Source organism: Balaenoptera borealis (assembly GCF_965194805.1).
Source record: "Balaenoptera borealis genome assembly, chromosome: 3".
Lineage (NCBI taxonomy): Eukaryota > Metazoa > Chordata > Mammalia > Artiodactyla > Balaenopteridae > Balaenoptera > Balaenoptera borealis.
In genome coordinates, this window is record NC_138866.1 from 47,097,521 (window position 1) to 47,169,609 (window position 72,089).

Here is a 72,089-nt window from a genome sequence, read left to right on the forward strand (position 1 = left end):
AAAAAGAATGAAATAATGCCATTTGCAGCAACATGATGGACGGACCTAGAGATTATCAGACTACATGAAGTTAAGTCAGATAGAGGAAGACAACTATCATACGACATCACTTATATGTGGACTCTAAAATATGATACAAATGAACCTATTTACAACACGAAAACAGACTCACGGACATAGAAAGCAAACTTATGGATACCAAAGCAGAACGTTGGGGGAGAGGAGGGATAAATGAGGAGTTTGGGATTGGCAGATGCAAGCTACTGTATATAAAATAGATAAACAACAAGGTCCTACTGTATAGCACAGGGAATTATATTCAATATCTTGTAATACTCTATAATGGGAAAGAATTTAAAAATGCTTTAAAGGACAATGTCAGACCAATGGATACAACCGGAATACAGATAATGGAATAGATATAAGTATTATATCAGTAATAAATTTCTCTTAGTTGATAACTGTACTGGGTTAGTAAGAGTGTCCCTCTTCTTAGGAAACACACACTGAAGCATTTAGAAGTAAAGAGTTATGTTATATATAATTTACACTCAAATGTGTGTGCGTGCACACGCATAGGGGGAAAGACACTGCATGCACAGTGATAAAGTAAATGGGTAAACTAGATGAAGTCGGGGAGAGTAAATATGAGTTTCCTTTGCACTATTCCTACTCTTGCAACACTTCTGTAAATTTGAAATTATTTCCAAATAAAAAGTTAAAAAACATCAATGAGGCATGAGTGTAGCATGATCTGGGGACAGGGACAATGTTGACTGGCTAAGTTTTTAAGGCTCCTTCAAGACGTATCACTTTTGCAAACTGATAGCCAGAAGGTACTTTCTTCAGAGGATTACTATAAAAATGATACAGCCCACTGAAATCTCTTATAATTGTATCTATTGTTTAATGTAGGTTTTTAACTCTTGTGTCAGTCAGGGTTCTCCGGAGAAGCGGAACCACTAGGAGAGAATGAGATTTTAAGGAATTGGCTCATGTGACTGCAGGGGCTGGCAAGTGTGAAGTCTAAATTCAGGGGAGAGCGAATATTGCATCTGGAGTGTGAGCCATAGGGCAGTGGGCTGGAAATTCAGGCAGGGTTTCTACGCTGCAGTCTTGAGAAGAATGCGTTCTATTTCAGGGAGCTTCAGTCTTTGCACTTAAGGCCTTCAGCTAATTAGATGAGGCCCATTCACACTGTGGAGAGCAATCTGCTTTACTCAATGTCCACTGATTTAAGAGTTAATCACGTCTAAAAAAAATTTCTTCACAGAAACATCTTGACCAGTGTTTGACCAAACGACTGGCCACCACAGCCTAGCCAAGTTGACATGAAATTAACCATCACAGTTCTGGAAACAGAGAGTTCAGTGATCAGCATAGGTTAAACTCCTGTGGGAAAATGGAGACAAAGCATAGAGTGGACCCTGTCTTTAAGAATAGTAAACTGTAGGGACAAACCTGTACTAAGTACCCCAGAAATCACTGTAGAATAATTAAAAAATGATAGAATGAAAGGCTCCATGCCAAGGTACAGAGTACAGGGATTCAAAGCAGGTGAGAAGAGCCTGGAAAGGGGCAGGGCTCAGAGTCAAAGGAGGTCGGATTTAAGGGTGAGAAGCTTTTGACTGGGGGATGGGAAGGGAGGTTCTTCCAGATGAACTCAATTAACTCTTTTCTCTTCCCAGTCTTTTTACTTTGGGGAAGTGTTTAAACAAAGGAACAAAACAAGCCCTCAGTAGGTAGCATTATGTGATATGGCTTATGCCCTACTCAATGAGCACCCCCAGTTAATAAATCCAGCAGATTTACAACTGAGTTTTCATACTCTGAAGGGCTATAGAATTCAAAGTTTGGTTTACAGTTTTCTAATTGTCTTAATTATTTAAAGATGTGGGAAGATTCTGCTTGCCTTTAATATGAAAACCACAGAATTCAATTTTGAAAATTCAGTATATTTTAGTCCATAAAAGTTTTCAGACCTTTGAAACTTTATTATGGATCTATTATTTTATGACTTTGCCATGGTTTTCCTAATAGAAAATCCAAGCATAATTTTAAAAGAGAATCTAATCACTATATCTAATTACTAAAAGAGTTTTATTTCAGTTACCTTAAATACGACTTTTAAAAATAATGACTCTCAGACAGGAAGCTGCCATTAGAACAGCTGGAGTTGAAAGAAGCTTATGTCATTAAAGAAACCCTTTTTAAAATTTCAGCTTAATAAGCCATGTTAACTTTCCAGAATACCTTCGCAAATGCAGTCGTAAAATATCAGGAAAAATTTCAGAGTGGCCTTTGACTCCTTTTTCTGTTGTTAACACAAATAGCTCTTCCACAACAGAAACAAAATTTTATGACTCTATAGGAGACATCAAACCCTCACTAAAATCTGCAGCTACTTAATAAGTCAATGGACTCATGGAGAAGTCTTATATTACTTTTGCATGTGCAGAGAGTCAAGCCTTGCCCTACCCAGTGCCTTGCATATATTTTTAATAAGTATTTAGTCATCCAATAATCATTTATTACGTGCCTACTAGGTGCTAAAGTTTACATAAATGTTTGTTGAACTGAAATGAATGAAGTTAAGTAGATCCACCGAGACCAGGTGACCATACGAAGCTCCGCGGGGAACCTTCAGGGATGCCTCAGAGGGTGGAATGGAAAGATCCCCATGGCGGGGTGCTCTTTCAAGGGGTCGGCCTAGAAGTCACAGTGGCCAGGTTTCACAGACTCAGAAAGTGGCACCTGTCAGATACTGAGCCTGCATTTGCCACTGTAAAATACTCTCTTTTCCAAAATTCTCTCTCCCTAAGTTTTCTGATGCCATTTTCCCTGGTTCTCTTTTCTCTGGCTCCTCTCTCTGCCCACCCCCTGTCAAGGTTAGGCCAGGCCTCCTCGTAGAGACTCTCCTCCTCTCATTCCACACATTCTCCCAGGGTGCAGTCACCCGTGCCATCACTGCAGCATCCTCTAGAGGCGGGCTGATGACTTCCAAGTCCCCACATCAGCTCAGACCTCTCCTTAGCAACGCCAGTCCAGGGGTGCTGGGATCCCACCTCTCAGGTATTTCTCTCTCTCCTTTTTTAAATTTTATTTTATTGAAGTATGGTTGATTTACATAGCCACTGGTTTTTTTAATTTATTTAGTTTTTGGCCACACCATGCGGCATGCGGAGATTTTAGTTCCCCAACCAGGGATTGTACCTGTGCCCCCTGCACTGGGAGTGCAGAGTCTTAACCACTGGACCACCAGGGAAGTCCCTCAGGTATCTCTTAAATGTCTCAAATGCACCACGGCCAAGGCAGAACTCATCACGACCCTCCCCTACTCCTCTACCAGCTGCCAACATCCCCTTCCCACCCACCCACCCACCTACCATGGCACCAGATCTACCCAGTGACTCTTCTCGCCCCCTCACAGCCCAGCACCACAAATACCTAGTCAGCCATGTAAGGGTCCTTCAAGTCTACCCACTAAATACTTCTCGAACGTGTCTAATCCTTTCTATGCCATGCCTTGGTTCAGGACCTCACGTTCGCTGTCTGGATGACTTCCATTACCTGACACTGTTCTCCCTAATTCTGGTTAGAGCTCCTTACAGTCAAGCCTCTACGCCAAAGGATCTTTCCAACATGTAACTGCTTTCAGTGGTTCCCTACAACTATCAAGATTAAGTCCTAAAAAAATAAAGAGGGAGGGAGAGAGGGAGAGTGTATGTGTATGTCTGTGTGTGTGTAAGTGTAATATAAGCACTGGCTCTCCAGAGACAGGCCCCACCTACTTTTCAAGGCAGAACAGTACAGCTGAGGTGAATAGAGTCTGGAGTTTGAATGCCTGAGTTCAAATTTCAAATTCATAATTTATGAGTTATGTGACCTTGGAAAAGTTACTTAATATGTGATGCCTCAGTGTCTGTATTAGTTATCTAGTGCTGCGTAACAAATTACCTCAAGACTTAGTAGCTTAAAACAACAAACACTTATTATCCCAGAGGCTTTGGGGAGGGGGGATCAGGAGTTTGGGAGAAGCTGAGCTAGGTAGTGCTGGCTCATGCTTTCTCATAAGGTTGCGGTCAAGGCTGGGGCTGCAGTCATTTGAAGGCTTGACTGAGGCTAGATCTTCTTTCCGAAACAGCTCCCTCACATGGCAGATGGCAGGAGGCTCTTGGCCGGAGGGCTCTGTTTCTTGCCATGTGGGCCTCTCCGTAAGGCTGCTTAAGTGGCCTCATCATACGGCAGCTGGCTTCCTCCAGAGTGAATGAGAAAACAAGGAGGAGGCCATAATGCCTTTTATGACCTAGTTTCAGAAGCCACAAATCATCACTTCTGCTATATTTTATTAGTTGGAAGCAGGTCATTAGCCAGCCCACACCCAAGGGGAGAAGAATTAGGGTATACTTACAGGGAAGCCTCTCAAAGAATTTGTGGACATATTTTAATACCATCACAATGTCCTCCTCTGCAAAATGGAGATAATAATAGTAACTTCATCAAGTTACATGAGGATTAAATGAGCTAAGACATGTCAGGGTTTAGAATGGTGCATGGCACATGGTAAGAACTCAGTAAGTACTAGTTACTGCTATCTTTCCCAGGTCTATATGCCACCACCCACTCCCTCATCAACTCCCCTCACAAATCCTGTCTCCCAGCCTTTCTGAGCTGTTTGAATAAGTTAGCAAACACCTTCATGCCCTGGCCCTCCACTCTGCCTTACTGGAAGACTCCCTTATTCCATATTTTTCCTCCAACCCTTAGTGGGTCCTTCTCCAAGCACCTCCCCAGAACCTCTCAGGCGGGGCGAGGTGCACCTGGCCAGCCTCCCAAGGCTCCCTCAGCCAAGCGCGCACCACATACACCTGCCTCCTCCTGTTCTAGCTCGTGATGGCGGGTGTGTGTTCCTCAGGTAGCTGTTCCCTCAGGTAGGTCTCCCCTGACATTTCCAGCGGAACAAGGAGCTCCTTCCCAGGAGACCTCTTGGAACCTCAAACCTATTTCTGTTTGTGTATCATCACGTTGTCATTGTCTTTGTCACCCACTCACACTGACAGGGAGCACAAGCATAGTGCCCAGAACACAGTGGGTGAATAAGAGATAATTTGTTGAACCAATGGATAGGTGTCTAAAGCTTCAGAGAATATTTTTAATGTACAGGAGGAAGAAGAATCACAGAAAAATCAACAAAATGGGTCAAGCACATCATAAATCTCACAGGCAAGCTCTGGCCAAACAAGGTCACACTATACTATTCATCTGGGATGCTCACAATTCTGTTTTCTCAGAATCTACTTTTGTCTTCATCACTAATTAATATAAGCTAAGTTTAAAAGTATAAGTTTATGTTATAAGCTTATATAACATCACTATGTTTATAAACTATAAATAACTCTAAGAACTTTGACAGAAAATAAAGCTGTTCATTGTTTACAATTTACAACGCCAAGGCATAAAAATTTCCCCTATATTTAATACATTTTCACAATCTCTTGTTTAAACGTTTATTTCATTATCAATGCCTTTAAAGGTAGTCAAAACAAAGCACCCAGAAATAAGTGTAAGAAGTTTGCCTATAAACACATTGATGGCCAAAAATGGAACATGACTCAGATCAAATAAATACTTCTAAAAACAGGCACAAAGTAAGTCTTAACCTGAAATCTATTTTTCAACAGCAACTCACACACAAACAGGCAACCTGAGAGAAGACTTTGTGACTTAGCGTTAAAGCATGGTACACTTGATAACCGAGGGACGAATAGCGAGAAATGTGAGATGTGAAGATGCTGATGTACTTGTTTGTGGGGTTAGAAGTAGATGTCCTTGGCCTCCTGTCAGAGGATATATACACTGAAATATCTTTCTTAACGTCTCACTGAAGCCTCACCAAAGTTTTAGTTTGAACTTGACCTACTGTATTCTATGAATGTTCCTGTTCTTCTAAGATTAGATTTCTTTCCAGTTTTTGAAAGATGTGTTTTTAAAGCATTTGTGGTAGCTTTCAAGAGCCAAAGTTAATCTATTTAATAATGTTGGACTAACAGGCAGTAGAGTATTTCTGAATGAAGCACCCTGTCTGGTGTCCCCTCAAATCATGCCAGCTATGTATTCTGTCCACTTGAAGGCAGGCCCTGGATAGAGAGAATTAGGGAATTGTTACACGTTAGAGTTTCTGCTAACACATCCCTGTAAAAATAAAGGAACATTCGTGCATATGCTGCTGTACCCTTCCAGATGTATTCATGGCTGCAGCTGATACATTATTTTAGGAGTTCAGTAGCAGCTCCTATGCCACCAGCTCCAAAGCTGCAGTACTTCCTTCTCTGAATAACTAAGAAAATAGAAGCAGTGGCCTCTAAACTATGGGATCTGGGAGCAAACTTGAAAGACAAGGACCCAGGAGGCTCCTGCTGTAGATACTGTTATGAAGGTGAAACAGGAGGGAAGAGGGCAGGGTACAACCTTTAAAAGAATGAAATAGCTGTTGAGAATACAACATAAACTGGTTAGAACCAATTAGGTCCAAGATGGCGGAAGATTCGACTTCCAGTAGACCTTGAGCCTCATTATACGCACATTGTAATACATTAGCATATGCTAAATGACACACCCACAGGTGCCATGACAGTTCCAAGAGGCTGACCGTAAAAGGCCAAAAAGTGGCCAGTGGCCCAATTCCTGGAAATCCCCATCCCTTCCCCCGAAATAGCTGGAATAATCTTCCCACTCATTAGCCTATGAAACTACCCAGCCCATAAAAACTAACCACCCCGTATTTCAGGGCCTTTTGCCTTCTGAGATGGCCCACACTTTGTCTACGGAGTGTGTCTCTCTCTCAATAAATTTACTTCTTACCTATCACCATGCCTCTCACTGAATTCCTTCTGCGCTGAGACTTCAGCAAGTCCTGAGGCCAGGTGTGCAATCAATGAAAAGACAGTGGGTTCAAGTCTGTCTGAGTTTTGGCTGGGTTTGAGTCCCAACCAGTGGGTTCAAGTCCCAGTCTGAATTGTGTGGTTTCAAAGGGACACTGTGACCAGAAAAGCATTTCAGAATCAGAAGGAATCTTAAACCTATGAGAGACTTGTGACCCAGACTTTTCACTGCAAGCACAATTTCAAATATTCTGCTCCTCTGTCAGATCATGAGTCATAGGTCATCTGGGCCACCACCTTAATTTTATAGGCAAAGAAACTGAGGATAAATAATTTGCCAAAGATCACACAAGTAATTAGTGCCAGATGGATATGCTCAACTGTTCATTCCTCACTGTCCTTCTAAGCAATCCCTGGGACAAATGTCAAGGTCTCTTGCAATTTAGTTCTAGCCTTTCCTCACTATATAACACTGAATACGTTTTTTATGAGTTGCATCATTACAAGACAATCTGAATTTAAAAAGGAAAGTTCAGATGAGCCAACATTTCCTCCTATGACAAGAATGAAGGGTTTTAAGTTGGGGATTGGGAATTTAACAAGCTTAAGTTTCAATTAAACTGAGAACCTTTCAGTAACCAGTTCAAGAACGAACTAAGGAACAGCTAGCAAAATATCTAAATGTGTGAACTTTATATTAGTTAGAAAACTTAACATGCATTTTAAGGCACAAAAATAGATCCCCAAAATTGAGTCAGTAAAAACCACAGAATAAAATGAAGAAGGGAGAAGGAAAATCTTGAAGAAGAAAAGTGGACAACATATTTTGAGGGAGGTTTGTTTAGACGTGGTGATTGTTTACCACTGTCCAAAATGAACTTCAGACTTTGGGGTTTAGATTTCTGTCACTCTTAATCAAAGAGATAAAAGGGAAAGCGAGTCAGACACAGTAATTCTGGCTCTGGGAAAAAATGTAGTAGGGTTTCCTCCCTCTGACAATCAGTACAAGGGGACAAAATAGGAAGGCAGAAAAGCTGCCAGCCTCAGACGATCCACAGAGTGACAGGTTTCAAAATCATTTAAAATGCTACTTCTTTCTTTGAAAAAATAACATTTTTTCTGTCTATAAGCATACTTCTTATACTTCTGTAGAAAGTATACTTTGTAGAAAACTTGAAAAACAGAGAGAAAATAAAAAGAAGAAAAGCACTCATCTCCAGGCACATCCAGGTAACCTCTATTAATGCTTGCCTATGTTTTTCATTATTTTTCTCCAAATGCAGTAATATTTTATATGAGATAACCCATGTTTATAGATTTTTAACCTCTTTAATTCAGTAAAGTACTATGAACATTTTCTTTTGTCACTTAAAATTATTTTGCAAGTAGTTTGTAAATGGCTGCCTTATATCATAAGCCCACCCTAATTTATATAATGATTTTCTTATTTATAAATACTACAAATAATGCTGTTATCAATATCTTTGTACGTAAACCCTTGTCCACATTCCTGATTACTCCTACAGAGAGGAGCCTAGAATCTGAACTACTAGGTCAGTTTGAACAATTTAAGTTTCTTTTTAACATTTGTCAAATTAACTTCCAGAAAAGTTGTACCGATTTACACTCCCTCTGCCAGCAATGAGGTGCCCGTCTTACCACTGCCTTCGTATCTCTGAGGATGAGGGTTACAGACTTTAGAGGCGCTACACTGCTCTTCAGTTTTGATTTGATTGTTAGTGCGTTGTAATATATTTTCACATAATTACTAGCAATCTATATTCCTCTTTGGATCCTTCAACCATTGAGAGTTCTTCTTTGGTAAAGTAATTTAGACATTATATATATATATATATATATATATATATATATATATATATATATATATATATATATATATATATAATATCCCATTATCTTTCCTTACAATCTATTTTCACATTAATTGGGCAACTTATTTTCTTTTAGAACTTCCTAAAGAAAACTTCATGGATCAATAAAGTGAAATAAACTCTTAAACCTGTCACAACAGTATACATAATACTGTACGAAATAATTATGGAATGACTAATTTTTCTTCAAATAAATCATACGTTAAAACATTTTGCAAAAAAAGAGGCTTTAGTCCTAGCTCTGCCTCAAACCAGAATTTTTATCTTAAACAGGCCAAATTTCAATGAGTCTCATGTGTTCATCTGTAAAACAAGATGCATAATCTTTGAGAATCTTTCCATTTCAAAAGTAGGCAGTGTTGTGCCTAACATAAAACAATACACAGCACCACCTAGAGGTAAAAAGAAATACTTTTATACATTTTCCCTAGGTTAACAAGCAATCTTTAGTCTTCAGCAAAATATCAAGTTGATAAATTTTATATTAGCAAAAGTTGCCTGAGTAAATGTATTAGAATTTTAATAGTCTCTATAATACAGGATCAAACTTTTAAAATGAATCTGTCACAGCATCTGCAAGAGTTCTTAGCTCCTGTGTAAATCTAGCTCATTTTTCCCTACCATCACTTTTTTTTTTTTTTAATTTATTTTATTTTTGGCCGTGTTTGGTCTTTGTTGCTGCGCGTGGGCTTTCTCTAGTTGCGGCGAGCGGGGGCTACTCTTCGTTGCGGTGCATGGGCTTCTCATTGTGGTGGCTTCTCTTGTTGAGGAGCATGAGCTCTAGGCACGCAGGCTTCGGTAGTTGTGGCGTGCGGGCTCAGTAGTTGTGGCCCGCGGGCTCTAGAGCACAGGCTCAGTAGTTGTGGTGCACGGGCTTAGCTGCTCCGCGGCATGTAGGATCTTCCCACCAGAGCTCGAACCTGTGTCCCCTGCATTGTCAGGCGGATGCTTAACCACTGTACCACCAGGGAAGCCCTCCTACCATCACTTTTTTAGGGGATCAACCTTGAGAAAATTGGCATTGCTTGAGAAAATCCATGACACTATCTGAAGTCTGACTCTAAGGACCACAGATGTCACGATAACTTAACAATGCGATGTATCGTAGTGTACAATAGATATTTGGCATACTGGAGGTATTCTTTACCCTTTGAGGCTTTGTGGACTTGATGAAAACCATGGTCAAAAAACAATTTCTCAGGACTTCCTTGGTGGTCCAGTGGTTAAGAATCTGCCTTCCAATGCAGGCGACGCAGTTCCATCCCTGGTAGGGGAACTAAGATCCCACATGTCGCGGGGTAACTAAGCCCGTGCACCACAACTACTGAGCCCGCGTGCCACAACTAGAGAGCCTGCGTGCCGCAACTGCTGAGCCTACATGCTCTGGAGCCTGCACGCCACAACTACAGAGAAGCCCACACACCGCAACGAAGAGCCCACGTGCCGCAACAAAAGATCCCACATGCTGCAATGAAGATCCTGCATGCCGCAACCAAGACCTGATGCAGCCAAATAAATGAATGAATGAATGAATGAATAAAAACACAATTTCTCCATGATTAAAACACAATGTCACTCCCTGGTTTCAACTTCAGAGAAAATAATGCCTGGGTTGAAAACGCAGGTAGCATCAAAAAATTCCAGTGGTGGTACCCTGAATCTACTTGGACTTGAGGAAAATTTTAATCTATGGAAAGATAAGTCTATGGATGTCCAATCGCTGTTAACATCTAGAATATTACAACACTTTGCTTCCACGCTGATATTAAGAACAGCTTCTGTAACCCCCTCTGGAAGTGCACTGTTTTCATTTGTACTTTCTAAATTGTTCTGAGTGTGTTCTTCAGCTTCATCATGCTTAACCTTTCAACTAAACTGTAAGCTCGCCAAGTGAAGTTGCATCTTCTGATGGCTTGGGGCCAGCCCCCCACCTTCCAGGCCTGTCATAATGGGAACGTTTCTGTGGAATAAGTGACAAGTACCTTGCTAGGGGCTATGCAGACACAATTCCTCTGGCAAATGTGAATGTACAAGGTAAAAGGGGGCTTGGGCAAATAAAGGTTAAGTAACTGTTGTGACAACGTTCAGAAAGAGTGTTGCCTAAGACCTGAGTTTACCCTTGACTGATGTAACTTAGACTTAAAAGAAAAACAACAAAATCCTTTCTGAAACTGACTTAAGTTTGTATGATCTCCAATTTCTAACTCATATTTCGGGGAATAGATTCCCTTTGGGGAAATGCATAATCATACATTGTTCTTAACAGGGAAGAGAAAAAGGGACTAAACGCTTTTCCCAACTTTTTATTCTGAAAGTTTTCAAACATCCAGAAAAGTTGCAAGAATAGTATGATTAGCACCCATACACCTACCACCTACCATTAACCATTGTTAACATTCTTCTTTATGTAACGATATTTATTTCTGAAACTTTGAAACTGAGTTACAGATATCATGACACTTCACCCCCAAATACTTCAAGCATCATTTAACAACAAGGATATTCTCCTTCATAACCCCAGTGTCACTGTCACACTCAAGAAAATCAACAAGAATGCCCTAATATCTAATATCCAGTTGAAATCCAAATGTCCATAATTGTCCCAAGGACGTCCTTTATAGCTGTTTAAAAAAACAATCAAGGACTACAAATTACATGTAGTTTATGTTGTTTTTGAAGCATTCATTTATTGGGTGCTTACTCTGTCCCAGGTTACACAGGTCTTCCTATTTAATTTTCACAAGAAAATCTGAGACAGTTTTTTGTTATGTCAAATGGTGATAAAGTCCTTACCTCTGAATATTCTGATGTATTTTAGTTATTCACCATTATATTCAGAGAATTTAGCACAGAGCCTTGGACATACCAGGTACTAATATACAGCTGTGGAATAAATGAAACGTGGTGTACTTGTCCATTCTGATGGAAAAACTATCATGAAAATGTGATGGTAAAGTACCTAATCTGTTGTGACAATACACCGAGGTAGAGGCAGCCCTTAATCCACACTCCCCTGCTTTTCCAGGCACTTTGGTGGAAACATTTGAGCAGTCCACCATTAGCTGCCTCAAGCGACCTGCTACAGGATAACAATTAACAATTCATGCCAATTTTGTATCTATTCAATAGATCCATTTTTTTTGTTTTAATATTAAAAATGGTTTTTAATTTAGCATCAAGGAGGAAAAGAGTTTCCCATTTGTTTTGTCAGGCTATAAGGTATATCAAATTTGGACACTAATTAAAAGGAAGCCAATAGCAAATATAAGTTTACCATCCAGGCAATTTCTTTTTTTTTTTGAGTCACAGGATTTTGAGAACCTAGATTCACATAAAAATAGAGATATAAATAGCAAACAATTTTTTAATCTTTGTGAGTTATGGCAGGCTAATCCTTGACAAGATATACACAGACCATCACAAAAGAGGTGATAGAATGCAACACTGCAGCCTAATTTTGGTAACATTTTGATAAGTATTACCTGGCAAGAAGGTAAGACATTTATGTCATTTATTGGGCTAAAATATTCTCTGATACTTTGTCAGTCTATTTTAGAATCTAAGAGATGTATCTGTCAGAGAACTGTTTAGAAAAGAAAGATGACTGAAGATGATGATTTTTACCATGAATACTATAATTTCTATGACATATGAGTGAAGAATCTGAAATAACTCATAGTTGCCAAGATAAATGTTAATTACAGCAATCTTGTACAGAAATGTATAATTTTGCCTTCCAGTTGTTAGCTGAATCTACTAAATAAAGCCAACTTTGTAAGATGAACAATGGAGTAATTCATCTTATTTATTTACTTTAAATTTATTTATTTATTTATTTTTGGCTGTGTTGGGTCTTTGTTGCTGCACGCGGGCTTCCTCTGGTTGCGGCGAGCGGGGGCTACTCTTCGTTGCGGTGTGTGGGCTTCTCATTGCGGTGGCTTCTCTTGTTGTGGAGCACGGGCTCTAGGCGCACGGGCTTCAGTAGTTGTGGCACGTGGGATCAGGAGTTGTGGCACACAGGTTTAGCTGCTCTGCGCCATGTGGGATCTTCCTGGACCAGGGCTCGAACCCACGTCCCCTGCATTGGCAGGCAGATTCTTAACCACTGAGGCACCAGGGAGGTCCCCATTCATCTTATTTAGATTTTAACAGTTTGTTGTGATATCTTTTTGGTTCTCTATGAAGGGAAATAACTTAAACCTGCTCAAAGAAATTCCTGCCAGTACTTTCCCCTGAGCCAGCATATATCTATCCAAAAGAGCAATTTTTCAGTTACTTCTTTGTGTGACTGACTAGCTTGCATTAAAAGGCTAGTATTAGTAAAACTGTATGCAAAATTTACTTTTGTTTTTAAACCACCCCACTTCACAGACTGAGAAAGTAAAAAGGCACATTCTCTGGGGTAAGGTATCCTCAGGAAGGACGCAGGCGGGTAGGTGTGTTCAGAGTGTGCCGAGGTTTTGGTGGCAGCCTTGCCCACTCCTGCAGGGTTTTTTTTTTTTTTTTTTGCTGTCATAAATTTGGCCTCAATTATGCAAATGCCTGTAAATTTTTGCCCAGTGAATGCTATGCTCTTTAAAACACTGATCTTTGTTGAAGATTTCATCACCAGCAATCAAGCAGTTTTCAAATCAACATGTCTTCATATCCTCAGAAATATGTGAAATATAGAGAACAAAGACCAGTAGGCCCAAATTTCATTAATAATCATGTAGAAGACCCTTAGCATTTTTTAGTAAAGCACTGAACCCAACAAAAAAATAACTACTTCCCTTTTAATAAACTAGAATAGTTTACATAAATGTCATGAGAACAGAGACTTCATTTGCTTGGATTGTTACTACACCCACAGTGCCAGCATATGGTAGGCATTCAATAAATATTTACTCAATGGATATGTTGAATGTTGTAACTCCTGAGGCAGCTATTAGGCTCTGAAAAGGCAGTGGACCCTGGCAGACCACCGAGTCTAAGCAGTGCCATGAGGTGGGTGTTTTCTGCTCCACTTAGCTATAACCTGAGCCATTTCCAGAAGTCAGGTCGAAACAATATATCTGAACTGAACCCAACAGGACCTGAATGCACAAGCAGAGTGACAATGCAGGTGGTTTACACTCGGCCCACAGACAGTACCACATTCCCGCTCTTCTCTCAACCCTCAACTATAGGACTGTGGGCAGCTCCCTATGAGTTGAGCTGAGGCTTGGTAACCCTAGACTTACTAGATGGAGGGATATACCTTACCATATATTAAGAATTATTTTCAAGCCTTAATAACTAAAACTGTTTTCTGGTATAAGAATAGATAAATAGACCAACTGAGCAAAACATATAGCTCAGAAACAGGCTTATATTTATATGAATATTTGATATATGACAGAAGTGACATTACAAATCAATGTGAAAAGGATGGAATAATCAACGAATGGTATTGAGACAACAGGATATCAATATTGGAATAAATTTAGATCTGTACCTCACAGCTCAACACAAATTAATCCTAGGTTAATTAAGGATCTAACTATGAAAGAAATCATTTTAAAACTCTTAGAAGGATAACTGCTACAACACAGATGAAATTTAAAATATCTGAAATAAGCCAATCCCAAAGGAAAAATGCTGTATTATTCCACTCATATGAGGTACCTAGAGTAGTCAAATTCACAGAGACAGGAAGTAGATGTAATCGTCAGGAGCTGGTGGAGAGGAAAGGGCAGTTACTTCAATGGGTACAGAGTTGCAATTCTGCAAGATGATAAAAATTCTGGAGATAGATGGTGGTGATGGTTGCACACCAATGTGAAGGTACTTAAAGCCACTGAACCATGCATGTAAAAATGGTAAAATTTATGATATGTATATTTTATCACAATTTTAAAAACTCAGAAGAAAATGTAGACAATGTCTTCCATTTCAATATGGCATACTCATTTATACAGACAGTCCCTCCCACAGACAAATAAAAATGCTTAATAAACATTTAAAATATTCTTTAAAACACCACCTGATGATTCCTGACACCTCAAGCTACAGTTTTAAAGTGGTCCTGGATTAGGAGAACTCTAAGAACCTGGTAGAAGTGGGTACAACACTCTTTGAGGGAATTCACCCTCATCCAAGGCCTCACAGAATCACCACAAATAATTCTCAGGGAAATGAGCAGCTTACAGTAAGAAAAATAACCAAGCACACAAGAAACAAGGACTCATGAGTAAGAACCAACAGAAACAACAGATAGCAGAAGAGAACTCATGAAGACTGTTATTAACCAAAGGAGTTGTCTATATGGTCTGGGATGCAAAAAGAAGTGGCAAATTTATTGGTAAATACTGTACAGATATAAAATAATAATAATGGCTTATGGAGTAAAGAAAAGAGAGAATTAAAATACACAATCACAATAACATAAATAAGGAGGAAGATAAATGAAGTTAAAAGTGTTCTAAAGTTCTTATGTTATACCAAAGGCAGAAGTATTGCTTTTTAGGACTTTGGTAAGTTAATACGCATGTTGAAATTTCTAGTCATCACTGAAGAAGAGAAACAGTATAGTATACCTTCCAAATAAAGGGAAAAACATGGAGGGATTCAATCAACCCAAAAGAATTCAATAAAGAAGAGAAAAATAAATAAATTTTACAAATAGAAATCACAAAATGAAATGACAGATTTAAAGCTAAATATATGAGAAATGATACTTAATAATAATGGACTAAATGCTCTAGTGAAAAGGTTAGATCATCAGACTAAGTAAAATAAAAAACCCAATGATACCCTCTGTAAAAGAAAGACATCCAAAACATAAGGCAGATAGAAAAGTTTAAAGTAAAAAGATGTTAAAATATATACATTGTGCAAATACCAACCAAAAGATAGCTAGTATGGCATATTAATATGAGACAAAATAAACTTTAAGGCAAGAAGCCTTAATAGAGATAAAGAGGTTAAAATTTTCACAAAACTACAGTCTGAGATGGCTTACTGGACAAGTTCTATTAAATATTAAAGAAATAAATAACTCCAAAATATTTCAGGGCTAGTGTAACATATAAGTAAGAACCTATAGAAACAGTAAGAGAAAGGACAATTACAGGACAATCTCAGTCACAAACACAAATGCAAAAATCTTTAGCAAAATAATAGCAAAGCAAATCAAACAAAGTATAAAAAGGAAAATCTAACATGACGAAGTTGGTTTTATTTCAGAAGTGCAAAGTTGGTTTCACATTAGAATAAAAACCAATGTAATTTACTACATTAACAGATTAAAGTGAAAAATCATACAAATATCTCAACAGATGCAGAAAAAAGCATTTAATAAAATTCAACATTTGTGACTTTTAAAAATCTTAGCTAAGTAGAAATAGAAAGGAACAACTACTTGACACTGCACTGTAGCTCTTAAACAGTGAAGTAGAGCAAGAAAAAAATATATATAAGGATTAGAATTAAAAAACCAAAACTATCATTGTTCATTATTTGAAAATGATATCTAAGTAATTCAAAATAATACTTCAATTAATTATTATATAGGAAAATCAATATACAAAGTTACTGGGTAGAAAAATCAATATGCAAAATTTATTTTTTTCCTTTATACTTGCAACTCGTAGGTTAAAAAAAAATACCATTTGCAATAGCATAAAAGTATGAAAGCTAGGGAATAAATCAAACTCTAAATATTAGATTCTATGCAGAGAATTTATGGAGAAAATTTTAAAAGTTTATTTAAAATCTCAAGAAGACCTGAATAAATATACAGGAATCAGAAGATTTAGCATCATAAAGATGCTAAGCTCCACTACTGATCATAAAGTAAGTGGCACAGAACTTGCTCTTCCACAGTAAACAACCAGAAACCTGGAGAAAAGGTATGAAACAACTGTTTGCAGATGACAGGCAAAGACTCTGATATCTGAGAGAAGGAAAATAAAATGCTCCAGCTTCCTACCTGGTGGCAAATTTGAGACTACAGCACAGCAAAGAAAAACTCAAACAAAGCACAGTGGTCTCACTAAATTGAGGAGATAGAGACTGGATTTTTGGGAGGGGAGGGAGCTGGAATTTGTGGGACAAAGTATCAGAGAGGAGGGAGCTATACAGAGAAAGAGCTTCCAAAATCTGTACAGGGGTCTTCTTGAGTCTTTGGCTGAATACCAATCTGCACAAGCACAGAATGAACCTCCACAAGGCTGGGCAAAGAATTACTACCAGAGGCTGCAAACTGAACATTTCTCAGCACACAGAAGATTAGAAGATGTTCAAATTCTAGCCAACCAGAGTAGAGAGACCTCACTGAGCCATAGGGCAATCAACAGAAACCCTGGAGGGGGTCACGGCTTAGTATTAAAGCTAAACTAGCCCTTGAATAAAGCCTATTCTAGGCACACTCCAACAAAGCTTAAAATAATCCTCAATTATCAGGTTGACCCACAACTAACCTAAAGATTAACCTGTGCGCCAAAACAAACTTCAAAACTCTTTGAAAAAAGACAACAAAAGGCAAACATTCAACAGCATAACATTTATAATCTATGATATCAAACAGAAAATCACTAGACATAGAAAAAAGTAACAAGTTCTGAACCAGAAAAAGACCTGAAAATAATATATATAAAATATTATATATGTAATTTTCATATACACATAATATATACATGCATGTATTGTATACACACACATACACATTTTTTTGTTCCAGCCCTTTTCACTTTGACTTAACTTCAGTGCTAATACCATCAGATTTCCTGATAATGCAAAAGTGATCATTTCATGTACATAAAATTTAGTTCCCTCCATGTTTACAATCAAACAAAAACAACATAAACATTAGTGAGTATGGAAAAGGACAATCAACTAATTTTGCTTATTTATGTGTGTTAAGCCCTTTAAGACTAGTTAAAAAAAAAAAAGATAAACTTTTTTCTCCCTATGTTTTCTTTGGCTTTACCTATTCCCAGTACATTGTCCTTATCCCAGGGGTATGCATCTAGTGGTGTGCTGGAACTGGCTCTCACCAGCTCCTGAGAGCCAACTGTTAAATATTCAGGAATTTCGCAATCCAATTGCTAAACTGCTGTAAGCTTGAAATCAGCTATTTCATTGGCAGCATTTAAACTCCCCAAATTGACAAACAGTACAAATCAGGGCTTTATTTCATCATGCTGATCTGCTGGTACACTACTGTGTGTTTTTCAGTTTAAGAAGTATCCCCTAGGGAGTTCCATGGTGGCATAGTGGTTGGATTCCAGGCTTTCACTGCTGTGGCCGCAAGCCTTACGGCGCAGCCAAAAAAAAAAGTACTGTATCCCCTAGAGAGTGAGCAAACTATGGCCTCCAGGTCAAATCTGGTCCATCGCCTGTTTTTGTATATAAAGTTTTATTGGAACCCAGCCATACCCATTTGCTTACATACTGTCAATGGCTACTTTTGTGCTATAACAGCAGAGTTGAGTAGTCACGACAGAGACCACAAAGCCTAAAATATTTACTACCTGGCTCTTTACCAGAAAAGAGAGGGTAAACAAAAGCTATATCGAGCAGCAGAGGTACTAGTCGGACATGGCAAATAATAATAAATTATAGTTTGAACAGAATTCATCAAAAGCTGCCATCTTGGAAAAGTTCTTTTTACACATTCTGATATACAAAAAACCTAAAATCCATAGCCATTCTTGTTAATAGTCTCAGATGTCTAACAATAGTATACATTTGGTAGACTAATCCCAGGAAATACCATCATCAAATATAACTCTTTCATTTTTGGTTTACCTAAGCAGCTTTGTACAGATATGTAATATTCTCTAATAATGTATATCCAATGATGGTGCCATTCTCTGGTTTTCTTATCTCAAAGATCCCACCAAGCATGGTCATACACAGTTTTTGTTGTCTTTATAATTTGAATCAACATTTGTATAAGAAGAGATTTGGCATAAAAATTGAAACTCCCGATGTCTTTTGAAAAATCAAAATATCTGAAAACATCAGGGCTACTTTCCTGTGACAAGGCGCAGCTACCCACTTTGGAGGAGACATAATTTCCAAAGTACCCATCACTCCCTATTAATTTCTGACACCTAAAACCTTCCAGTTCACTCATTTATATTTCTTGTCTCTGCACCACCTTCTCCCATCCCCAAGGCAGCTGATTTCACCTGTTCTTCCTCTCTACTTCCCAGTTTCTTTTGCAAGTTCTTTTCCTTCATCCATCTCTTAAACATTAGTGTTTCCTAGGGTCTCGTTTTTGGCTCTCTTCTCACCTTTTGTAACTCTCACTGGACAACCTCATCTATACCCGCCATCTGGACTTGAACTACCAGGCCCAGCGATAAGGTTAAAGAGCACGGACAGCAACCTTATACTGGTAGGCATCACCAAGAATTTTCAGTCTTTTTTCTCTAGTCCTGACCTCCTCTCTGAACCCTTGTTCCACCTTTCTATCTATAGACATCTCGCAGCAACTAAGACAACATGCCCAACACTAAACTATGAGCTCATTTCCCAAACCAGTTCCTCATTATTTCCTCGTATTGTTTAATCACACCGTAAACCACTCAGTTATCCAAGCCAGACTCTCGGGATTCACCTGTGACTCTTCGCTCATGTTCATACCCATATCCAATTTCTACTAAGTTCTAGCAATTCTATTCCATTAATATGTCTAAATATTGCCCCATCTTGTTCATTCCCCCTTTGAATTATTTAGTTCAGACACTCCTTATCTTCATGTAGAGCTATAACAATAACTTCTTTTTTTTTTTTTTAACAATAACTTCTTAATTTGTCTCCAAGCTTCTTGTTTTGACCCCCTCCGATTCATTCTCCACATTGCTGGCAATGTACACCTTCTAACAGTGCAAATGTGATCATGGTGCCTCTGCTTAAGCTCCTCCAGTGGCTCCCCATCACTTACAGCATCAAGTCTAAGCTCCTCTGGATGAAATATCTGACTTCTAACAATCTTTACAGCTTCATTGCCCACCACTCCCCCACACGTGTCTTGCACTTCAAATATCCTGCACGATTTGCAGTTACTAAATGAGTCATGATCTTTTCCACCCCCATCTTTGCATATAGTGGTTTTCTTTGTTTGTTTTTTTTGCTGCCTGGGATGGATGTTTTTCATTCTTCCATCTGCTTTTTAAAGTCCTGCATAAACTCCAAACTCAGTTCAAATGTCACATCCTCCAGGAAGATTTCTGTCATCTTCAGAGTTAAGTGTCTCTTATTCTCACCTCTTCTAGTGAACTTTCTACATTGTTCTAATGATTATTTATTTTAGTCGAGGAGACAGACAAGCCTATGGAACTGTTCTTTCATCAGTGGTGAGGAGTAACTATGCCAGCTTCACTCTCTCAACTGGTACATAGTTCAAGATTTCTTAAACTAGGGTCCCCAAATTCCCGACTGTTTTTAAAACAGTTGTTTACCACTTGTAAATTATTTCTCATCAGAATTCACAATTAAAAGGTATTTTGGGGCTTTCCTGGTGGTGCAGTGGTTAAGAAACTGCCTACCAATGCAGGGGATATGGGTTCGATCCCTGGCCCAGGAAGATCCCACATGCTGTGGAGCAACTAAGCCTGTGCGCCACAACTACTGAGCCTGCGTGCCACAACTACTGAAGCCCACGCGCCTAGAGCCCGTGCTCGGCAACACGAGAAGCCACCGCAATGAGAAGACCGCTTGTCGCAACTAGAGAAAGCCTGCGCACAGCAACAAAGACCCAAAAGCAGCCAAAAATAAATAAATACATTTTAAAAAAAAAAGGTATTTTTATACAAAAAGCCTTTTTAGCTTATTAAGTCAATATTTCTCTGCTGACATCTTCTTAGAGATTTACAAGGAGTATTTATGGGAGGGCTGTTCGTTTCTCAAGTTTGAAAAACACTGTTCTGAATAACTGGCTGAGGTATTTATAACCACGTCAGTTTTTCTCTATAAAAATCTAAGTGATCAGTACAAAATAAAACCCACACTAACCTCACTGTCACTACCTTATTTATGGTATACTACTCACAACCACCTTTTGAGAACATTAGAAGTCAGCATCAACAAAATTGACACGTGAATGAAGTATGTCTTATAGGTTAATACTTCTTAATTTAGAAATTCGAGATGTTTAGGAACAGAAGGAAGTAGATATGTTTAAGAAATCTGATTATCAGCATTCTAATCTAAATTAACCCTATCAACCACAAAATAGGATGCAGTAGTGCAAGTGAGAATTATATCACTGTATTAAAAGAAAATCTGGGCGAGTGGGGAAAGACTGGAGATATCCTTTGGAGAGAGAGAGAAGCATTAGGTACAAGTATAATTTTAACCATTTGAGTGCAAGCTCCACACAGGGTGGGACTCTGAGCATCCCTGTTACCTGCACTGAGGGCATCTCAGGTGGCCACTGTTGAAGTGGAAGCATATTTCCCTCCTTCTCTATCCTTGGTAGCCAACGATTTCAAATTCAAACCATTGAATTCAAACCATTCAGCTGACAAGGGGCTGGGAGTAGGCGGTGAGTGCAGCACAAGTCAGGTGTTGCACCAAACTAAGGAGTTAGCTAACTCACTCACCAACCTGGCCCCGCTACCACACGAGAGAAGTGGGCTTAGCTGTCCCTTTGGAGTGTCCCCATGTGGATAATGCCTCAACCAACAAAAAATTTTCCCTTTACCTCCCTCTACCTTGTTTTTTGTTCTTATTTTTTTCTTGAACTCCCCGCTTCCTTCCTTTACCTCAAAATATACAGGCCCTATATCCTCTGTGATCTTTAAAATCCTAGACTATTCCCCTCCTCCAATCCGATTTTCCCTTGCTCAGTAAAGACACAAGGAGTCATTCCTTCAGTAGGTATTTCCTGAATGCATACTGGGTACCCGACACTGTGACCAAGAGAGGCTTACTTCCTCTTAAGGGTGGTGTTTGACCCACAAAGTCGACAGACAAATTAAATAATTATAAATCAGTACCATGAAGGAAATAAATAATAATGGGAAGTGGGGTACCAATTGGATGGCCAAGGTAAATTTCTCTGGGGGGGCTGAGAGCTGAAAGATGAGAAGGAGCTAGATTTTGCAAGGGATGCTGGAGGAGAATGTTCCGGGCAGAAGGAACGACTTGTTTGAAGGCAAGAAAGATCTTCACCTGTGAGACAAACTGAGAAGTAAGGTTTGGCTGGAGCACAATGAGTGAGAGAGAGGAACAAGACGCAGGATGAGGGTGGATTAGGGAGGAAGGGACCAGCTCGCCTCAGGCCTTATGGGCCAAGATACCAGAGTCTGACTTTCAAGAGCCATGGGACCCCATCAGAGGGGTTTTGTTGGAGGGGAACTGCCTGATCTAATTTGTTTTGAGAGGATCATTCTTGCAGCTGTGGAGAACAGATTTGAAGGGGGCAAAAATGATATCTGATAGAACAGCTAGGCACATTTATTGCTTTTTAACATTAATGTGCATACAAATCACCTGGAGATCTTGTTAAAGTGCTGTTTCTGGCATGGGGGGAGGGGGAGGGCGTCTGAGATCCTGCATTTCTATAAAGCTCCTAGCTCCGAGGCTGATGCTCTTGGTCTATGAGACACACATTAAGTAGTAAGTTAAGTAACCGGGAGACCTTGCAGTATCCAGGTGAGAGATGACAGTGATTAGGACCAGGATCACGGCAACAAAGATGGAGAAAAGTAGGTGTACCCAAAACATATTTCATGCTGGACTGGAAAAAAGAAACATCAAGATGGGTTGTAACCTTCTCCTTCCACCTTTTTTTTTAAATGAGAATTCTCACATTGGGAGGTTGGACTTTAGGTCAAAAGCTCTCACTAGGACTATGTAGAAGACTCATCCAAATGCTAGAGAAACTTCTGGACCTTACTATGCCAAAAGAGCATTTCTTCTTCATAAACGTGCATTATAACATCTTCTCCTATTCACATTTATTGGGATTGCCATTCCCAATCACTCTTCTTACTTCCCAGGATTCCCTACCCCTCTACAGCAGAAAGTATGAAATTAATAATACCCAGGGGCTTCCCTGGTGGCACAGTGGTTAAGAATCTGCCTGCCAATGCAGGGGACACGGGTTCAAGCCCTCATCTGGGAAGACCCCACATGCCGCGGAGCAACTAAGTCCGTGAGCTACAACTCCTGAGCCTGCGTTCCGCAACGGGAGAGGTCGCGACAGTGAGAGGCCCGCGCACCGCGATGAAGAGTGGCCCCCGCTCGCCGCAACTGGAGAAAGCCCTCGCACAGAAACGAAGACCCAACACAGTCAAAAATAAATAAATAAATAAATAAATTTATTAAAAAAAAAAAAAACAACAACCCAGAACAGCAGTTCTCACAGTGTGATCCCCAAACAGCTGCATCAGCATCAAATGGGAATTTGTTGGGAATGAAGATTTCTGGACTCCACCTTACACGTACTGAATCAGAAAATCTGAGAACGGATTCCAGAAATCTGTGCTTTAACAAACCCTCCAGGTGATTCTGATGCTCATTCAAGTTTAAGAACCACTGAATTAGAAGATCAGAAAATATTAGTGTATATGTTACTGGACATTAACATCATGGATTCAGGATGTTTCTGAGTGAATCTTTTGGAAAGATAAGACAAAGAAGATAGAACAACTTTAACCAAACAAATTAGATAACCTGGAAAAAACAAAAACAGGCCATCCGAGCCTCTTAGATTATGTGTATGGGCAGCTTTCACTATTACCATTTGCCCTTTCTGTGTGTTACTATGATAAGAAGAAAATTAGGAAAGAAAAAGAAAGCCCTGTCTTCTTCCCTTTAAAATAAATTGTTTAATAAATTTCAGCTTAAGCGGGTATTTGATATTTGCTTTGTGCCTCTCCTTTCTTTTAGCCACAATTATGAATTAGGGGTATGAGGATGGAGGAATATGAGAATCATCTAAGAAGCTTTCTCAAAATATGTATCCCCCTCCCCTCTCCCTTCCCCCACTGAGATGCTGATATAGGAATGTGGGTGAACTAGCACATATATCTGAGGAATCTTCCTTGTGGTTCCAATCTACTTCCATCCTTGACTCTCTCCACATCCCCCACCAGCTCTCTTAGCCTCTTCTCAATGCAGGAGGAAGTATCAGGACCACCAAATCTGTCTTCTGTCTTTCTGTGCTTACTAATATGCACCTACTACAGCTTTAGCACCATGCTGCGAGGTATGGTCTCAGCCCTGAAGGCTGTAATAGTCTACATAAAAGAAACAACCAGTGAAAAGCATTAGACTAAATGCAGTCAAGTGCTATACTGTGTGATGGAGACTTCAAGACTATGAAATTTGGAGAACAAGAGCTAGGCTTCCTGTTCTCTTTCACAACGTTATCTTCTCACCTTGGAACATTGGGGCCAGATGGTCTGAGCTGCCAGAAGGACAAACATATAGTCACATTCCACTCATACATATAAACAAAAACAGCAGAAGGGAAGAGTACTTTATGAAACACACCTGAAAATTACAGATGCATTAGGGCCAAAGCAACCTGAGAGAAGACAAGAAAAGTCTTTTAAGAGCCACTGTTGAGCTTATGTGTATTTCATGTTTCTCCTTTCCTTTCTTGTTGCCTGACCCTTAACCATTTTGCTTCTTGTTTATTCTTTCAGTGGTGGATACGTAGGACAGGGGAAATAGCAAATAAACTTTAGTATACTATATCTTGTACTCTTTAATAATAAAAGGTATAGTGACGAGAACATTTCAAAGTGTTAGCTAAGCTTTGTGTACGGATATGGATGTGAATTCCAAGATATATTGTTAAGCAAAAAAAAAAACAAAACCCAAGGTGAGAATAGTGTGTATTTATGTCATTTCTGTTAAAAGGGTGAAAAAGAATATTTATATTTATGTATAAATGCTTTGGTAAAGATACACAAGAAACTGGTAACATCAGTTGCTCCTGAAAAGAGGAATTGAGTGATGGGTAGACAGGGTTAAAAGGAGAGTTTTCACTGGATACCCTTTCGTTATTTCTTGAATTTTGAACCATGTGTTTGTATGACCTATTTTTAAAAAACAAATAACCTTTTTTAAGAAAATTGGCAAAGAGGAGATTTAGGAATCTCAATCCTTTCTTCTAAGAGGTTTCATGGTATAATAGAAAGAGCGTTGTTTTGGGAGTTTAAAAAAAAAAAAAACAGATCTGGTTCCCAAACCTGGTCTGCTACTTACTACTTTTGTGACCTTGGCCAAGTTCCTTAAGTTAGCTGAATCTCAGTTTGTGCATTAATAAAATCAGTATAACAAAAGCTACTTTGTGAGGATTAGACATTATATAAAACTGCCTTGTGCTTACTAAATGGTAGCTATTATTCTGTGGATTTCAATTATCCCTGCTATTCATTTCTACCAATTATGTGTTGGATGTTGATTAAAGGGAACCTGAGGTATGAAGGAGGTCTAAGAGAGTCTTAGTTTACAGATATCAATTAACTACCTTTGGGAGAAAACTGATCATTCTTTTAAAAATTGTATTCAGGTGCTTTTTGGGTCTTTGGATATAAAGTCCAAGGGCTTTTTAAGGCTTCTTAAGGACTATTCCAAGAAATCAAGCAAGCAATGGCATTTAATAATGGCCAACTCCATAACGCAATTTCATACTGGTTCTCCCTCCTTCCTTGCTTCACTCTTTTTCTTATTCCTGTTTCTTGGACCAGCTTGCCCTAATAAAGTGATACCACATAAGCCTTTTGCCTCAGGCTATGTATACTTGCTGGGGAAACCCAAGCTAAGACTGGGGCCTGCCTAATACTATTGAAGAGAGTCTGGGACTGTGCAGCAGGTACTATTGGTGCCCTGCCCATATGCCTTCAGGCCTCAACATTAATAGGGCTTGCTTTCCTGACCGCCAGTATTTGCATCTCTTGCACTGCTAGAGAGCTTTCTTTGCCACCCTCAACAAATATTTTCTGCCATTCTGTGGGGTGTCTTTAAATTTCTTGATGGTATAGTTTGCCCTATAAAGGTTTTAATTTTGATGAAGTCCAATTTATCAATTTTTTTTTTTTTTTTTTTTTGGCTGCACGGCACAGCATGCGGGATCTTAGTTCCCTGCCCAGCGATCAAACCTGCGCTCCTTCCATTGGAAGCACGGAGTCTTAACCACTGGACAGCCAGGGAAGTCCCTCAAATTTATTATCTTATCACTTGTCCTTTTGGTGTTTTTGGTATCTAAGAAATCATTGCCTAACTCAAGGTCACTAAAATTTACTCAGTGTTTCTTCTAGTAGTTTTATAGTTTCTTTACACTTAGCTCTAGATCATTTTTGGTTAATTTTGTGTATAGTTGAGGTAGGGGGTCCAATTTTATTCTTTCATATGTGGATATCCAATTGTCCCAGCCCCATTTGTTGAAAAGACTATTTTTTCCCCATTGAATTGTCTTGGCATCCTTGAGGAAAATCAGTTGACCACAAATGTAAGGGTTTATTTCTGGATTCTCCATTTTCTTCCATTAATCTATATGTCTATCCTATGCCAATACCACACTGTCTTGATTACTGTAGTTTTGTAGTGAAGTTTGAAGTTGGGAAGTGTAAGTTCTCCGATTTTGGTCTTCTTTTTCAAGATTGTCTTGGCTGTCATATTTGCCTTTTGATTTACAATTTTTGGCTCTTCTTTTTCAAGATTGTCTTGGCTGTCATATTTGCCTTTTGATTTATACTTTTTGGCTCTTCTTTAAGAAATCCTTTTGGACTCCAAAACCATAAAATATTTTTCTATGTGTTTTTCTAAAAGTTTTATTATTTGCCCTTTTCAGTTAGACCTTTGATCTATTTGGAATTTATTTTAGCACATGGTGAGAGGTAGGGGTCTAGCGTCACGCATTTAAATTGTATTAACACTTTTCTTTAAAGTCCATTCTTTCTTCAACTGATCTGCAAAGCAAGCCTGTTACAAATCAATTTTCCATTTAGGCAGGGTTCTGGTTGGGTGTTCTATTCTGTTCCGTTGGTCATTTTTTCTACCCCTGAACCAGCATCACCCTTCCTTAATTACTACATATTTTAATAAGGTAATCTGTAGGGCAATTCTGCCCATCTTGTTCTTCTTCACAAGTGTATTTTTGGCTCTTACATATCAATTATGGATACAGCTTGACAAGTTACACACATACATATACACACACAAAAACTTCATTTGGATTTTGACTGAAATTGCACTGAATCTATAGATCAATTTAGGAAGAAATTATTTTAAAAATAATATTGAGTCTTAAACTCAATAAACATGATACATCTCTTTATTTCCTTACATTGGGCCACAGTGTGGTAAAGTTCCAGGGGTGTCTCTCATCCTGAGATCCATTTAGATCTTCTCTCCTTTATGCTACCTGCCTTGTTCCTGAGCTTAAAGAGAATGCTTTCAACATAACAAATTAAGAATAATGTTAGCTGCTGTATTTGGTAGGTAACTTTTATCTGGCTAGAAAGGTCCTTTTTATTCCTTGTTTGTTAAGAAGCATTTTAAAAAAATCGTGTGTTGAATTTTATCATACACGCTTTGTTTCTAATATTAAACTAATCCTGGATTTGTGAAATATACCCGTCCTGGTAATGATGTGTTATCACTTTTACATACGTCAGATTCCATTTCCTAACTGAACTTATTTAAGACTTTCACTATTAAGATTTTCACTCTGGTCAGGACAGGTCCTTTACTGTCTTAAGTTACATTGACATATTGATATCAAAGTTATATCAATTTTATAAACAGAGTTGGGGAGTTCATCTCTTTTTCTATTCTCCAATATAGTTTATATAATATTGGAACTGTTTGTTACTTGACTGGTAGAACTCTGGGTCTGAAGTTTGCTCTGCAGGAAGATTTTAATTGACTGACAATGTATTTCATGGCTACAGAACTACTTTTCAGAGATTCACTTTCTTCTTGAGATAGTTGGAGGAAGTTATATTTTCTAAGACTATCAATTTTCATCTAATTTTCAAAGTTTTTAGCATAAACTTGTTAATATCTTTTTAATGTTGGAAGCACTTCTAAGCCTCCTTTTTCATTCCTATTATTGTTTACTTGTGCATTCTCTTTTTTTCTTGATGAATCTTGCTAGAAGTTTGCTGTTGTTATGACTCTTACATTGGCCTTGTATAAATTTGTTTACATGTTATTATTTTCCTCTCTTATTATATTACTGTCTCCTTCCATACATTTTGTTTATTCTGTTTATTTTCTAATTTCCTAAGTTTTATGCTTTGAGCATTAATTTCCAGCCTTTCTTCAATTCTAACAGAAGGAGTTAAGACAATAAATTTCCCCTGAAGCTCTGTTTAGCTGTCAATTTTCACTTATAGAATTTCCACTTAGTTCTGTTTTTCTAGTTTCCATTTCTCTACTGAGATTCCCCATCTGTTCACTCACACTTTTCAAGGAAAACTTCATCTTTTGCTTTAAACCCTTGAACATATTTATAACAGCTGCTTTAAAGTCCATGTCTACTTATTCCATCATCCAGGGTCACTTATGTTTCTATTGACTATCTTGTCTCTTGATTAAGGGTCACATTCCCCTGCTTCTTGAGTTACTTTTCTAAGAGTTTCTTCCTGTATGTGGAACAATTTTGACTGCTACACTGTGAGGAACTGTATGATACTGTCTTTCTTTAAAGTGTGTTGAGTTTTTTTTCTGGCAGGTTGTTGCTTACACTGATTCACCTTGATCCTATGCCGGTTTTGTCCTTAATGTAGGGCATGGACCTTACTGGAGTTTCAATTGAATGTTCAAGGTACTCAGTAAGATCCCTCCAGTCTGAATGGATTGGATTCCACACTCTTTCAGCACTGGTATTTCTGTTACGTTCTTAGTCCCCTAACAGTCACTACTGGCAGGCCTCACATGGTCTTGACTTGCATATGGGCAGTCCAGCACGTAGCCATAGTCCTGAAGATGACCTCCTATGAGATTACCCTCTTCACAGCTCTGTCATTTTGGGTATACTGACCCGCAAATTGCAGCCACCTCAGCAGCCCAAATCTGACCTCTGCCTCTTCTACTCAGCAAGGCTGCTGCTCTGCACTTGGGCCCACCTCCCTGTACCACACATCAAAAAGCGCTCCTATTCAGAAAGGCAAGGCAAACATGCAGGTCACCTCACATGTTTCCCTTATGTTAAGGATCATTGCCCTGTGCTGTTGTCCACTGCCTGAGAACACTTGCTTTGTATATTTTGCTACTTTCATAGTTGTTTGTGGCACAAAGCTAAGCCCAATATTAGTTACTCTAGCATGTCTAGAAGCAGCAATCCCCATCATTTTTAAATATGCAATACTTTTATCATTCAGTTTAAACATTTTCAAATTCCCATTATTTTCTTAGTGGTTCATAAGTATGTTTCTTAGTCTCCAAACATGAACTTTTTATATTTTTTCAGTGCATATTTCTTATTTAATCCCAATGTGATCAAAGAGAGCAATATATATGATACCATTCTTTGGAAATTTGTGCAGACTTCCAATATCTGGTCACAAATATTCCGCTTGAAAATGTGTATTCTGCAATTTTGGGGTGGAATGTTCTATATGTGTCCATTGAATCAAGTATATTCATTGTTTTGTTCAAATTTTCTATATTCTTGTTGATTTTTTTTTTGTCTGCTTGATCTTTCATTAAGAAATGGGTGTTAAAATCCTTCATTATGATTGTGGGATTTGTCTCCAATTCCTTATTGTTCCTGGTGATTCTTTTATCATATCTAGTGACCTCTTTATTTTTAGTAATGCTCTTTGCTTTAAATTCTTACTTTTTTCTGATATTAATAGATTTATCCTAGCTTTTCTATTTGCCTGATATATCTTTTCCATGCTTTTGTTTCCAACCTTTCTATATTCTTACTTTTAGCTATAGCTTTTGTGAAGATTTGTAGACATTCAGTTCAATCCTGCTTCATTACTGTGAAACAGGTGTCCCCCAGCAACATTTGGCAATAATAGTTTGTCATAAAGATATGCTTCTTCCTTCATAATAGTTTTCTCATTTTTTGTTCAGTTTTGGAAATTGGTAAAACATAGGGAAGATTAGCAGCTGGAGGGTAGAAAGTGATTGAGTATATTAGAATGCCACGGAGAAAAAAAAGTATAATAAATGAAGAAAATTCAAACTGTGGGAGTGATCTTCAGATGAAATCAGACATTACATGAGAGATTTAAGGATAAGAGAAAACAAGAAATTATGGTTTTAGAATCTGTAAGAAAGGGTAGGCTTTAAATAGCGCAATTTCAAGCTAACACCAGTACAACACCCAATGCCTGGACTAAAAGGATCTGAAATGCCCATGAACAGGACTGTGAAAGACCACTAAAAGGATATAAACATCCAAAACTTATAAAGCAAGACTTGAGGATCAAGTAATAAGCATAATTTTGATGAGAACCTGTATTTGCATATCTATATGTAATCTGCACCTGAGATTTTTGTATTCTAAATGGCTTATTGTATATGCTATGTGCTGGTCAACTATGATTCCCGACTCTCCTTCCCAAACCTTCTCTTCTTCCAGTATTCCTTATTTAAATAAATGACATCCCCCTGTTTGGTTAAGCCAGAAGTCTGGAAGTAGCCTTGATTCATCTTTTCCTCGCAATCAAAGCCTATTGATTCTGTCTCTTAAGTATCTCTTGAATCAGTCCACTTTTTCTTCCTCTTCTCTTCCAACTTCCTAACTCATTTCCTCTAACTGCCTCCTAACTGGTTTCTCCACATATATTTGTACAGCATCCTCTCCTCCATTCTGTACATAGCGCCTAGAATGATCTTTTAAAAATGCAAGTGACTATGTCACTTCCCTGCTTAAACATATAAAACAAAAAAATTAACAAACAGAAAACTTCAATGGCTTCCCTCCTATTACTCTCAGAATAGAGACCAAACCTACAATAAGGCCTCAGAGATCTGGCTCCTGTCTCTCTCACTGCAGCCCTGCTGGCTTTCCTTTCAGTACTTCAAAATCAGTTCAGTGCTGTTCCCTCTGCCTAAACCACTTTCCTCTCTATTCTTCGCCCAGCCCACTCCTCCTCATTTTTCTTGTTTTAGCTTTGATATCTCTAAAATCCATTCTGACCTCCCAAATAGGTTACATAATCCCCTGTTGAAAGCTCCCACAGGGAGCTTTCTGCTACTGCACAATCTCAGTGCACTTATAGATGCTTGTATAATGTTGGTGTCCCTTGCTCTCTTAACAGTTCCATGAGGGCTGGACCTTGTCTATCTCATTCCTCTTTGGATCACCAGTCCTTAGCATATTACTTGGCACATGGTAGGATCTTAATATTTAGCAAATGATCAACACACGAAAAGAAAGAAAGAACGAATGATCATTGAATAGAGAATTTGTGATATGGTAAAGGAGTATAAAGCAAAGCTCTAGTCCTCAGGTAGAAATCTAAGGAAATTCTCCCTTCAGAGGAGGATTAGTAATTAACATAGGGAACCATCTTTTGAAGGGCCACATGAATGGTTCTTTTATGATTCTTTATTTTTCCCTTTGTTCGGGTTTCTGCCTGGAAGAACCAGGCTCAGGATTTTGGTATACTCAAACCATACCAGTAAAATGCAGAAGGAAGGTAATCTGTATCCCTGTTTTTCAGATGAGGCAATTAAGTTCAGAGATCAAAATTACTGTTCACGGTCTCAGAGAAATTTTGTGACCTTTGAACTAAGATGATGCTATATGTTTCCTGTGTTTGACATTGAGGTATGGCCACTATTCTAAAACTGTTTTTATGATTAAATAAGGCCTGTGAGTAGACAGTCTGATACTGAGAAATGAATCATTCCAAATCCTAAAAGTGTCTCCAACTGAATGTCAGTGTAATGCAGTAATCCTTCCTTCCTGAGGTAACAACATTGTTCTCAAAACGGAGATCGTGCCTCATAAAATACATCATGACTACGGTGAACTGAATTATGAAAACAAAACTTTTTAGGCACCAGACTTCCAAGTTATCTGTGTCACCGAAGTGCAATTCTCTCTAAATTTGTAATTCTCTTTTCCTTGGCCCCAGCTCTTCCAAAATAGCTTCCTAGCAGCGTCATGCATTTTCCTTTCAACATGATGCTCTGGTTGTGTGACTAACACTGACCAAATTTGCCCTTGACGAGAGTCTTCCTCACTGCTTGACCAAGCCTGTCACCACTTCCCTTAAATGCAGGGGTATTCAGTGATCTCTCAGACACTCCTCCTTGGGGTCTGGGTGTGGCCTCACAATCTAGCCAAGTCAGTTTGAGAGAGTCCAGTAAACTCTTTGGGCTGAACCAGGCTGATTTCACTTTTTTGCTTCAATCGTTATCATCTAATTGTTGAGACACTTGGTCATTTTAAGGAAAAACTGACAGAATTTACTCAAAATGTTTGTGCAATGTAGCCTAGTTCCATGGCAACGGAAAGTAAATCACTGAAAGAACAAAATTTTTAGTGGAAGAATCATGATAAGAATATGACTAAGAAAAGTCTCTATTCAAACTATACCTCACATCGGCCAATTACTTGAAAAAAGTACCTAAAGTATTTTTGAACCAGCTCTCTAATCCTCAAAACTTTTAAATTGCTTGTGGATGTACTATTTCGTGCAGCTTACTTTTTTCTTTCTTTTACATTCTCAGCACAGCAACATGTTGTAAGAATGATTAGGGACTGATGTTGTATTTAACAAGGTCATCACTAAGTTTTATTTCTCAATCTGTAATTTTCATAGAGAATGTATCATATGTCTAATCACATTAAAGGAATGATAGAAAGGGAGATAAAAAGGTAATGATTAAGAGTTTAACAAATAATAAGAAAAATAAGACTAACATACACAAGTATGCAGAGATAAACAGCAATATGTAATCAAATGCTAGATTGTTTAGTACCCAGAGTTAGTGAGGATGCAGAGAAATAAACAAGTTAAAACATTGTTTCTGAGGAAGTAAATTGATAAAATCTTTTTTTTTTAATTGAGAAGGTCTATTAAATTTTCTATCATGATTTTGTTTTTCCAAAATGCAGGTATAAAATTTGGATGTGGGTTTTACAACCAGGGCTACTTTTTCATTTTTAACTTTTTTTCATGGAAAATTTTAAACACATATGAAAATAGAAAAATGCGTTTTCATGTACACATCACCAAACCTCTAGAAATAATCACAAGGCTGACTTCTTCATACCTTTCAGAGTTTAACTCAAATCACCTCAAAGAGGTCTTCCATGATCATTCTATTTAAAACTGTATCCTCAGAACATCCTCTACATTTCCCTTATTTCCCACCATAATATTTATTACTTTCTAACATATTATACTTTAAAAATATTATATTTCCTATCTATTTGCAATGCAGTAAACTATATGAAGGTAGGGATTATCAAATGTTTTCTTCATTGGTATATCCCGTACCTAGAACAATGTCTAACACATGGAAGGGCTTAATAATGAATGAATGAATGAATGAATGAATATGTATCGATATGGAGAGATGTCCATGATAAGTTTAAAGAAACTGAACAATTGCTACACAGTTTGAGTAATATTATACCATGCTGAAGGGAAAGAAGTAGATTGTGACAGAGGTAGTAGCACTCACCAGATATTCTTCACTCCACACTCCACATTTCCCAGCTTACTTGCAGCTATGACCAATAAATTGTAATTGGATGCAGAGAATTATGGGCTGAGGCAGTAAAAAGTCCATGTGAGATTTTACAGTCTATTTTCACTGCTATGGTGACCAAAGGGGCCTTGTATTCCAGCGTGTGACCACAACGTGGTGGAATCTCCCTACCCTGGGTCCCTGAGTGACTGCATGGAGAAACCACCCTGCCAGTCTGTGTAAGACACGCAGCATTGGCAGGAAATAAACTTTTGTTGTGTTAAGTCACCAAGACTTTGGGGGTTGTTTGTTATTGCAACATAATCTAGCCTATCGGGATGAACACATGTACAAAAAATTGTATTCATTAAGCACTTAATGAATAGTTAAGCAGGAACCATTATCTTACATATTATCTTATTAAACCCTCACAAACCCCTGTAAGCCAGTACTATTACAATGAGGGAACTGAGGCAGCATGAGGACAAATAACTGGTCCAAGGCTGCCAGCTAAATGAAAAAGCTGGAAATGGAACCCAGGCAGTTTGGAGTAAGAGCTACCAAGCTGTTAACAGTAGCTATCCCTTACAAAACAGAAACAGACTCACAGACATACAGAACAGACTTGTGGTTGCCAAGAGGGAGCGGGGAGGGGGTGGGATGGACTAGGAGTTTGGGATTAGCAGATGCAAACTATTATATACAGGATAGATAAACAACAAGGTCCTACTCTACAGCACAGGGAAGTATAATCAAGATCCTGGGATAAACCATAATGGACAAGAATATGAAAAAAAGAATGTGTGTATGTGTATAACTGAGTCACTCTGCTGTACAGCAGGGATTAGCACAACACTGTAAATCAACTACACGGCAATAAAAAACAAACAAACAAACAAAAAAAACCCGGTAGTTATCTCTGAGGGCAGGGTTATGGGGACTTATCACTCTCTGCTCTTCATTTCTGCAATGTTGCAAATTTTTAATCATTCATTACCTTTGCAGTAGGCAATAAACAAATAGATAAATTATGTTTAGATACTTCAAAACTATGAATTCAGAGATGGAAGTCAAGTGACCACTGGAGCTTGGCATAATTAAGAAATGTCTAAAAATGGCCCTCTACCATCTATAGGCATACCTGGTTTTATAGGTGAATTTCAGCAAATAAAGTGAATCATATTATATTTCACAATAAAATTGCATTTGTTTCATAGGAGAAAAATACCCCTATATGTTTTAACTTTTGGCAAGGAAGGAATTAATAAAATGGCCACGCCCATAGCAGGATGAATGTTGTAGTTTTGGGGATGTTGTGTGGTTTTTCCCGTACTGCTGTCTGTCCCTCAGTACCTGCAGGGGATTGGTTCAAGCATCCCTTGTGGACACCAAAATCCGCAGATGCCCAAGTCCCTTATGTAAAATGGTATAGGGCTTCCCTGGTGGCGCAGTGGTTGAGAATCTGCCTGCCAATGCAGGGGACACCGGTTCGAGCCCTGGTCTGGGAAGATCCCACATGCTGCAGAGCAACTAGGCCCGTGAGCCACAATTACTGAGCCTGCGCGTCTGGAGCCTGTGCTCCGCAACGGGAGAGGCCGCGATAGTGAGAGGCCCGCGCACCGCGATGAAGAGTGGCCCCCGCTTGCCGCAACTAGAGAAAGCCCTCGCACAGAAACGAAGACCCAAACACAGCCATAAATAAATAAATAAATAAAATTAAAAAAAATAAAAAAGAAAATGGTATATTATTTGCATATAACCTATGCACATCCTCCCCATATACTTTAAACAATCTCTAGATTACTTATAATACGTAATACAACGCAAATGCTATGTAAACCGTTGCCGATACATGGCAAATTCAAGTTTGGCTTTTTTGGAACTTTCTGGAATTTTTGTTTTTAAGTTTTTGATCCACAGTTAGTTGAATCCATGGATGCAGAACCTGTAGATATGGAGGGCTAACTGTACTTAAGAGCGCTCTTTAAAAGAAAAGCAATAATAATAAAATAATTCCTTATAGTTAAACATGGCTTTATTAAGTGTGTATTTTAAATGTTCTATTCAGCCATATTTAAACAAAATATACATGGCATAATATACAATAATCCAGTATACATGTAGTTTTGCTGGCTGCCCAGGCTCTGAATCCCCATTTGGGGAATTGAACAACATATGACTTTTGACAGGAGGAAACTGAAAGGCCAAAATACTGGTCCTCCCAGACTCTGGGCAGCTAACCGGGTTCTTGGGTACCTGGACTCTCTTGGCCTCTATCATTGTCTGAGGCTGGTTCTCGCCAGCCTTCGCACCGATTCTGTAAACTAACAACTCTTCCAGAATTGGTTTCTTTTGCATGGAAGCAAGAACCTGACTACCAACCAGGCAGTAGCTACTGACAGCTATATAATCTGAAGGCACAGTATTAGGAGAAAATGAGCCACCCTTGAAGGATTCAAGAACAAGACAGAAATCTATAATATGATAATAAATGCCATAAAAGCACTTTGACCAGATTTGAGATACTTTCGTACCACCACATTTCTCCCAGGCTTGATCTTTTGCTTCCTCTCCAGGAATTTCTGTCGTATCTGAGTATTCCCTGACTCCACACATAAAATGCCTATGCTTAACTCCCATCTTTCATCTTTCATTTATAACATCCCAGTTTCAAAAAGGTGTCATTATGGATCATGATCTACTCAACAGTAAAAATGCTTTAAATTTGTGGTTGAATGTTACAGAAAACAAATCACTGAACTGTTTTTTTAGGTTAGGTTCAAAAGTATAAAATAAAACACCACCTCACCTATAAGAAAATGAAAATTACCTGAGTTTCATTTGCCTTATCTCACAGTATTCATATGAGGATCAAATGAAACAATTGATGATCATTTTTAGAGATTTATTATTTTAAGATATGAACCACATTTCATTAAATCTTAAGATACACCTATTGTAAGATGCACTATTAGTTTATTATATACCACTAAGAAAGAAAAATATGGCCAATTAAAAACTGCAACACATACTTTCTTATCACTTGAACACTACCATTTAGTAAAAGAGTCCTTTATACTTAACTAGACACAGGTTGTTATATCTAGTTCTTGTGCACATACTGAGAGAAAAATATGAATGAAATAAATTGGTTAAGGTAGTCTTAAAACTTCTCATTGAGTCCAACATTCCTCAATCATTTCTCAATTCAATCACTGATATTCATGTTTTCCCACATAATATCAATACCTATTCCATCAAGAATGTTGGCGATGCAGCATTTCTTGTAAGAATCTGTAAAATGTTTTTCTGGTTCAAAATGGCAACACAGTAGAATCCTGAACTCACCTCTCACAGACACACTGAATCTACACCTACACACAGAACAATTTCCTTCGAAAGATATCCAGAAACTAGCCGAACAGCTCTTACACATTAGAGGAACCAAAAAACCCACATCAAAACGGGTAGGTGAGACGCCATCTCACCATAAACCTCACCCCCATGCAGTGACATAAAACCGGGAGAGAACTCACAACTCTCGGCTTCTCCCTGAGGAGTGAAGGGTTTGGACCCCACAGCTGGTGCTACAACTTTTAAGACTTCCACCTCAAATGGACCCCAAAACATCTAGCTCTGAAAGCCAGCAGGGCTTGCATTCATGAGACCCACAAGGCTATAGGGAACTAATCGAATAGACAGTTCATAGAGTGCGTGGATTCTCGGTGGCTAATCCTCCAGGGCCCAGTGCAGAGGCAGCAGGCTGAAAGGCCCAGTCTCTCCAGGAGAGAGGACTATCAGCTTGTTAATAGTTGTGGCCTGAGGGGCTAGCTGCACTCCTCTCCAGAGACCAGGGAGGCCCATGGGGGCCACCTTCATGCTCTCTCTCTGCCCTGCTCCAGATTGCTGGTGCCTCTGAGAAAGGAGCTTATGCACACTTCTGCCACCCGGGGTTCTGGGACTGCCGCAGAGAGGACACACCTCCTGCTAACCTGGCACTGGTGACCAGCGGGCCTTGTGTTCATGGGTTCAATGGGATGATAGCAAATAAAGAAACAGTTTTAGAAGGGATATCCCCCCCAGGGCTCAGCGCAGAGGGCGCAGACAGATACATCTCCTAGTCTTTCCCCGAGGAGGTATATTTACACCTTTAAAAGGTGCTGCCTCAGGGTCTGGCTTCCATTCAGTCTGCATCCAGGTGCTAACTGAGATCCTCCCCTTTGGGACGCTGACAGGGCTTGGCACACCCTCAGCTACTGGGAGTCTATAAAAACACGAAAGGCTGCAGGGATAACCACAAAGGTTTAAGAGAAAAGCATGAGCTAGGGCAGGGCTGAATGATAAGGTGCATCTCCTAAATGAGACCACTCCTTCAAGACTGAGAGAGGTGGCATTAGAGCCAACATAGAGAGTCAAAGAAAATGGAAGACACAGAGAAATACGTTCCAAACGAAGGAACAGGATAAACTCCCAGAAAAAGACCTTAATGAAATGCAGTTAAATTCAGAATAATCTAATGTTGTAATGGTGGTAGGTTAATCACTTATAAACCTAGAAAATAACTACAGCTACTATAATTTGTTAATGTGTACACAAGATAAAAAGATATAAATTGTGAAATCAAAAATATAAAATGTGGGTGGGGGGTAAAAATGTAGAGCTTTACAATGTGTTCAAACTTAAGTTATTATCAACTTAAAATAGACTTAAAAGATATTTCATGTAAGCCTCATGATAATCACAAAACAAAAACCTATAGTAGATACACACAAGATAAAGACATTTAAGGTTACCACTACAGAAAATCATCCAATCACACAGAAGAGAGCAAGAGAAGAAGAAAGGAACAAAGGAATTACAAAACATCCAGAAAGGAATCAACAAAATGGTAATAAGTTCATACCTATAGATAATTACTTTATATGTAAATGGACTTCAGAAAATTCTCCAATTGAAAGATATAGAATGGCTGATGGATTAAAAACAACAACAACGAAAAATAAGACCCAAATATATACTGCCTACAAGAGACTCACATCAGCTTTAAGGACACACACAGACAGAAAGTGAAGATATGGGAAAAAATAGTCTATGCAAACAGAAACCAAGAGAAAGCTGTGGTAGCTATACTTACATCAGACAAAACAGACTTAAAAACAAACCTGTAATAGGAGATGAAGAAGGTCTTTATATAATGATAAAGGGGTCAATCCAACAAGAGGATATAGCATTTGTAGATTTACATGCACCCGACATAGGAATACCTAAATATATAAAGCAAATATTAATAGACTTAAAGGGAGAAACAGATAGCAATACAATAATAGTAGGGCACTTCAATACTCATTTTCATCAATGGATACATCAACTAGACAGAAAATCAATAAGGAAACATTGGACTTCAAAAACACATTAGACCAGATGAACTTAACACACATTTATAGAACATTCCATCCAAAAGTAGCAGAATACACATTTTTCTCAAGCACACCTAAAACATTCTCCAGGATAGATCATATGTTAGGTCACAAAACAAGTCTCAATAGATCTAAGAAGACTGAAATCATACTGAGCATTTTTCTCAACCATGGTATGAAACTAGAAATCAATTACAAGAAGGAAACTGGAAAATCCACAAATACATGCAGATTAAACAACATGCTACCAAACAATCAATGTGCCAAAGAAGAAATAAAAAGAGAACTCAAAAAATATCTTGAGACAAATGAAAATGGATATACAATATACAAAAATTTATGGGCTATAGCAAAAGCAGTTCTAAGAGGGAAGTTCATAGTGATAAATGCCTACATCAAGAAACAAGAGTGATCTCAAATAAACAACCTAACTTTACATCTTAAGGAACTACAAAAAGAAGAACAAACTAAGCCCTTAGTCAGTAGAAGGAAGGGCATAATAAAGATCAGAGTGGAAATGAATGAAATAGAGACTAAAAAGACAACAGAAAAGATTGATGAAACTAAGCTGGTTCTTTGAGAGGATAAACTAAATCAACAGCTTTAGCTAGACTAACCAAGAAAAAAAGGGGAGAGGGCTCAAATAAGGTCAGAAATGAAAGAGGAGAAATTATAACTGATACCACAGAAATACAAAGGTTTATAGGAGAATATGATGAACAATTATATGCCAACAAATTGGACAACCTAGAAGAAATGGACAAATTCCTAGAAACATACAATCTATCAAGACTGACTCATGAAGAAACAGAAAACCTGACTAGACCAATTACTAGTAAGGAGATTGAATCAGTAATCAAAAACCTCCCAACAACGAAAGTCCAGGACCAAGTTGGCTTCACTGGTGAATTTTTCCAAGTTCAACAATTTAATACCTATACTTCTCAAATGCTTCCAAAAAATTGAAGAAGACAGAATGCTTCCAAACAAATTTTACAAGGCCAGCATTACCATGATACCAAAACCAGACAAAGGGCTCCACAAAAAAAGAAAATTACAGGCCAATATCCTTGATAAACATAGACACAAAAATCCTCAACAAAATATTAACAAACTGAATTCAACAATACATTAAAAGGATCACACACCATGATCCAGTGGGATTTATTCCAGGGATGCAAGAATGGTTCAAAATCTACAAGTCAATCAACTTAATACACAACATTAACAAAATTAAGGATAAGAATCATATGATCATCTAAGATGCAGAAAAAGCATTTGACAAAATTCAACATCCATTCTTGATAAAAACACTCAACAAAGTGGGTATAGAGGGAACATACCTCAACATAAGGAAGGCCATATATGACAAGCCCACAGCAAACATCATTCTCAATGGTGAAAAACTGAAAGCTTTTCCTCTAAGATCAGGAACAAGACAAGGATGCCCACTCTTGACATTTTTATTTAACATAGTCCTGGGAGTCCTAGCCAGAGCAATTAGGCAAGAAAAATAAAGGGCACCCAAATCAGAAAGGAAGAGTAAAACTGTCTTTATTTTCAAGTGACATGGTATTATACATAGGAAACCCTAAAGTTTAAAGACTTCACAAAAAAACTGTTAGAACCAACAAATTCAGTAAAGTTCAGGAAACAAAATCAATGTACAAGAATCAGTTGTGGTTTTCTACACTAATAACAAACTACCAGAAAGAGAAATTTAAAAAACAGTCTTATTTACAATTGCATCAAAAGAACAAAATGCCTACAATATATATATATATATATATATATCCAAGGATGTGAAAGACCTGTACACTGAATACTACAAGACACTGATGAAAGAAACTGAAGCTGAAGAAGTCACAAATAAATGGAAAGATATTCTGTGTTCATGGATCAGAAGAATTAATATTGTTAAAATGTTCATACTAACCAAAGCAATCAACAGATTAAATGCAATCCCTATCAAAATTCCAATGGCATTTTTCACAGACATAGAACAAATAAGTCTAAAATCTGACCCCGAATAGCCAAAGCAATCCTGAGAAAGAACAAAGTTTCAGGCATCACTCTTCCTGATTTCAAACTATATTACAAAGCAGTAGTATCAAAACAATATGGTAGTGACTTCCCTGGTGGCGCAGTGGTTAGGAATCTACCTGCCAACTCAGGAGACAGGGGTTTGATCCCTGGTCTGGGAAGATTCCACATGCTGTGGAGCAACTAAGCCCATGTGCCACAACTACCGAGCCTGTGCTCTAGAGCCCACAAGTCACAACTACTGAGCCTGCGTGCCACAACTACTGAAGCCCGCATGCTCTAGGGCCCATGTGCCACAACTACTGAGCCCGCATGCTGCAACTACTGAAGCCCACACGCCTAGAGCCTGTGCTCCGCAACAAGAGAAGCCATCTCAATGAGAAGCCCATGCACCACAATGAAGAGTAGCCCCCGCTCACTGCAACTAGAGAAAGCCGGCACGCAGCAACAAAGACCCAACGCAACCAAAAATAAATAAATAAATAAATTTATTTAAAAAACAATATGGTATTGGCATTGAAAACAGACACATAGATCAATGGAACAAAACAAAGAACCCAGAAATAAACACATACATGTATGATAAGTTAATTTACAACAAACAAACAAGAATAGGCAATGGGTAAAGGATAGTCTCTTCAATAAACAGTGCTAGAAAAAGCGACAACTACATGCAAAAGAACGAAACTGGACCCCTATCTTACATCCTACACAAATATCAACTCAAACTGGATTAAATACTCAAACATAAGACCTAAAACCATAAAACTCCTAGACGAAAACATGGGGGTAAGCTCCTTGACATCAGTCTTGGCAGTGATTTTTTAGATTTGATACCAAAAGCAAAAATAAACAAGTGGGACTACATCAAACTAAGAAGCTTCTGTACAGAAAAGGAAACCATAAACAAAATGAAAAGGCAACCTACCAAATGGGAGAAAACATTTGCAAACTATATATCTGATAAGAGGTTAATATCCAAAATATATAAAGAACTCATACAACTCAATAGCAACCCCCCCAAAACAAAACAAACAAAAACCCTCCAAAAGACAAAACCCCAATTTGATTAAAAAATGGGCAGAGGAGCTGAATAGACAGCTTCCAGTGTAGACATATGTAAGGCCAACAGGTGTATGAAAAGGTGCTCAATTGTCACTAATCATTAGGGAAATGCAAGTCAAAACCATAACGAGATATCACCTCACACGTGTTAGAACGGCATCATCAAAAAGACAGATAACAAGCATTGGTAAGGGTCTGGAGAAAGGGGAACCCTTGTGTCCTACTGGTGAGACTGTAAATTGGTGCAGCCACTATGGAAAATAGTATGGAGGTTCCTCAAAAAATTAAAAATAGAACTATCATATGATCCAGCAATCCCACTGTGGGTATTTATCCAAAGGAAACAAAATCTCTATCTTATACATCAAAAGATATATGCACCCCCATGTTCATAGCAGCATTACTGACAATAGCCAAGACATGCAAACAACCTGTGCATCCACTGACAGGTGAGTAGATAAAGAAGTTTAGGCACATCCGCACATGGTGGAATATTACTCAACAATAAAAAAGAAGAAAATCTTGCCATTTGTGAAAACATGGATGGACCCTGAAAGCATTATGCTAAGTGAAAAAAGTCAGACAGAGAAAGACAAATACTATATAATTTCATTTATATGTAGAATCTAAGCAAAAGACTAATTCATACATACAGAGAACAAATTGGTGGTTGCCAGAGTAGGGGGATGGGGGGTGAAATGAGAGGAAGGTGGTCAAAAGATACAAACTTCCACTTATAAGATAAATAAGGTCCAGAGATATAATGTGATATATGGTGACTATAGTTAACAATACTGTACTATATATCTGAAAGTTGCTCAGAGAATAAATCCTAAAAGTTCTCATCACAAGAAAAAAATCTGTAACTATGTGTGGTGATAGATGTTAACAAAACTGACTGTGGTGATCATTTCCCAATATTTACATATATCAAATCATTATGTTGTACACCTAAACCTAATATAATGTTATATGCCAATTATATTTCTATTAAAAAAAAGAATCCATAAAATAAATAAAAATCACCAGAGGACACACCAACGGTTCTATTAAACTAGAAGTTGACATTGTCACCTGGCTACCTTGGGCTGCTCATTGCAACAGTCAAAGAAAGAGGGTCACTGTCTGGTCAGAGTGACTGACTTTGTTGAAGAGGAATTGGGTTCCTATGGCACAATGAGGGTAAGGAGTAGTATGTCTCAAATGCAGATCTTTTGGGGTACCTCTTAGAACTCCTGTGGTCTCTGATACATTTTATAATTAATTGTTTCACTCTGATAAATGATAAAATTTACAGGGTTCTTTTGCTCAGGAGGAGCTCATTGTAAACATAGGGCCAGAAGTCTGAAAGAAAACAAGGCTATATGTTTCTTAAGATTAGTGGTGTTTATTTTTGTTTATGTCTTAATTCTTTTGTATGCTTAAGGGTAAAAACAAGGATAGATACAGAGATATTTGAAGTTATGAGAATACATCAATCAGCAAAAGAGTTATCTGAAATTTAAGTCTCACAAATAAGCAAAAAATATTATTTCTGGCAGACTATATATGGTGTTAATTCTTTGCACCGTATTAAGAACAATTTCAATAAGTTGAAATTTATGGTACAAGGCAAGGAATGGGAGCTACTAGCCACGTAACTTCGGCAAATTACTTAACATCTCTGAAACTCTTTCCCAATCTGTAAAATGAGGGCACGTGCTAGTTAGGTAAGACGCTTTGTAAGTGGGAGTTCAGAGAAAAGTCAGTTTTCTTCTCCTAACCCAGGGTTTCTCAACTTCAGCAATACTGACATTTCAGGCCAGGTAATTCTTTAATGTGGGGAGCTGTCCTTTGTATTGTAAAACATGTCGCAGCGTGCCTGATCTCTACCCATATCTATCCTCTATCATCTGGAGAGATGCCAGTAACACCTCTCTCCCAGACTTGAGGTTGAAAATGACCACACATTGCCAACTGCCTCCTGAGAGGCAAAATCGCCGCAGCTGAGAATCATTGTCCTAACCTCCGTGTTCATCCAAAAAGGATCTGAGCGAGAAATAAAACGTAGTCTCGGAGTAGAATGCAGGGGTCCCACCTCACAGAGGCAGGACGTGTGACTCAGAAAACTGGGGATGAGGAGCTTCGAGCCTCCAGCGAGTAGCCGAAGTCCTAATCAATGAATGAACTGACTACGAAGGGAAAGTGCAACGAGGGGCAAACGAAGAGGGCAAGAAGCCGAGACTCTGGTCTCTGAGAACCAAAGATGCACACACTGGTCACCACTTACAGTGCTTCGCTGACTCCGAGGCAAAATTATGTCCAGTTAAACCGAGACGCTGAGGCCGCGGGGGAAGCCTTAGGGAGCGAGGAGCAGGTGCCGCGCGGGGCCGAGATTCCTTGCCGGCATTCGTTGCCGGCACGCCTACCTGGTGGAGTCCCCGCGACGTCTCCGCCGCCGCCTCACGTGCTGACGCCGGCCGCAGGCCCCGCCCCCGCCCGACCCCCAGGCTCTCGACCCCGCCTCCTCCCGCCGTCGCCTCCTCCGCCTGCGAGCGGTCCTGCGTAAGCGGGCAGGGGCGGGCTGGCGGTGTCGGTGCTGCCACGTCTTGGCGGCGGCTCGCGGAGCGGCGGCCTTGCGGGAGACTAGCGCCGGAGGTGGAGGAGGTGGGGCTGCCGCTGAAGCCGGATGTGGATCTAGTGCTGTGTACCCGGGTGGGTGAGAATCCGACGGGCTTGGAGAGGAGCGCCGACTGCAGGTCTCTACGGGTGAGGGGGACCGGGGGTCGGGGAGAGAGAGCGGGGCCCGGCCGGATGCCCTGGGTGCCGGCTTGGGCCTGCCCTTCAGGTATCAAACAGGTGTGACTGCTACCCCCGAGCGAGGCGAGCTAGGCCCGGTCCGGGGCAGGGGGAGGTTCCGTTCGGGGAGCCGGGCATTTATCTTCGCCACCTGGGTGCGTATGAGGGCGTAGAGGGCAGTTTGGAGCAAGTTGAGCGGACACACGCGTGGAGCAGAGGTTAGGGGTGATGGCCAGTGGTCCAGCCGTGCAGGAGGTGGCCCTAGCAGGCAGGAACAGAGACTGGGGTCGAAACTAATTCTTCGTTCGTCAGGCTTTAGCGTGGGGGATTGAGACAGTTGTTCACAGTCTCTGCCGCCATCGGTTTTGAAATGGGCACGAACGCCTCTGGCCCTGTTTTCCACCTTTCCTTTCCGAGTAGCACCCCACGGCGGTCAGGAGCCACTTGAGGACATGATTCTGCTCCGAAGATCACCTGTACTGACTAAATCGGGGTTTTCACCGCAGGAAAGACGGACATCCTTGGTCTCTTCCGGGGGCTTCTACCCCTAGAAACACTGAGTACTGTGATTTCTCTTATAGGAGCTGTTTATGTAAATCAAACTCTTTAAATTTAATAAAAAATTGAAGGGCGACTATAGTTTTGTTAGGATATACACTCGTGAATAAATCCTAGAATGGATCTCAAGAAATCATTTAGGTCAGTTTCATTAGGCAGGATTCACTGACATTTTTTAGAATAGGGGAGACACCTCCCTGTCTGGCACGATGATGTAAATATTGGCTTCTATTGAGTATGGTACTGTAGAGCTCAAGACGGGAGAACAACATCGGAGGATTTAGTCCCAATTCACTCATTGGCTGTGTTACCTTGGGGTCAAGAACTGAAAGCTCCACGTGCTCCAGCTTGCTCATGGGTAGACTGGGAATAATGCCTAAATCACAGGGATCAAATAAACTATCAGGAAATTTTAAAATTCTCAACTGAAGTGTAATTGCATAATTTAATAAATATAGCTAGGCCTATTAAAATCATCACTGAATGAAGTGTTCTTTAGATTCACAATTCAGTCAGATTACTATTGAAATAGTTATAAAATGTATGTAGACGAACCCCAAAGTCTCAAACAGCACACGGGCCCCCCTCCTGCTTTAACCATGTACTGAAGTCATACAGTACTGCCCCGAAAGCTCTTGAGATATATAAAGGCCATTTAGATTTGACCTTAGATTATGTTTAAAATTTTTATATCCACTTTTGAAATCTTCATTCCCAGTATCTTATTACTTGTTGCTCTCAGTTGCTTGATTCTAGCAGCAGCTAGAATGTGTATTCTAGCTGAATACATGTGTATTCTAGTGTATTCTAGTGCACTATAGATGCTGAGAAACCTGTTGAAACTGTGTCCAAAGAATGGTCAACCGACTGAAAGCCTAATGTGATCTTAGTAAAAATGAATTTGGTGTATGGTTTTTGTGATATCACTTGTAGCAGTTTGGTAATCTTTTTTTCTTCTAGATTTTCTGAAATGTGATCTCCAGATAAGTCTTATACCATTCGTTATTCATTCACTAGGCATATTTATTGGGCTAAGTTTAGGCATATATGGGCCTTTAAATGCTTGTTAACTTAGTAGTTAAACAGAAAAGGTACTTGAGAAATACTTAAGAAGGGTTAGGGTTTACTTTTTTAAATTAATCTAAAATCTTCAAAATAAGACCCCAATGAGGGAATTCCCTGGCGGTCCAGTGGTTAAGACTCGGCACTTTCACTGCTGTAGGCCCAGGTTCGATCCCTGGTTGGGGAACTAAGATCCCACAAGCAGCGTGGCCAAAAAACCCCAAAAAAACAAAACCAAAAGAAACAAAACAAAATAAGACCCCAATGATAATGGTGAAATTCAGCTTCAAACAACTGTGCAGTTCTGTTTACTGAAATTTCCTATATTGTGGTACCTGGGGGCACTTTAAGATGCTGAAAATTATTTCTTTTGTAAACCAAATAAATTTACCTGTTTTGCTCTTTTATAAATGCTTTTGAAATTTAGTATCAAATCACATCTTACTTTAACTTGCCCAGCATATTAATTGGGCACCAGCAGAATTTACTATATGGGGACAGAATAAGATAAAAGAAGGTAACCTTAAGTATGGCTCTGTTTTGTAAAATAGCTCATATAAACATTTTGATATTAATTTTTTTAAAGATTTTTTTGATGTGGACCATTTTTAAAGTATTGAATTTGTTACAGTATTGCTTCTGTTCTGTGTTCTGGTTTTTTGGCCACGAGGCATGTGGGATCTTAGCTCCCTGACCAGGGATAAAACCTGCACCCCCTGCGATGGGAGGCAAAGTCTTAACCGCTGGACTGCCAGGGAAGTCCCTTGATATTAATTTTTGATTGCTATAAGAATATGGATTCTTATTTCTATCCAGAATGCATTAAGTACTTTAACTAGCCTGAAATTCTTACTTTCCAAATATAAGTGCTGCTTTGACTAAATTTTAAACTCTTGCACAATAAAGTAGAGAATTCACCTTCACTAGTGCCTCTTCAGTACTACAGAGTATCGAGTCTGGAGTCATGCAGGAATGGTTGCATAATTTGTGGCAACTCGTGAAAAATGAAAATGCAGGGCTCTTTGTTTAAAAATTATTAAGAATTTCGACAGTGGCAGCAGAGAATTAAGTGCGGGGCCCTGTGTCCTTGAAGCTGGCCCTGCTACCTGGTTGTGAATCCTCACTGTTCCTTATTTGCTCTGTTATCTTGAGCTAGTTACTGTGCCTGCTTTCTGGTCTGATACATCTTTCATTGTATTTTCATTTGTATATAAAGTACTCAATAAATATTAGCCAGTATCATTTATTTTTATCATTCATGGAATAAGACCATCGATTAAAGAAAAGCACAGGACAATATTAGTATTTACTGTTTAAAATTCTTTAAAGGCTTCGTAATCCTAATTCTTCTCCTGTGTACCTCTCCCCTCTCTCTCAGAAATTGTTAACCCTATTTTGCAAGTTTTCTAGGCACATTTCATTGTAAACTCAGGCAACTTTATAGGAAGAAGAACTCTGGTTAACTTTAAATTATCTTAATGTCCACCCACATTTCATTTTGAGCTTTCTTTAAACTTCATGCTTACAACTGTATGTTAAATAGCATGAACATCAAAATGTTTAAATGGTATGTTGTCTTGAAGGACTTAAATTTGTAATACTTTCTGACTTCTGCACTTAATGTACACATTTTACTTTATTGATAAATATTTAGCCTGTTTATCTGTATACCTGAAAAACAATGTTGTTATCCATCTTTCAGATTACACCCAAAAAGTACACCCAAAAGCCTCAGGGGTCCAGTTATCAGGGACAAATACTAAAGTGCATGCACTAAAGTTAATCTACAAAAAAATCTGTTTCTAGTGGACCATAAGCTTGTTAAATTTTATGAATGATTGTTTTAATCATCACAATTTCCTTTCCTTACTATTCTTAGATCCAGGCATAGTTTTTACAGCATAACATGATCTGAGTCCTTTTTGAGGGAAAGAAAACAAACCTCTCAGTATTCTACATAGTAACTATTATTTTTAAAGTTCTTTCTTTCCTTTCCAAGAATGCTAACTTTCAGTTTAACATAAACATAATAACATTTTTGTAGCTCCTGTACCCAGCACAGTGCCTGACTCATGAATTAATTTAAAGGTGAACAAAGTTAACGAGAACGTGTAAAAATAAATTTTAAATTAGTTGCTAACTGAAGTATCAATGTATCTTGTTGAACACTTGCCCTGTGCCAGGCACTGTTAGGTACTTGTATACAGTAATTCATTTCTTCCAACAATTTCATCTCCATTTTACAAATGAGGAAACATTCTCAGTTTAACTTCCTTAGCCATCATCACACAGTTGACGTTTGAACATCAGGTCTGACTCCAGAGCTCATGCTCTTTCCATGTCTAGATTTCAATTTCAGCTTTGCTAATTCTGTGACCTTGGGCAAGTTACTTAACTTGTCTACACCTGCATTTCCTCATCTGTTGAAATGCAGATAATAATCATCCCTACCCTGTAGGATTGTTATAGTAAGTGAATTAGTAATGTGTAAAGTTCTTTGAACAATGCTGGCACGTAAGTGCTGAACAAATGTTAACTTCTATTATTACATCACAGTACCTTTCCAAAGCCTCTGCTATACTGCAGCAGAGTATATATATATTATATATATATTACCTATATATAATAGTTACATAGGGTTATACAGTTTAGTCGACCTTTAAGGAAAAGTTAAGAATAGTTGCCCTTAAGCATATTGTGATTTATGAAATAGGGAACATCTGGGAGTTGGGTTTTGGAGGAAATTGTTCTGTTATTAAGTGGAATTTAATTTTTCTGGTATTGCTTTCTTGTTTTATGGTAGTATGTTATGGATGTATATCTTTAAATTCTTTGTTTTAAAGAAGTAGAGGCAGGTATCAAATAGAATACAGTTGACCCTTAACAACACGGGTTTGAACTGCAAGGATCCACTTATATACGGATTTTTTTCAATAGTAAATATTATACTACACATTCCAAGGTTGGTTAAATCCACGGATATAGAACTGCAGATACAGAGGGCCTACTATAAGTTATACATGATTTTTCGACTGCACATTTTTGTGTGGAGGATTGGCACCCTAAACCCACGTTGTTCAAGGGCCAACTGTGGTTTCTTTAGCTGGGCATGGGCTTACAAATCAAAGTTCAGGGTTGCCTTACAATCTCCTAATAATTGTTAGGAAGACTTTCCTCCGGCAGCTCTGTTCCACAGACGTGTGCCCCACCAGCCTTTTTTTTTTTTTTTTTTGGCTGCGTTGGGTCTTCATTGCTGCGCGCAGGCTATCTCTAGTTGCGGCGAGCGGGGGCTACTCTTCGTTGTGGTGTACAGGCTTCTCATTGCAGTGGCTTCCCTCGTTGCGGAGCACGGGCTCTAGGCGCGCGGGCTTCAGTAGGTGTGGCTTGCGTGCTTTAGAGCGCAGGCTCAGTAATTGTGGCTCATGGGCTTAGTTGCTCCGCGGCATGTGGAATCTTCCCGGACCAGGGCTTGAACCTGTGTCCCCTGCATTGGCAGGCAGATTCTTAACCACTGCGCCACCAGGGAAGCACCGCCGCCCCCCACCCCAGCCATTTTTATGCTTAATATGTTTTTCATTCTATCATTATCTTAGTCTCAGTTTTATTAGACCACACCTAATAAGAACCTGACCATTTCTGAATGTTCAAAAGAGAGGAAAATACCATAATTGATCATTTTTCAATAGCATGAAAAACACTGGCTATTTTTTCTTTTAACATCTTTATTGGAGTATAATTGCTTTACAATGGTGTGTTAGTTTCTGCTTTATAACAAAGTGAATCAGTTATACATATACATATGTTCCCATATCTCTTCCCTCTTGCATCTCCCTCCCTCCCACCCTCCCTATCCCACCCCTCTAGGTGGTCACAAAGCACCGAGCTGATCTCCCTGTGCTATGCACCTGCTTCCCACTAGCTATCTATTTTACATTTGGTAGTGTATATATGTCCATGCCACTCTCGCACTTTGTCGCAGCTTACCCTTCCCCCTCCCCGTATCCTCAAGTCCATTCTCTAGTAGGTCTGCGTCTTTATTCCTGTCTTGCCCCTAGGTTCTTCATGACCTTTTTTTTTGTTTTTTAGATTCCATATATATGTGTTAGCATACAGTATTTGTTTTTCTCTTTCTGACTTACTTCACTCCGTATGACAGACTCTAGGTCCATCCACCTCACTACAAATAACTCAATTTTGTTTCTTTTTATGGCTGAGTAATATTCCATTGTACATATGTGCCACATCTTCTTCATCCATTCATCTGTTGATGGACACTTCCTTTGCTTCCATGTCCTGGCTATTGTAAATAGAGCTGCAGTGAACATTGTGGTACATGACTCTTTCTGAATTATGGTTTTCTCAGGGTATATGCCCAGTAGTGGGATTGCTGGGTCGTATGGTAGTTCTCTTTTTAGTTTTTTAAGGAACCTCCATACTGTTCTCCATAGTGGCTGTATCAATTTACATTCCCACCAACAGTGCAAGAGGGTTCCCTTTTCTCCACACCCTCTCCAGCATTTATTGTTTCTAGATTCTTTGATGATGGCCATTCTGACCGGTGTGAGATGATATCTCATTGTAGTTTTGATTTGCATTTCTCTAATGATTAATGATGTTGAGCATTCTTTCATGTGTCTGTTGGCAATCTGTATATCTTCTTTGGAGAAGTGTCTAGGGCTTCTGCCCATTTTTGGATTGGGTTGTTTTTTTGATATTGAGTTGCATGAGCTGCTTGTAAATTTTGGAGATTAATCCTTTGTCAGTTCCTTCATTTGCAAATATTTTCTCCCATTCTGAGGGTTGTCTTTTCGTCTTGTTTCTGGTTTCCTTTGCTGTGCAAAAGGTTTTAAGTTTCATTAGGTCCCATTTGTTTATTTTTGTTTTTATTTCCGTTTCTCTAGGAGGTGGGTCAAAAAGGATCTTGGTATGATTTATGTCATAGAGTATTCTGCCTATGTTTTCCTCTAAGAGTTTGATAGCATCTGGCCTTACATTTAGGTCTTTAATCCATTTTGAGTTTATTTTTGTGTATGGTGTTAGGGAGTGTTCTAATTTCATTCTTTTACATGTAGCTGTCCAGTTTTCCCAGCACCACTTATTGAAGAGGCTGTCTTTTCTCCATTGTATATTCTTGCCTCCTTTATCAAAGATAAGGTGACCATATGTGCGTGGGTTTATCTCTGGGCTTTCTATCCTGTTCCATTGATCTATATTTCTGTTTTTGTGACACTGGCTATTCTTAAGCTGCTTAGATGCAGCTGAGAAACTTACAGATTTTTAGAAAGACTGCTGTGAAAACAAAATCCAGTAGATAGTCTTGGTGTGAATCTATCATAGCTGAGACCAAATATTCCAGTGAACGCAGAGAATTTTCTGTTCATGGTTCATAATTTTTAAAAAAGTTACATGCCCAGTAAGTCTTCTTTAGTGTCAGGTAAAACTGATGAGTTACTCCTTAGCCCAATAATAAAATCCAATAATGTAAAAAAAAAAAAAGAGCGAGCTCCTGAAAAGTCAGCTATTCACAGTGCTACACTAGTAGCACTGACCCAGAGGAAAAAAATGCTTTAAAAGTCCTATTAGAAAATGGAGTTTTCAAGTGTAAAACTTCTAAATTTAGTCACTTGTTTACTGTCTGATAGAATCTGTGAGTTTTCTATAGAGCTGTAGCTGTGGCATTTGATGTTAGAGTCAGGATAGGCTAAAATAAAATATCTTGCATACCTGTTAAAGAATTTTTCTAATTGCATTAATTTTTATTAAGAAGTTGACATTCTTGACAATCAACAATTTTCTATTAAACAAAATGCCTTAACGTTTAAAATTTTATTTTAGACCTTACTGCAAAGATGAAACCTGATGAAACACCTATGTTTGACCCAAGTCTACTCAAAGAAGTGGATTGGAGTCAGAATACAGCTACATTTTCTCCAGCCATTTCCCCAACACATCCTGGAGAAGGTTTGGTTTTGAGGCCTCTTTGTACTGCTGATTTAAATAGAGGTATGGACTCAGTTTACAAATTCTGGCTAGACTTATAGTTAGCATTCTGTGTTCTCCACAAACATGACGACGATGCCTATAATTTTTAAAACTACTATTGGACTTTTATTTTTTTGTGCTTAAATTTTAAAGTGACTGAGAACTCAATTCCAATGTGTATAGACCAGATGTTACTGTATTACAGTACTGTATTACAGTATTTCAAATGACTTAAGTACAACAGTGTTCCTTCCTAATTAAAGCAGCCAAAAAGGGGAAATTATCTTGTATAATGACACATAAGGAAGAATCTTCTCTAAGAAGCTGGATGGGGAATGAGGATAAAGATAATTTGCCTTGGATAAGGTGCAAAAGGTTTTGTCTACACCTGTTCCTTTTTTTAACATCTAAATTCTCCAAAATGATTTCCTTAAATTTCAGTAATCAAAAATCAACTTTTTACAGTTTTCTTCTTGGTAGGAAATCTTAAGAAACTATTATATTTTGGTCAAATTAATTATTGGGTGTGTAGAAGTTAAGATTCTCAACATTCTATGCTATTCACATTAATTTAACGTAACATTAATGAAATTAATCAGGAATCTTTAAAAACTGTAGTCTCAACAATGTTATTTATATTTTATTTTACAAATAGTATCATATTTGGTCATAATGAGAATCTTGCATTTTTAAGTAAAACCAAAGCACATATTTGGGAAAATTTGGCATCCCTTGTGTTGAATGTAATGCAAATTACATTGAAAACTGTACATGCTGGTTCTGTAAATATTGAGTATTAAGGTCAGCACTATTCCAAAAATCTTATGCAGGCAAAAACATTGGTAAAACCTATTACTATTTGTTTTATGTAGTGATAATAGAAAAGAATAATGGGTTTCAGTTTAATCTTTTAAAATAGTTTATTACATAAAGTTTTGAAAAAATAATTGCCCACCAGCTAGACATATTACTTCTTTTGATATATATTTCATTTGCTGTTCTCATGACTTGAAATCTGTTTTTCAACACTAGGTTTTTTTAAGCTACTAGGTCAGCTGACAGAGACTGGAGTTGTCAACCCGGAACAATTTATGAGTAAGTCCTACTTTTCCTGAAGGAAAAGAAATAAAGGGAAACAAGATTTTATTTTTGTTTAGAGCTCTGTTCAGTGTCTACTTGTGGTTTTGTTCAAATAGCTAGAAATTATTCAAATCACAAATTAGCTATTTTCTTATTTAAATGTTTAATGTGGCTGAACTGTTTTAGAATGCAAATGTAGCAACTACCAAGTTTTAAAAATACCTGGCTACTTTTAGATAATTACTGGAGCATAGAACCTGGGTGGCAGCCTTAGAGATTGTTTTTTATTGTAGTGTTTACCTTTCATGTGGTTAGGTCATTTCACAGAAATTTCATCACCCAATCAAAAATGTAAGAAAATACGTTCTAAATTTATTTTTTGGTTCATTTATATTGAATTTTAAGGTTGGCAGGTATCTTTTAGTTCATCCCTCCCCCTTTTTAATACATATGAGAGGATGGAAATTAAAAGAGAGGTCAAATGACTTACCCAAGATCACAGGTAAGAAAAGAACTACAACCTTCCTGACTCCATCCAATGCTCTTCACAGTGTCTTCCTATTTTCTTCATTTCCTTCAATAGGTAATTTTATTTTGTACTCTATATGACCTTCCTGAGATGAAGATTATTATTTCCTGATTCTCATTGTTTCTTTTCCTTCATTGAATTTATTTCTTCCCACTCCAGACCCATTACTAGAACAAGACTGTGGAAATAAACAGTATGTTGAGACTGTTAGGCTCAGTTTTTATTCCTGAATTCTTCTTTGCAGGCATATCAGATTAGATGAGAAATCATGTTATTTCATCAATATAAGTACTAAAAGTCAATTTGAGGGGAAGATATTTATTCCACTTTTGCTCCTGTTTGCTATGTAGCTTTGGGAAAATCTGGGAAATGAAGACTTATTTTTTTATCTATATCTACTTCACAAGGTGCTTTCAAAGCAAACAAAAATGATGATTCTATTTCTAAAACAGGTCATGTAATCATGGAACACTTGAGAGCACAAAGGGAAAATTGAAAACTACTTTGTCAAATTATTTTAAAATCAAAAGACTACAAATTAAAGAATGGAGACACAAACATTCTCTTGTTAAAATTTGCAAAGAGTTTTGTTCTGTGTGAATATCTGTTAAGTGAAAAGGTTAAAGGAATCAATTTAAAGTTAACTAGTAATGAAGATATGAAAGTTTTCATTCACTAGTCACAGAAATGGCAACTTGTACAATTTATTTGTATTTTAAGTGCTGTTCATCTAAAATAGCTATATTAGTCTTACTTTATTTTGCTAGAAGATTTTTTAAATGTATGGACTATGTTCCAGTTGATACTGACTGCTGATATTTCAACTACTTGGTCATTTTTAATAATTGATATTTTCTTTAAAATTACTGTGGTAAAACAGCTATAAATATTCAATAATATTTATTGAAGTAAGCTAATTCTCGTATTTTTCTGGCACCTAATAAAGTTTAATGTCTACCACATAACACTATTTTCCAATTTCCACAGAATCTTTTGAGCACATGAAGAAATCTGGGGATTATTATGTTACAGTTGTGGAAGATGTAACTTTAGGACAGATAGTTGCTACAGCGACTCTGATAATAGAACATAAATTCATCCATTCCTGTGCTAAGGTATGTGTTCATATTAATGCTTATGAGTAAAATGGATATGTGTTTTCTAGCAAAACCAACTTTGACTTTCCATTAGACAAGTCTGTTTTCCCACTGCTTTTTATTGTAAAATGAGAGAGCTAAATATTGGCTAGAATAGAAGTTTTGCTTCTTAGAAATCACTTAGTAACAGTCAATTTCCCATTGTCTTCTAAGAGTTATGAGGAAGAAAATGTGTTAATATGAATTGTTTGCTAAAAATTGTTCTGTAAGGTGTTAGAATTGGTATAGACATAGAAAAATCAAGTCAGCATCGTGGAATTTGGCAGTAATGTTTGGAATCTCTAATGCTAATTTTTTTTCAAAAACAATACTTTGAATATACTACATTAACACAAATTCCCATCAGTTTCCCAGTGGTAAAGGGTTCAGAATAATATATTCTGTTCTAATTGTGACACTTCTAATGCCTGTAGAGTTCCTTCACTCCTCATGACTCACATGAAATAGTAAAGAAAACAAAACCTAGGTAATCCAATGAGAATATGATAGAAAACACTTGGAATTATTCTGTGAAGTATGAATTTTGGTGTGGTTTCTGTACTAGAAATTAATAAACTGTATTTGGATGTCTGAAATAAATTGCAATTAAGCAAGGAGTAGGATGATGGATGTAGTACGTTCATGACAAGATTACATTTTGGTGATGTGGATTCTGAGACTTGCTTTAAAATAATGGGGTGGGAAGGTTTAAGATACAGACAAAGCAAAATTAGGCCACAAATTGATTCACTGTATTATCTCCTCTATAACAGTAAGTTAAAAAATTTTGCATTTTGCAAAGTTAACGTTTACAAAACATTTATTTATCAATTAATTCTTACCGTCACTTGTTGATTTAACTAAAACAAAACTACATGCTTAGTCCTTTAAACACTGTAAATATTTTCAGAGAGGAAGAGTAGAAGACGTTGTTGTTAGTGATGAATGCAGAGGAAAGCAGCTTGGCAAATTGTAAGTAGGCAGAAACAAGGTAACCCCGGATAAATTAGATACTCTTTGTGTTTCAGTTTACAGTTTCTTGCAAGATACTTTTTAAAAAATGTTTTCCTGTTTGAAGTTTTTTAAGCATCATTAATTATGAACTCATTCTCACTCCATAGCTTACACTGAATTTAATGAAGAAATAAGGTATTTTTATATAATTTTTACCATAAAGTTTGGAAATTGGAAGTGTACTGTTAAAACAGCAACACCTTAGTTATTAACTTTTAATAGTAGTACTCTTATTGTAGTAGGAAACAGAAACTTTTGGTGAGCCAAGTAATTTGTCCATTTCTCTGTCATATTTAAAAACAAAGGAAATGTTCTCAGTTACGGAAGTTTTAGAACCATGTACTGAAACAGCCTTCACAGTGTAATCCTCTATACATTTATCTAAATCTTTTAAAGTAAGTTTCATAGGTTTATTGCCTATTTATAAAATAGAACTTGCTTTTTAATATTATCCCTTCTGAGTTTTAAGGAATTCACTCAGTAAATATTAAGCACCTGCTATATGCCAGATGCTATTCAAGGTATTTGGTGTACATCAGCGAACGATAGAGACCCATTTCTAGTACTTCTAGTCCATGTAACTTAGTCATGCCTTTTATAATTGTGTAACTTCAATCAAGAGGTTTTGTCTTCAGAATAAGATTTTTCAATCTATACAACATGAGAAAACCCTTCAGGTAAATTTTTGTAGATCTTTCCCAGTTTTTATAAAGACGTATACATTTTTGCTTTGTTTACACTTCATATTAATTAGACCAATCCAGAGTTAACCTAATACATTCTTTCACAAATATTTAAGTAACTTTAAAAATGATAAAGAACAAAGCAATTATTTACCCATTTTATGTTGGCTATTCCTAAATAGTTTGAATAGATCTAGAGAAAAAGATTAATTTTGGCCATATTTTTTAAAAGGTTTCTAGTCTTTGGTGTTAATATTAATTTTAAACCTATTTTTAAAGAGGGTTTAGGGTGAGTTCAGGGTTTAGGGTAATGTTTGTTCTATTTATTAATGGGCTGGAGATTACTAAAGTATATTTGAAACAAAATCAAATGCTTTGGGTGATTTAAATGTTTAACCACTTATAATTTGAATATTTAAATGAGTATAGTGGGAAAGGCCATGATCTAATAAACCTATTTGTAATACAAACTTGAAGTTTTATGTGATATTCACTCACATTGTTACTAAAATCCATTTTTATTAACAAATGCTCTATGCCTTGCCTGCCTTTTTTTTCTTTAATTTCAGGTTATTATCAACCCTTACTTTGCTAAGCAAGAAGCTGAACTGTTATAAGATTACCCTTGAATGTCTACCACAAAACGCTGGTTTCTATAAAAAGTTTGGATATACAGTATCTGAAGAAAACTACATGTGTCAGAGGTTTCTAAAGTAAAACCTTTTAAGAAAGACATCTGTCAAAGGAGCTGATGCAACAAGGCTACACTCTCTTCCTAGAGTTAAAATATTTTGTTGCTGCAACCCAGTGACCTCCATAAATACTGGATAGAAAAAAACACTGTAATACAAGTATAATGACATTTAGAAGATTACTTTGGGCTGGTGAGACATGCTGAGTTTAGATTACAGATGAAATTATTAAGGGGATGATTTTTAACCAAAGGAGTATATTTTTAACTTGAATCTTTTCTTGCATTGTATTTTTCTAAAGTTTGGCTTTATTTCTTAGTAGTCAGTATAGGTAGTACGAAGTTATATGTCTGCTATCTGTACTGCTCATTAAAAAAAAAAAAAGCATACAGTGAATAAGGCTGTTTCTTATCACATTCATAAAATTAATATTTTTTTTCAAAGAAATGTATCTAAATACCACTTAGGGGTGTATCATTTCACATATATTACGTGAAATTGGATGTTAGATATATTATAACTAAATGTAGTTCAGTCCAACATTTGCTGATCCTAATACTATACTGGCAAACAACCTGGTGAGCCTTTAAAATAAGGAGAAATGAAAATTAACTTCTTATAAAATGTGACAATTTAAATGTACATCTAAAAGTTGATATAATTCTAATGTAGCTGAAGTACCACCTGTCTTACATGTGAAATATAATAATTATTCATTTGTTTAAAATATCTAAGAGAAATATACTTTTTAACAGTGAATTAGTAAATCCTGGCATATTATGTATTTCTAAGCTGATTTCTCATTTTTCCAGGGGTGCCTCTCTTCTGAGTAACATTTTTATGAAAATGGATTACAAAATTGAGTGGAGTATTTTAAAATGTATCATACTGCATTTATTACATTCTTAAAATGTTGATGGAGGCTTTTCTATTTAATGTGATTATAATGGTACTATTATTCTGGTCACTATCCTATTTTGATTTTATTTATTTTAATTTTTTTTAAGTTGAAATAAGAATTAGATACTTCACTACTGGTTCGAATCTTTTACGTTTCATGTTACATTAAACCTGTTCATATGAATAGTCTTTTGTTAGAATCCGAATGTTTTCTGTGCTTTTCTTGAGTTGTCTATTGAATTATCAGGTCAAGTCATGGTTCATAAAATCTTAGTTTTGTGTACCCTTTGTAAAAAGGAGCTTAGAAAGTAAAGACCACCTGTTTCTCATCCCTTTGATTCACACCTACCTCAACTAGATTTCAGATTTCCCTCCATGCAGTAAAGCTAAAGTTGGCTTTCTAAAACAATAGAAATTCTTCACCAACAGAGGGTGTACTACTCACCTGCTGATGACATAGGCAGATGAATTGATCTGTCCCTAGTGAAAGCAACAAAGCTAAGTTTTGCTTTTTTAGGAGTCCTGTAACCTTGGTAACAGCAGCTTTACTAGGTACAGTCTGGTAATTTAAAACCTATGTTAACAAATAAACCTAATAGGGACTTCCCTGGTGGTCCAGTGGTTAAGACTCTGCGCTCCCACTGCAGGGGGCATGGGTTCGATCCCTGGTTGGGGAACTAAGATCCCGCATGCTGTGCTGCGTGGCCAGGAAAAAAACACCAAAAAAAAAAAAACCCTAATAAAGGGCAAAGTTAAATGCTTTATTTCATTTCTTACCACTGAACAATTTGAAGTAAAACTATAAGGTGGCTATTTCAATAAATCCCTTTAAATAGTGTTCTTAAGGTCTTATCTTAAATCCCCCCCTATAGGAAATAAAGTTGTAGGTAAGGTATAACACATAAAAATTGTATCATTGAGGAAACTGATGATCTGTATTTAGCTTTAGTTAGCCAGAGAAATTTGATTTTTCTAAGCCATTTTGAGGGTAAAATTGAGTATGAAAAAAACTGCACAGAACATTTCAATATATACATTTTTGAGCATTGTTTACTTTTGAAAAGGTATAACGAAGTGGCAATTGTGATTTTTATTTTGCTCCATGTATTTTATATATTTGTATTTCACTGACTCTCAAGCACTTTTTTTTCTTTTTTACATGTAACATTTGGAAATCTGGATGCATTTTATGATCAGTAGCTTGTCTTAGTTTATTCAGCAATATTTTTTGCCTTTTAGTAGGATCAAAAAGATGGTGTAGTGATGCTAATGATGATGTCTTAGATTTGATGAAGAATATTATGTAGGTAGGCTAACAAGGGGAAAACTAAAAGCAAAAAGTATTTTTTTAATGAGCTGGAAGCTGTTCTATGGATGGCCTTACCCTTTCCTTCAGTCACAAATTCCCTCACTTTCAACTCCAAACTTGTTCAATTAATTGTTTAAAATATACTTGAGCTGAAACTTGGGCCTTCCCTGTACTGACCATAATTTTTATGTGTGACCACAATGTTTCAGAAAATACTCTTAACTGCTTCTCAATATCCAATGTTCATTCATCCTTCTTAATCTGTGTGGGACTAAAACTGGGTTACTTTTACCTAGAAGACAACAATCTAAGTAAAGAGGTTCTGAGGCATAAGCAGTATAAATGAGCTTTTCAATCTTTTTGAGGTATAATGGCACACCAGTTTTAATACAACCACCAATCTTCACAAAATAATTTTAATACTTTGTGCCTGAGCTAGCAGCATCTTGCACTGTGACATTCCTATACATACATAAGCATTTGATCCAAGTACAGATGTTAAAAGCAGAGTAACTTAAGCAATTGTCTGTACAAAGGTAAATAGACACTGTAGGTTATTTTTCTTTTTGAATCATTTTTGCTGCATAGTAAATTGCAATTACATGTCAGTATAATGTTACTGATCTACAAAATACACTTTGAACTGTGAGGTATGGCAACTCCCTATGAGAGAGAGCTAGCATGTAAACCTGAATATTTTGAGTGATTATTATTTTTTTTTTAGCTGCCATGGATGGATAAGACAAAAAAAAAATCCAGCATTCAAAGACCCTAGAAACTTATTTTTCTAATCAATAAAAAAAAATAAAATCTTTTAGTAATTTTCAGCTGTTTCCTATCATTTACTTACTGGAGCACTGATGAATGGACAAAATAAATATTGAAGTGAAGCTAAGTTCGTTATGGAATTATGGATTAAACAGTTATCTGAAAAAAAAAAGTCTGCCAGGTAACTGCTCATTTACTTTACATCAAGTTGAGATTTTGATATATATATCTCTATATATGCACCCCAACTTTATAATTCAAGATTGCAGTTATATACTTCTAATTCATTTAAATTACCATGGTAATAAGACAATTATAAACCTTATATTTTCTTTAAAAGGACATGCTTAACATTTTCTGACATTACTTCTAAACTCAGATGAAGCACAAAATCCTCCCAAAACAAATAGTCTGCTCTGAAAGTTAGGTGGTTGAGAGTTGGTAGCAAAGGGTATCATGGTTTAATACTTCCACCACAGAGTAGATACAAATAAACAAAGGTAACTGCTGTTTAAACATCTGATAAGAAATTAACAGGAACCAATGGACTGAAATTACAAGGTAAGAATACTGCCATTCCAGTTTGAGTATTTTCAATATTCAAGTTTCATACTTTCAAAATGGACAATAAAGCAGTTCTCCTATGTTTTGATGCAATATCATTTTAAATTCTGTGCCCAGGTTAATATTTAATGTTTAAAATTGGGTGCTGGGTCACTCATACATTATTCAAATATTCTAGAAAATAAATCAGGATTGGTTAAATGTACTGTAGTTATTTAGCTATCACAAAACATCAGTGGAAACAGAGGAATTATAGAAATGGAACCAAACAGAAGAATAGGAAGAGCTACCAGAAGAACGAGTTGAACACTGGGTGGAAGAATGAACCCAAGATAAAACAAACTTGCAGTATTCTTATAGAAAGAATAAACTTTTTGTCCATATTAACTTGTACTCAAGAAGATGACAGTCCTTTTTTCTAGTGTTTGTGAGAGTCTTTAATATACAGTGCTGGGCAGGCACTTTAGTGCCAACATAAAAATTACAGTGGTTAGAAAAAGTGGAAAATTACCAACTGTAAATTAATAACCAAACCTGTACTCTTGGCCAGACTACTAGAGAGGATATGTGTATTTAAGAAATTAATTTAGAAAATCTTAACTGCCTCATTTTTAAAACCTAAATGGACTATTATGAAGATTCTTTTAAGCCGTTTTTGTGGAATGAAGCATCACAGATTATTAGTTTGCAAAAGAGATCTTTGCTGACCTAACCAATAGTGATCTATATACAGGAAAGTTGTATTTTCTGGCACTTCACCAGCTGGAATTTCTGAACACTCAATGCAAATCTTGACTATACTAGACCACCACACCCAATGACCTAATCACACAACAGAATACAAGACTACAATGGGATTGACAATATGCTGTTATTTTAGGGTGGTAAAATAGGGAAGGGAAGGGAAATCAGAAGAGGAATACCACCTGGGGCAGCAGAATTAACAAAGCAGTTTCGATTCACTGCCACTCTCCTGCTATGCTGGATTTAAAAAGCTTTTACTGTATTATTACACGTTAGGGAGGAAAGCGAAGTAGGTAACTTGCTACCTACCTTACAAGTCCCATCAGTAAAGCACCTCAAGAGAGGACTGAGAAAAGGGAGATACAAAGGAGTTTTGTTTGTGCTACCCTAAATCACCAGCTATAAAAAGTTAAAAACACTCCTCTCCTCCCCAACATCATACTTAAAATAGCAAAAATGTTTTTCTTAGAACAATTTTTATATGTATAAATAAAAACATGGAGAACCTAGGATCCATAAAGTGACTTTGCTAATGCAAATTATGGGGGAAATTTGGATTAACGCAATGCCAAGAACTGATTACAACACTAATTTATAATACACTGAAGTCTCCCACAATCACTTTTCCCCAATAAATGCATCCTCAAAGAAAAGCATTTGTCTGAGCCAGAACAATCTCACAGAATCATTAAGACAACATAAAAATGGAGTAAATGCTCCATATTCCAAATAATTTACTAAGGTTTCTTCAATCCTTAAGACTTTCAGTTTGAACTAATTTATGGTTTAAAAAAAAATTACAGAAAAATGTTCAAAACTTTTCACTGTTCTACATACTAATTTAGAGGACATGAGGATTTATTTTTTATATTTTCTAACGAGGCAAGGCACTTTTCTTTTTTGGGCTTTGTTTAGGAAAAAAAATAGTGCTACACTGGTTTATTATATTCTATTTAGAACCATTTTGGACAAAGAAAAAACAGGCTACACAACTCAAAAGAACAAACATAACATTTGGCTTTTAAGAATGCTAAAGGAAAGTCACTTGAGTTAAAACTCTCCTTGTTTTTGAGCATCTGGTATTATAAAGCGAAACATTTTCTTTTGTTCATTAAACTTTTTTTTTTCTATAGGATAAAATTAGGGAGGTAGTAGGAAAAGAAGCAATACTTGGATCATGTTAAAGTAAGGACAGTTGGCTAATGTCATGATTTAAAGATTATTAAGATGGGATCAAGAAGTTTAAAAAAATTAAAAGATAATTAAGCTACTGAATTATATTAAAAAAGAAATGTGGCAGATTCCTGCATTTGTTAATGTTTCTGTAAGAGGCTCCATCATAAAATTGAACTGTAAAATTATTTTTAAAATGTAATACGTAGAACACAAAATGAACTTTTGCAAACTTTAGGAAATTCTTTTGTTATAAATTACCCAGATTTTATAAACAAGTCCCCCTAACTTGCATTTTGTTTAAAGTAACAACTTTATATCATACAAATAAATTTCAAGTATGAAAAGTGCATTATTGCAATAATACCTCTTTGCAAGTCCAAAATTCTTGGTTTATAATAAAACTGTAAAGAATTAAAAAAAAAAAAAAAAAAAGAATAAAACCATCAGTGCCATCTATCGCAGAAGTCCGACATCTTAAAATGTTGCTCAACAAGTCGCAGAGAAACACGTCTGGAAGCAACATATAATTGAAAAGAAACTACTTGTGTTTTTACCATTTTACATTATTACTGTCTGTAGTATTTTCTCCTTCCCAAATAGAAATTCACATCCTCTATACTGTTGCTCTTGAATCAGCCGTTCTGTGCAGTCGCCACTTGCATGTTTCCAAAATCATCTTCTTCTTCATGTGTTCTCTTCAAACTGCCTAAAAGTTATTGCATGAACATAACATATAATGGGAACTTAAATAAATTCATTCATTAGAATGTTACAACTAGGAAAAGCTTCATTTTTCATGAAGTGTTACCATATATATGACTATGAAAATTCTATGACTGAATTTTTAGTAAACTGTTGTAAATTCTTTTGTTATAAACTACCCAAAGAACTTTATATCTTCATGACATTTTCCCTCTTAAGAATTAAGTATTAAAGTATTTTATATAATGAACATTAATTTTTAAAATAGTTTGAAAATAGAATTTTTAAAGGGATAACGGTTCATAATTGGTTACTGAGTTTGTTTTTTAGGCTCCATAAACATGTGACTTAGGATACTGTACATTTGTACAATTTTATTTTGTAGATGTAATTATCCTTTTGCTTCCACAGATGCTGCCAAAAATATTTTTTCCACTGAAACTGTGATTTTATTACCAACAAGTCTAGAGTTGGGAGAAAGGAAGCATGTAGCAGATAAGAGATTTTCTTTTATCTACTCTTCACATCAGAGTCTGTTAGTACAGAAATTTCCCACACAGAATCAGAGCTATCCCCATATGCTCAACAGTTATAATCAAGAAATTTTGAGTCTCAATGGAGGAGAACTTTAGGGAACAACTGAACTGGTAGAGGGTTTGCTGTGTTATCTGCCTAACAGTCGCATGACCTTAAACTTATGCCCTAAAGGTTGTGCTAAATCATGGTAATAATGTTAATACAGAGGGTGGATTCCAACAGAAAACTAATGTTTCACTGTAAGATTAAAATTAAGGATAGAAATATAGTATTGATGGAATAGAGAAGAAAATATGCTAGCCATAAGTCTAAATACAGTGGTTATAACAGTTTCAGATGCAGTGTTGCACCTGCATTCTACGAAGGGAGGTAAGAGACATAGGTAACTAATACAAGGCAGAAAGTGAGGAGGTACAGATAAAGCTCTATGGCAGTTTTGAATAACTAAGATTAGAGGAAGAGTAAGTTAATCATCATGTTTTCTTGAGGCAATGACATCTGAACCAAGTTTTTATGGACAGAGAGACTGAAGGTGATGCTTTCTAGGTGGAGAATAGAAGACACGCACAGGAAACCATTAGTAGTCCCATTTTCTGGAGTGCATATATAGAGGTACAGTGAGAGATACAAATAAAGATCAAAAGGGCCTTTAATTACTACCTATGATGTGTTTTCTTCAGTAGAAATGATGCCAATGGGGACTTCCCTGGTGGTCCAGTGGTTAAGACTCCACACTCCCAATGCAGGGGGCCCGGGTTCGATCCCTGGTCAGGGAACTAGATCCCACATGCATGCCGTAACTAAGAGTTCGCACGCCACAACTAAGGAGCCCGTGAGCCGCAACTAAGGAGCCCACCTGCTGCAACTACAACCTGGTGCAACCAAATAAATAAATAAATATTAAAAAAAAATTATGCCAATGAAGACTTTTATACAGGAGGAATATCACTATTACCACTATCTTTCATGAAAATAAGTCTGGCCACAATGTACAGAACAGACTAAATAACAAGAGTTGGAATAGGAGGCCAATATGGACCTGAACTTGACCGAAATGAAGGGTACTATAAAAGAGGGAGGGAATTCTAGGTACTGAGGAAACAGACCATCCCATTTTGGAAAATGATTAGATAGAAGTTGCAAAGAGTCAATGACAACTGGGAAGTTGAGCCTGAAGGATGGGTATATAGTATTTTCACTAAGGAAGTACAATATAGTGCTGGACTTGTGGAGCAGATCACCAGTGTTAAATTTCCAGGTCCAACACTAACCAGGTACGTAACCTGTTTCTCCTAACTTACAAGGTTGTAGGTTCAAGTAAGACTGAAAGGAACTCTGGGAGAGAAAAACCATAAACTAAAAAAATTCCATGAATGCTCTAATAAAAAGAAAGGAGACAAAAAAGGGTAGCAAGGTCTTGGAGAGGATGGCAAAAGTTAGGATTTTGAGAGCATGCCTGGATCATTAACTTTTAAAATGGGGGAGGGGACACTGCAATAGGGAAAGGAGAAAGGATTCAAATACTTACGGCAAGAGAAAAACTGAGGTAGCTTACATTTAGTCACCCTGCTTTTACTTACTAACCACCTTTCATTTTTAATAAGACCACCTAAGTGTATTTAGGGCCTCGTCTCCAGACCCCTCTTATTATTTTAATCTTTGCAACACAGTTATACTACTTAAAGATTTAAAACTCAACAAAGTAGAAATCTGATCTTCCAACCAACACGTTCTAATTAACTAGTGGTGTACACACAGAAGCTCAATATAATACATATTTAATTACAAAGTTAAAATTTGAAATTATTTTAATTCAACAGTCCATCCAAAAATTTTCTAAACAATTTAAATTGTTCAGTGTAACTTGTTAATGAGCAAAAGATGCTTCTTCTCTTCTATTCTTCACTACCATCATCTTTCTTCCCAAATTTCTCCAAAATGAAAAAATCCTTACCTGTGGTGCCAGAATGAACAGATAACGACCTTTCTATCTGAAGTGGCGACATCATCTGTATTGTTAATTTCGCTAGGTAGATGGCTTCATATTCCTAGAAGAGATTTTAATTAACCTGAATATACATTTAAATTCTTGGATACCCAAAACAAAACAAAATTTTAAACGTGGTTAATGCATACATCACTGGTATTCTTAGTTTATATTGAAAACTCTGGTGCCATATTGCTGTAAAAGAAAGGCTTAAAATTCCTATCTTATAATTTCACATTTATTGATGAGACCATAAATCAAGTCAAGCAAATAGCTTGCACTACGGCACTGCACACTGAACTGCCAGTCAGTATGTATTCTCTGCCACCCGGCATAAGCTATATGATCTCTGACTGCATCTGTTAAAACACATACATACCCCCAAAACCCAAACTGGCAATCTCATAGAATGATTATAAGAATAAAAAGAAATAAAACATTTAAAAAAATCAGATTAATATAAGGCATTTAATTGATTCAAGTATACATTTGGTTCTAATTCCTTAAAATCAATAGTCCTCTACTTCCAGTTAAAGATGGAGTAATAAAGGCATTCCTATCCCTCTCCCCTTTCTGAAAACAAAAAATAGAGAACTCCTTATTCGAAGAAACTAGGAAACATCCATAACCCTGAATATGAGAAGAATGAAGAGAAAAGTAAGGAATTAATTATCAAATAAGTCAGGATACTGGCTAACTTTATGATGGGAAAAAGAGAATTATGATTAGAAAGAGGCCTCAAGAGGGCTTTTGGGATTCTGGCAAACATTCAATTCTTGACCTGGATGGCAGTTACATGGATGTTTATTCGCACTTTATGCATTTTTATATATGTGTATTATATTTCACAATAACATTTTAAAAAAAAGGAACCAGACTAAGCTATGCACAAAAGACGCCTGACTGCGGATATCAGACAGAGTGGGTACAGCTGACAAACCTAACAAGCCCTTGCCTAGTATGATACAGCCAGGAAGTGTGTGTGGGCTGTGGGAGGAGGAAGGGCATATTAAGGAAAACGTGAACATCCACACCTGGCATTTCTGCAAGACGCAAGCGATGTGGAGGAGAAACTGGGTTGCATGTTGCCAAGCATCGGCTGATCTTGGTCAGCTGCAAGTAAAGGCTAAACCATTGATTCTCAAGCCTGGCTATACCTGAGAATTACCTGAGGTGCCTTAAAACCTGTAGGTATATAGTCAGCTCCTCTCCTCCCCCCACCAGAGATTCTCATTTAACTGGTACGGATAACGTTTCCCAGTTGATTCTAATGGGCATGCAGTGTTTATCAATCTAAACAAGAAGAACCTGTGACAAAAGGGGCTCTTTTTTTTTCCCACTCGCTAAGTAGAGTCATAACACTGGAGAAAAGTGTTGGTGAGAAAGTCTTCCAAGACAACTGGGAAAATTTAAGCTGCCTACCTTTCCCCACCACTCCCCTGGTCCCTTTCCCACAACTTTCTTGTTGGGCAAATGGCTTATCTAAGAAGAATGTCTCCAGTTCAAAGATGACCAATATCAAAAAGGAACCAGTGCATGTCTTATGTAAAGATGTTTGCAAGGGAAAGAAAAGCAACATTATAACCAAAAGTCTATACATAAAGAACACTGCATGAAAATTACACCATGGAGCAGGTGAAAATTATAATTCCCCATGAAATCGATGAGAATACGGCATTTCTGAAACGAGTTCAAAGAAGAGATAAAAGGATTCATGGAAGAAATAGGACAATAAAAGAGATGACTATGCCATTTCCTACCATTTCAGAAAACAAACAGAACGCCCCTCTTAATCCTAGTTTCCCCTCCAACTACTGTTTCATTTCTGTTTTCCCCTTCTAAGCATAATTCCTGGAATTATCTATTCTTGCTGTTCACATTCCTCTCTTCCCATTTTCCTTTCAACTCTGAGCAATTATGCTTATCTTCCCCCCTCCACAAAAATTGTCAAGGGCACCAATGACATCATGTTCCTAACCTAATGTCAATTCTCAGCCCTTATCTTATTTAACCTATTATCAATCTTTGAAACGGAGGGTCATTCCCCACTCTTCTAACACCTTCTTCACTTGACTTCCCAAACACCAGACCATCCTGATTTTCTTCCCAACTCACTGGCCACTCTTTTCAGCCTCCTCTGCTGATTCCCCATCTCCACAATCTCTACATGCTGGGAATACATTAAGGTTCTGTTTTTGAAATCCTTCTCTATCCACATTCACTTCTCTAGTGATCTCATCCAGTTTCAAAGCTTTCAATAGCATCTATATATTGATAACCCCTAGAAATACAGTTCTTTCTCATGAAATCCAGGCTTATATGTATACCTGCCCACTATCTAATAGCTCTCTCAACCTTAACATGACCAAAACCGACTCTTGATTTTACTCCCTTCCAATTTCATGCAGTTTCTCCCATACAAGCAAGTAGCAGTTCCTCTTCCAGTGTTCAGGCTACAAGGCTTAAATTCATCCCTATCTCTCTTCACATCCAATCCATCAGCAAATTCCATCAGCTCTACTGTCAAATAAATCCAGCATCTGATCTCTTCTCACCTCTCCCCCTGCAACCACTTTGATTCAAACCAACACTCTCCTGACTCCATCACTGCAACAGCCTCTTAACTCGAGCACTTGCTTCTGCCCAAACCCCAACAACCCCTACAGTATATACACAGTATACTATATTCAACACAGCAGCAGGCAATCTGAAGTTGTTCCTTCACTTAAAATAAAAGCCAAAGGCCTTACTTATAATGGCCTATAAACGTCTGTCATGTGGCCCCTTACCTCCCAGCTTTAATCTCCTACCGTTATTTGCTTACTCTGTTGCAGCCACACCGACCTTCTTGCACTTCTCGAAAATACTATGCATACTCCCATTTCAAGGCACTTGCACGTATATTCCTGCTACCTAGAATGCCTTCCCCCCAATATCAGCACAGCTTGTTCTCCTAATTTCTCCAGGTCTCTGCTCAAATATCATTTTTGCAATAAGGCCTTTTCTGATCACCATTTAAAAATGCAATTCATGTCGCATCTTCTTATGTGGCCTTATTTCTCTCTCCCTTATTTTTCTCTGTGACCCATTACCATCTGACCCACTACATTTCACTTTGTTTACTGTTTAATTCTCTCATTAGAATAAGTTTCATGAGGTCAGAGATTTCTGTCTATTTTGTTCTCTGCTTTACTGCCATTGCCTAGAACAATGCCAAATGAACATTTGATGAAACAATGAAGTATGGGAAAGGGAAGAAAAGCTTGAGAAAAATCAAGCCAAAAGAGAAAAGAACAAAGTTGAAAATAATTACAGAGAAAATGGCAGATATGGAAGAAAAAGGGAACCAATATAAAATATGTCTCTGGGAGAAAAAGCCAGGCAAATGAAACAGAACAACAAAAACAGAAGCCAAATACATAGTAGAAGAAAACTTTCTGAAATAAGGGAAGGTGTGAATCTGTAAGTGCTAAGGGCATACTAAGACTGAGAAGTTAATATAGAACAATCAACAAGATATACCTTGATAAAGCATCCTATGTTCATCCAGACAACACCTCCTCCTCCCAATCAAGTCTTTTAAGGGGGAAAAATTTTTTAAATTAGGCTCCCCTCAGACTTCTCTGGAGCAATATTCAATGTCAGGTCTGTGTGCAAACCCATAAGGGAAAAAGTATTAAACAAAAAATTTTTATCTAGCCAATTGTCATTCAAACATAAGAGCAACAGAAAAATATTTTCCAAAATGCCAGGACTTAACGGAATATAGTTTCCAAGAACTCTTCTTGAAAATAATGCTCAAAGACAAACTCCAGTAGTTGAATAAAGAAGCTAGAATCCTATTTAAATGTAGAACTAAGGATGAACAACTAGAAAATGCGGTTATAGGATAGAATATAAATATTATAATCTGTAACAATGTAGAAAAAGTATAATCTTTTTTTTAAAAAAAGGAGATGGCAGGACATGTAACAGGAGGTAGTTTAAGTAGATGATCTTATATTGCTAAGTAACAAGAGGTATAATATTTAAATATTTTTGAAGGTATAAGAGGTAACTCCTAGAAGAACTAAGACTAATAACAAAGCAGGTAGTGGAGGGGAAGGAGGAAAGAAGTAGAGGTATATAAATTTTTATCTTTTATAGTGGAAATCAACTGATAGTTATTTAAAAGTGATAACTCAAGAAACATATGTATATACTATAAAGTTACAATTGTGCCCATTAGAACTAAAAACAATAAATTTAAAAATTATCAAAAGAATACAAACATACAAAGAATTCATAAACTTTATAGTGAAAAGTTTAAAAAAGATGTACTTAAAAGAGAAAGCGTGACATGAAATAAAAGGACAGACAAAAGTATGTATCATTTTTAGTGCAAGAAAGTGGGATAAATTCACCTATTAAAGAAAAATAGTGATAAATCAAATAACAAAATCCAGCCATAGACCATATATAGGAAATGCATCTAAAACAAAGTGATTTAGAAAGGTTGAAGAAAAGGAATGAAGAAACTCACAAGGCAAATGCAAACAATATTACACAAGGTTAATTTCAAAGTAAAATAATTGAATGAAGGAATAATAAATATATAACTACAATGAAGACCTAACTTGAATTTTACCTACCAAATAACACAGTACCAAAATTGGCAAAGAAACTAGAAGAACTAAAGAAAAAATAAACAGAAACATAATAAAGTAAAGGAGTTTCAATTCACCTCTCAGCCCAAGACAGACGAAGTGAACAAATACTATCAGCCCTCTATGCACGGATGCAGAACCCACAGATACAGAGGACTGACTGTACTATGCCATTTTATATAAGATTTGGAATTCATGGGGCGGCAGGGGGAGGGGGGTGTCCTGAAACCAATCCCCCACGGATACTGAGGGACGACTGTATATTGAGCTTTATGCCCTGAAAACAGAGAATACAACTGTATATTAGGCCACGAAGAAAACATTAAAAAATTCAAGAAGTAAATAGTATTAGAAATGAACAAAAATAGAAAATAAACCTTGTCACCTATATAGTTAGTTTTTAAAAAAAAAAAAACTCAAACAAATGTTAAGTAAAAAATAAAATCAAAAGTGAAATCACAGAATATCAAGCTATAACAATAATAAAAATATTGCATAGCAGAATCTATGTACGATATGTAGAATATGGCTAAAGCAATGCTAAGAGGATAATTCATGGTCTTGAATTCCTGAAAGAATGAAAAACTAAGCTTTCAACTCAGGAAATTCACTAAAGAATAACAGCAGCAGCAGCACAAACAACAAAAACCTAAGGAAAGCAGAAAGCAAGCAGAAATTCAAATACAGAAAATTTATATAAACTAACCAGATCAAGGAAAAAAGAAAGCACAGATACACAAAATTAGAAAAAAGAACGGAAAAATATTTTCCTCAATTTTATCTCAAATCCCATGAAATGAATGATTATATAAGAGATTATGAAACCATCCAAAGTGACCTGAGGAGTATATGAAAATCAGACTTAACCTACCAAACGAAGAAAAGCTGTCCAAGAATTGGTCCACCCTCAAAATATACAAATGAATGAAATAATGAATAACCGAATTAAATTAAAAAATCAAGGTCCAATGATTTCACAGGTACCATATATCAGAACACCAAGAAGCCCGTAACTCCAATCTAATTTACATTGTTCTAGAGCACATAAAGAGAAAGCAAGTTTCCATTTTAAAAATGAGAATCACGTGATAAACACCCAAACCAGAAGAGGGTAGTATAGAAAAAAATTACAAACCAATATCACTTATTCAACTAATTCCAAAATCTTTAAAAAAATACTGACAAATAGAATCTAGCAACACATTCACGGAACATAGTCTACCATAACCAAGTGAGATCCATTTGTGAACCAAAATGATGATTCAAAATTAAGAAATCTAGCATAATGTGATCCAATAATTCAACTCACCATATTAATGGCTTAAAGGAGTAAAACTACAGTCA

General features: G+C 37.3%; 2 protein-coding genes and 1 long non-coding RNA gene across 8 annotated transcripts in view; 2 read left to right on the forward strand and 1 right to left on the reverse strand.

The window, feature by feature from the left end:
- The first annotated feature begins 18,742 nt into the window (after positions 1–18,742).
- Positions 18,743–35,111, forward strand: LOC309626286. The gene is made up of 2 exons (XR_014243083.1): positions 18,743–20,245; positions 20,546–35,111. It is a non-coding gene; the product is annotated as an uncharacterized lncRNA (long non-coding RNA).
- Positions 35,112–44,409: 9,298 nt separating this feature from the next.
- Positions 44,410–60,255, forward strand: GNPNAT1 (glucosamine-phosphate N-acetyltransferase 1; the record flags this gene model as incomplete). Of its 4 annotated transcripts, none has more annotated exons than XM_082386841.1 (6): positions 44,410–44,592; positions 52,132–52,299; positions 53,311–53,373; positions 54,875–55,002; positions 55,934–55,995; positions 57,290–60,255. In XM_082386841.1, exons 2-6 carry the CDS (start codon positions 52,146–52,148, stop codon positions 57,435–57,437), a joined length of 555 nt encoding a protein of 184 aa, XP_082242967.1. In that variant the 5' UTR covers positions 44,410–44,592; positions 52,132–52,145. The 4 variants fall into 4 exon arrangements, with proteins under 4 accessions (XP_082242967.1, XP_082242964.1, XP_082242965.1 ...); XM_082386838.1 differs by having other exon boundaries at positions 44,427–44,646; XM_082386839.1 differs by having other exon boundaries at positions 44,453–44,636.
- The window catches only part of STYX (serine/threonine/tyrosine interacting protein), a 36,664-nt gene continuing 24,598 nt past the window's right edge, over positions 60,024–72,089 (reverse strand). For 2 of the 3 annotated variants that reach the window (XM_082386837.1, XM_082386835.1), the window contains 2 exons: positions 66,067–66,160; positions 60,024–63,579 (listed from right to left, as the gene is read on the reverse strand). In XM_082386837.1, the coding sequence (XP_082242963.1) occupies positions 63,506–63,579; positions 66,067–66,160 (168 nt within the window). In that variant the 3' untranslated portion in view covers positions 60,024–63,505. The other variant, XM_082386836.1, reaches the window with a different exon arrangement.